General features: G+C 41.3%; 6 protein-coding genes across 6 annotated transcripts in view; 1 reads left to right on the top strand and 5 right to left on the bottom strand.

The window, feature by feature from the left end:
* Positions 1–12,306: 12,306 nt before the first annotated feature.
* On the bottom strand, positions 12,307–13,155 carry LOC308077539 (store-operated calcium entry-associated regulatory factor-like; the record flags this gene model as incomplete). The annotated part of the gene is made up of 1 exon (XM_080418288.1): positions 12,307–13,155. The coding sequence occupies one exon, from the start codon at positions 13,153–13,155 to the stop codon at positions 12,307–12,309; it is 849 nt and encodes a 282-aa protein (XP_080274414.1).
* A 963-nt stretch (positions 13,156–14,118) lies between these two features.
* LOC308076772 (phosphatidate cytidylyltransferase, mitochondrial-like) lies at positions 14,119–15,135 on the bottom strand (the record flags this gene model as incomplete). Its single annotated transcript, XM_080417246.1, has 1 exon — positions 14,119–15,135. The coding sequence occupies one exon, from the start codon at positions 15,133–15,135 to the stop codon at positions 14,119–14,121; it is 1,017 nt and encodes a 338-aa protein (XP_080273372.1).
* Positions 15,136–18,654: 3,519 nt separating this feature from the next.
* Positions 18,655–19,458, bottom strand: LOC308077538 (proteasome subunit beta type-5-like; the record flags this gene model as incomplete). Its single annotated transcript, XM_080418287.1, has 1 exon — positions 18,655–19,458. One exon carries the CDS (start codon positions 19,456–19,458, stop codon positions 18,655–18,657), a length of 804 nt encoding a protein of 267 aa, XP_080274413.1.
* Positions 19,459–20,861: 1,403 nt separating this feature from the next.
* Positions 20,862–22,754, bottom strand: LOC308077537 (putative lipid scramblase CLPTM1; the record flags this gene model as incomplete). The annotated part of the gene is made up of 1 exon (XM_080418286.1): positions 20,862–22,754. One exon carries the CDS (start codon positions 22,752–22,754, stop codon positions 20,862–20,864), a length of 1,893 nt encoding a protein of 630 aa, XP_080274412.1.
* Positions 22,755–26,538: 3,784 nt separating this feature from the next.
* On the bottom strand, positions 26,539–41,668 carry pdia4 (protein disulfide isomerase family A, member 4). Its single transcript, XM_080417854.1, has 10 exons — positions 41,443–41,668; positions 39,684–39,876; positions 38,731–38,936; positions 36,666–36,804; positions 35,738–35,943; positions 33,984–34,142; positions 31,020–31,171; positions 30,386–30,542; positions 28,100–28,333; positions 26,539–27,197 (listed from the first exon to the last, which is right to left on the bottom strand). The coding sequence occupies exons 1-10, from the start codon at positions 41,516–41,518 to the stop codon at positions 26,782–26,784; spliced, it is 1,938 nt and encodes a 645-aa protein (XP_080273980.1). The 5' UTR covers positions 41,519–41,668; the 3' UTR covers positions 26,539–26,781.
* Positions 41,669–50,359: 8,691 nt separating this feature from the next.
* The window catches only part of LOC308077535 (methionine synthase-like), a gene marked incomplete at both ends in the record, with an annotated part of 31,176 nt that continues 9,728 nt past the window's right edge, over positions 50,360–71,807 (top strand). Inside the window, 23 exons of the mRNA XM_080418285.1 lie at positions 50,360–50,396; positions 51,180–51,391; positions 53,117–53,206; positions 53,598–53,667; positions 53,898–53,990; positions 54,739–54,845; positions 54,984–55,043; positions 55,225–55,319; positions 55,659–55,759; positions 56,462–56,523; positions 57,760–57,827; positions 58,086–58,165; positions 58,971–59,083; positions 61,804–61,944; positions 63,148–63,333; positions 64,562–64,741; positions 66,342–66,458; positions 67,922–68,062; positions 68,693–68,782; positions 69,476–69,628; positions 69,780–69,887; positions 70,241–70,341; positions 70,934–71,001. Of these exons, the coding sequence (XP_080274411.1) occupies positions 50,360–50,396; positions 51,180–51,391; positions 53,117–53,206; positions 53,598–53,667; positions 53,898–53,990; positions 54,739–54,845; positions 54,984–55,043; positions 55,225–55,319; positions 55,659–55,759; positions 56,462–56,523; positions 57,760–57,827; positions 58,086–58,165; positions 58,971–59,083; positions 61,804–61,944; positions 63,148–63,333; positions 64,562–64,741; positions 66,342–66,458; positions 67,922–68,062; positions 68,693–68,782; positions 69,476–69,628; positions 69,780–69,887; positions 70,241–70,341; positions 70,934–71,001 (2,473 nt within the window). The remainder of the gene's footprint in view (positions 50,397–51,179; positions 51,392–53,116; positions 53,207–53,597; positions 53,668–53,897; positions 53,991–54,738; positions 54,846–54,983; positions 55,044–55,224; positions 55,320–55,658; positions 55,760–56,461; positions 56,524–57,759; positions 57,828–58,085; positions 58,166–58,970; positions 59,084–61,803; positions 61,945–63,147; positions 63,334–64,561; positions 64,742–66,341; positions 66,459–67,921; positions 68,063–68,692; positions 68,783–69,475; positions 69,629–69,779; positions 69,888–70,240; positions 70,342–70,933; positions 71,002–71,807) is intronic.

Here is a 71,807-nt window from a genome sequence, read left to right as displayed (position 1 = left end):
ATATATAATGTTGACAAAACCACAAATTACAGTATGTCAACATGATGTTAGGGGTCTGATGGGGTGGACCCAGTGGTGGAAAAAGTACTCAAATTCTTTGCTTAAGTAAAAGTACCAATACTGCAATATAAAAATACTCTGTTACAAGTAAAAGTCCAGAATTCAAAATTTATTTGAGTAAAAGTACAAAAGTATTGGCATCAAAATGTACTTAAAGTACCAAAAGTAAAAGTACTAAATGTTTGAAAATAGCAGATCTACAAGCTCACAACGTGTCGCGATGCGAGCTTGTAGATCGGCTATTTTCAAATAGCCTATGTATAAAATAGGGCTAAAGTGGTTAATGTATGTTTCATTATATCATAGTTTATATCTGAAAAGTAACTAGTAAAGTTTTCAAGTAAATGTAGTGGAGTAAAAGTACAATATTTGCCTCTGAGATGTAGTGGAGTAGAAGTAAAAGTATTGGAAATTGGAAATACTCAAGTAAAGTACAAATACCTCAAAATTGTACTTAAGTACAGTACTTAAGTAAATGTACTTAGTTACTTTCCACCACTGGGAGGCAGGCAAGCAGACACAGATGAAAACTGTAAGTGAGCTAAACAGATGAGATTTGAGAAGCTATCCAATCATGATATACAGCCAGGAAATGAGTCAATATTGTTTTGGTGGTGATATATAATTTGACATATCCTCTCTGACTTCTTCTCCCTCATGTGGGCTAACAGATATACCGGTAGGTACTTATTGGATAAGCAATATGGCAGATACAGTAATGATTCACCTCCATCTTCCTTTCAGTTTTCCAACCATAAAACAACATTAATCAGCTGGCCCACTTGTGATATAGTCCAGACTCAAGATAAATCTATATGACCCGCAGCATCACCCACAGTTCTTTCAAAAACACCCATGGGTGAACTAAGGGAGTACGATTTACTCTCAACCCTCCGACTCAGCTCTAGAATAATGCACATAATATGTACAGTAAGTGGGTTCCAGACGAAGTGTGCTGATATTAGGTTTCTCTACATTATTTATCTTTATTCCATGGGGCGGTTTAATGTTGCCCCTTGTAATCCATCGTCAAAGTAACAATTTGTCATTTCACAGCTATTCCATAATGGGAAACATGTAGCTCTTTGTGCTATAATGTTCCGTCTGTGCTCCTATCCAAAGTCAAATTAGACTCAAAACAAAACAATATACTGTATGTACCTAACCAAGGTTGACAGTAAAATACTTGCAGGACCATCACTCTTATAAAGCTAATAAAAAACTGCTGATGGATCTGTTTTTCAATTTATTAATTTCTAAGGCATATAGGGGTTAGGTAAGTGGGTGGGTGGGAGTAGTGTTAAGTGCTTCTATTTGTCTGTTTTTTGTTCAGTTTTTTTTTGTGTTATTGTTTACTGTCATTTCAATGTATTTTTATCTTGTGATATTGTGTTTATTTTGTTGTCAATGTCTTGTTTTTTTTATTTTTTTATAAATCTAAAAATAAATTAAAACAAAACTAAAAAAACTGCAAGTTTTCTATTCTTGGAAAGTTGTGCTATAAAAGAAGCCTTTGTTCTTGCATTAATAATAAAACATAAAAATAGATTTAAATGACCAAACCGGTCAAACGAGGATGTCACTTATAGGCGGATTTCTGAACTGTCCACAGACCAAGTACAGTAGACAAATAATGGTACCACATTATAACATATAGTGAGGACCAATTATATGAAGATGAGTGAAGTCATCCTTTAAGTAGTTGAGAGGCTGATGAAATAATGTTGGTGCCTGAGTTTTATTTTTTAAGGTTTAATTCCAACTACATTTCCTCACATTCCCCTTTTCCCCTGGCTGTCTTTCCCCAGGCCACGGGGTTCATATATACATTTCCTAATGATTGATTAGAACTGGAGTTCCTAGCCTTTTCTTATCTCAGGAGGAGAAACACCTGGTAAGGAACTATAGCTGAAAATCATGTTCATGTTTGCTCAGTTATTGATTATATATATATATATAAGTCTGGACCACAAGAATCTAATGAATTGCAAATCTATGTGTTGCAACGCGACATGTTGTTAAGTTGTAGATTAGCATGGGATTGGTTCAAATACCAGGCAGTGATGCAGTTCTTCAGGATGCTCTCGATGCTGTTGTAGAACGTCCTGAGGACTGAGGATTTTTTTCCTTCCAGCCATCAGAGGTAGTGCAGGCGTTGTTGAGCCTTCTTCACCATGTGTGTGGCGTGTGGCCTAAGTGAGGATCTTTCCTCACTTAGGCTTTCCTTTGCACAATGTATGTGCAAAGGAAATTGAAGTCACTGACTGTCTCATCTGCGACGCGTCGATGTAGATGGGGAGTGCCCTGCAGTCAACGATCAGCTTCTTGCTTTTATTGATGTCGAGTTCAAGGTTCTGAAACCCTTGTGTCAGTGATCTGACCTCGTCCCTGTAGGCTGTGATCAGGCCCATAACCGTTCTTAATGACATTGGAGCTGTGCGATGCCACGCAGACAAGTGCACGTACTTGTCGGAGTAAAGGATTCAGAACACAGCCCTGTGTTGAAGGTCAGTCTGAGGTAATGCTGCCCAGTCTCATCACCTTAAGACAACCTGACAAAGGAAGTCCAGTATGCGCATGCATGGTCGGATGCAGGCCCAGATCTCTGAGCTTTGTCTGATCTCTTAAGCCTGTCAGGACCACAGCCTAGGAGAGGGAGAGGTTGAAAATATTTGCAAACACTCCTGCCAGCTGGTCTACACATTCTCTGAGGACGCAGCTCGGGATGACATCGTTGCTTGCCACATACTCCTTATGTCGCCGCTATTTATTATTTAAGTGGTTAACTAAGCGTAGTTATTATTAAACCACAACAAACCCATGCCTAAACTCGACTCAAATAAATCAAACCATACCAAACAGCATTTGATTGTTTGGAGGCATTGTCAATAATTCTTGCATTCCTACACTTTATGGGATCTACCTCTAACCTAAAAATCAATTTCCCCCTCCGTCATATCCAGCGTTATTGTCATTTGGCTGAAGTATTGTATGTATTTGATTTGATTTGATTTGATTTTGGTAAAAGAAATACAAGTAAACACAATAAACTTGTACTGTATGTTGGTACAGTACAAGTTTTATCCCCATATGTGCAGATCCTCCGTAAAGTCACATGAAATACCAATGTTAATGATGGATTCCACTGATCCACTGTGTTTGATTACTCTCCAGATCTGCAGGTCATTAATTGGTCTCCAACTATCCAGAGACGAAAGTGCCCTTAAACACATTAACCTATTATTATTATTCTAAAGTAATGGAAATAGCAAAGGTACAAGCTCACAATGTGTCGTGAGTAGAGCCTGAATGTTGGGTTAAGACCGAGGGTACAATAAAAAGTCCTAAATCATTAGGACTTAGCCTAATGATGTCATTTTAGGTAAGATGATGTGTCACAAGGACAAAAGGTCAGGAATATTTTCTCAAGTCTGAGCAGACTGACTTCCACATTGCTTATCAAAGAGGAACGTAAACACTCAATGGCAAGGTGAAGAGTCTCAACATGGGGTATGGGACCCCTTGTATGTGATTATTGCTTTTTTCTTGTGTAATAGCCTACATACTGCAGTTACAATATATTATATACTCATATAGCTAGAGTCTAGCTATAGTGGCTAGACAACCACTGTATCAAATGAACACGATCCTTTAATAAACGTCCGTTGAAGTGGGTGGTCAAAGGTTGTTTGGGGACCCTCTGATTCCTAGATGGCCTCTCTACCCATTCAGCTACTGTATGCCTGGCCATCCGAAGAACATTACATTACATTACATTACATTACAGTCATTTAGCAGACGCTTTTATCCAAAGCGACTTACAATAAGTGTATTCAACATAGGTAGGGAACGAAAACTACTAATCACCTAAAGTCTGTAGTGCATTTTCTGCAAAAACAAGCAACCAAGAGTATACCTAGCGCTAAGGTAAAAGTGCAATATATCAGCTACCTATTTCCTTAAACAGATGAGACAAAATAGCTAAATCAAATGAGCATGAGCTAAAACAAATAAGTGTATCGACTAAACAAGATCCAATAAACAATCCAATAATCCAATAAACAATACAGCAATAGAAAACAAGCGTTCGTACAACTAGTTAACAACAAGTAGGTCAGGCAGAGAGGAAGGGTAGTGTTTCCTGAAGAGGTGAGTTTTCAGCCTGCGGCGAAATATGGGCAGTGACTCTGCTGTCCTAACATCAGTGGGAAGTTCATTCCACCACTGTGGGGCCAGAACAGAAAAGAGTCGTGACCGTGTGGATCGGCCAGAAGGACCCTTGAGTGACGAGGCAATCAGTCGCCCCGAGGTGGCAGACCGAAGTGGTCGGGCAGGGGTGTAGGCATCGACCATAGCCCGGAGGTAGGAAGGAGCTGTTCCTTTCACTGCCCTATAGGCTAGCACCAGGGTTTTGAACTGGATGCGAGCCGCTACGGGGAGCCAGTGTAGAGAGCGGAGAAGGATGGTTGTGTGGGAGAACTTGGGGCGGTTGAACACCAGGCGAGCCGCAGCTTTCTGAACAAGCTCCAGAGGTTTGATGGCAGATGCCGGAGCACCAGCAAGGAGGGAGTTGCAGTAGTCCAGGCGGGAGATGACGAGAGCCTGGATGAGCACCTGGGCTGCCTTCTCCGTGAGGAAGGGGCGAATCCTCCTGATGTTGTAGAGCAGGAATCTGCAGGACCTCGTCACTGATGCGATGTTTGCCGAGAACGTCAGTTGATCGTCCAGGGTCACACCCAGATTCTTCGCAGTCCGAGTTGAGGTCACCACAGCATTATCAATGGTGATGGCCATGTCTCGGTGCGGACAGCCCTTCCCCGGGAGGAAGGGCTGTCCGCACCGAGACATGGCCATCGCCAAGAACACCAGGGATCTCTACAAACAAAAAAAGAGAGAGAACAAGAATGAGAAAAGATCTGGAAAAAAACTGAAACAGAGATAATGAGAGAGAGAAAGAAGTACGAAATGTTTTTTCCCTGGCCATTGTTTATTGCCTCCCAATTACCAACACAAGTAGTAAGAATATAAATATTCTGTGAGTGAGTCAGATTGCTTTAATATGCACAGTGGAATGCCCACCACACACGTATTCCCCTCAGCTGCTAATGGTATGTTTCCAGGTCAGGACTGTGCACAAACAAGCAGGGGTGTAGAGGTAGTTGCATGCATAGTGTCTGCGTTACCACACTGTTTCGAGTTCTTCAACTGCTGGCAACTGCCCAGCACGTACACACGTGCGAGCGTGAGTGTGTGTGTACAATAAATTGTATTATCTATTTTTAACCTGCTTGTACCTGTATGAGTTAGTGACTAATATAAACCTAATAAAACTCTCTTGATTGTCTCCGCCAGGCCGAAGGTGTGGCCGAGACTATGTTTTGCACCCTGTCCGTGTGTCCGTCTGTCCGTGTGTCCGTCTGTCCGTGTGTCCGTCTGTGTGTCCGTCCGTCCGTCCGTCCGTGAACAGCTAATCTCCGGCACCGTTGGCCCGATCGATGTGAAACTGTGCACACACACTCCCTGGATGCCAAAGCAAGAACCTGTGCCCCAAATGTTTCACATGTTATAGCGCCACCAGGAGGCCGATTTTTGCAAAACATTTTTTTTTATTTTACTTACAGATTTAGTCCAAACATCACGCAAAGTGGTACCCAGTATCTCTATAGTCAACCAAATGTCTTTGTCGGATTTTTCATATTCCATCCTGATTGTCTAAGATACCTCAAATCATGAACATAGCATGTGATTTCCGTGAAACTTTGCACGCACATTCCCACTTGACTAGGCCTAGGAATAAATGACACTTGAATTTTTTCAAATCAGCCTCATGGTGGCTCTATAACAGGCCGATTCGTGTTTTTACCTACAGTATAACTGCAGTACTGCACCAATCTGTGTAAAACTTTGTATGCACACTCCCCAGAGGCCAAGGAAAAACCTCTGACCTATATTTTTCACATCTGCCTTTTATAGCGCCACCAGGAGGCCGACTTATGTAAAAAGAAAAATGGATATTATTGATATTACTAGATTTTATCCAAACATCACATATAGTCATGTGGTCAACATGGATCTGTCCGATTTTTCATAATTCCATCCTGATTGGCTAAGATTGGCATCTAAAGTTTGCAGGAGTCGCCCGTTTTGAACAAAATCCAATTGCTGTGAAACTTTGCACGCACATTCCCACTACGTTGAGGAACAAATACCACGATTTTTTAATTATATTTTTCCATTGGCCAATACTGCATACATTTGTGCACGGACTGTTGGTGTTCTCTATTTATTTAGAGGAATAAATACACCTAAAAATAGCCTTCCTGGACTTCACACATCACAGAGCAATATCAGAGCGTGACATCATCAATGACACCACAACAGCATGGTTTACATTGTCAAACTGTCCGTGTGCCATATAGTCTCCATATATGGGCATGTTATGTTTGTTGTGTAACGTTTGTTGACATGGAGCAGATTTGTGGCCTGAACATCTCCATATATGGCCATGTTACGTTTGTGACATCCACCGTCCACCCATAAGGCAATTTTAATATAAGTTTGACCAATGATTACAGCTTCCTTGATTGCCCTACAACACAGCCTTGATCTTAGTGCTCTTCCTCCAACACTCTCACCTCTGACAACACCACCTCCTTTCTCTCTTTCCCAGTTGGTAACCAAAAACATGGCGCTTCTCCGCACCTTAGTCCTGCCCTTCCTGCCTGGACTATGCTCACATGTTCTTGGTGTTGCAGCCTAGTAGAGTCTGCCAACCGTAAACTACTTGACTATACCAGTTGGAGTGATACCAACAAGCCTTAACTTTAACGAGAGATTTGTTGCTATATGAACCGGATAGGAGACACAGCGAAGACACCAGAGGTTGCAATAGTGGGCAATTTAATAAATAAATAAAAACATAATGATGCCACTAGACAGTAATAAAAAAAGTAATACGCAATACCAGATTTAACTCCAGTACACCATCAAAGAGCAGAGAATTTATCCACACAGCAAGAGAGCTTTCACTCATTAATAAGAAGTAGTTTCACAGCACCACAAATAGCAATACACAATAAATAGTTTACAACACTTTTTTTATTTGTCTCCTTTGGGTTATATTTACCGGGAACATTGCAAAATAGATAAACAAAATAAATGCACATAAGGTTGCAATAAACAATCTGATATCATATGGACATTGGACATAATAGAAAAACATGCTTAGGCCTACCTGGATTCCAATTTGATGTCATATGAGGTAACATGGCGGTGAATGTTTGTTATGGTCGAAAAATGCAACAAAAGTTGTTAACTCGACAAATTGCTGTTCAATTACGGTAAAAAATAAAACTTCTTGAATACTGTTTTTAATTCTCCAAAATGATCTTAAAGGACCACTTCAGTCATTTTCAACCTATCTTCATATAATTGGCACCCTATCTGTCTGCTCACTCTGAGTCTCAGAGGAGGGCTGTGGACAGTTAAGAAACATGCCAGTGACATTATAGGTACGCAGGTTAATGTAATGTAGAAATAAAAAATGAAATAAAGTCCTGAGGACTTTTTTTGTGTTACCCTTTTAGCTCAAATAACTGATAGTACCTCGTGCTGTTTACATTTCTGTCTAATTAAGTATTCAATCAATCAATCAATCAATCAATCAATCAATCAATCAATCAATCAATCAATCAATCAATCAATCATTCTATTTGTATGCCTAATGTATAGTTCAAGTGTGGGTTTTTGGATGCAGCAGAGTATTTTGTAAGTTTTCAGCCTTCAAGTCTGCATCTGGCTCTCTGACAACAAACTTTCATTACACCTGGGTAAAACTGAATCCATCCTCTTTGGGTCCAGTCCTAACCTTAGCAAGGCAGAGAGTTTCATGATCAAAGTGGGTAATGATGTCATCAAAAGAAAGGATGAAATTACCTACCTGGGCTCCATCTTGGAGGCAAACCTCTCTGGTAACAAAAACGCAGAAAAAGTGATCAAAAATGTCAACCAAACAACACGCTATTTGTGGAGGATTGATCGTCTAGTCAGTAAGAATACTCTGAAGATTCTTGCAGGGGCCCTCATTCAAGGTCATTATGATTATGCATGCACTTCATGGTATCACAACACCTCCAAGGCCTTAAAAACAAGGCTCCAAACGTCCCAAAACAAACTTGTAAGGCTACTTCTTGGCCTCAATCACAAAACCCATCTAACCCCTGCTCATTTTGCTAGGATTGGGTGGCTTAGGGTTGAGGACAGAGTACAGCAACTTGCTATGGGCCTGGTCTTCAAGATACACCACAACATTGGGATCCCCCTGTATTTGTCAAAATACTTCCAAAATGTTAATGAAGTCCATGATCATAACACCAGAGGCAGCTCCACAAATCATGTTCAACCCAGATTTGGCTCAACTAAGGGAATTAACTCGTTCTCATGCTATTCATCAAAAATGTGGAATGCCCTACCAAAAGGAGTAAAGGAGTGTAAAACCCTACTCACTTTCAAAACTGCCCTAAAGATACACCTTCAGGAGGCTGCAATTCGAGAATGGCCCCTGTCTAAGTTTTAACCTACCCCCCCTACCCCCCCCCTTCATTTTCCTCTTTTGTATATATATATATATATTTTTTCTCTCTTCATACCAGTAACCTGAAAGCTGATTGTATGACATTCTGTATAGTAGTGTGTATATCTGTCTGCCTCTTATATATCATCATGATGTGTGTGCATGGGGTTCTCATCTTAAACAAGCTTAGTGCTTAATGAGAGTTCCAGTTTAGTAGACCTTGTATTGTGAATTTGTACTTCCATGTACTGTTATGTACTGTCATGTACTATTCTCATGTCTTACTAAATAAACTACATCAATCAATCAAGTGTTTATAAGCATAAAGATGTGCGTAGGACTGCAACCAATTTCATGCCATGTTGACTTAGTGCTAAGATTGCGGATATACATATGAAGTCCTTTTCCCCATCTGAAACCTCATATCAAAGAGGGAAAATGTGTTCCGTGCCGTTTCCACCAATGCAGCAGTTATATCTACTTTTACATCTCATATGTATGTAAGAAAGCATAGATGGTGTTCTTTTAAACTGCCAATGACTAACACATTTTCTTATTCTCTAGTGTAGAGTTATTTGAAACTGCTGAATGCCATCATATTTTGTCACAACCTCAGATATGAAAAGGCACACTTAAGTCATGAAACTCAATGGGTTAACATCTAGAAAAGGCCCTCATGATGGTTGGCTCAGCCTCATCTGAACATCAGTAGTTTCAGAAATACTATAAGGTACATGAACGGAACCATCCAACTCAGAATAACACCCTCCACAGTTTGGCTGTATCTGAGAACGTTGCTCTAACAATGAACACTTTATTTATACCTGTGGGGTTTAGTGACCACAAGATGATTGTGGTGTCAAAATTACACATAAGGGAATGTATGAGAAATTCATTTCTGAATGCTTTTTTCAGGATGTCAGAAATATAAACTGAGATGATGTGTATGCTACTCAGGACCCAGAGGTTTCTATACAGAATTGCAAACAAACATGCTCCAGTGTACTGCCAAATCCAGACCGGCTTCCTGGCTGAATGAGAGTTTAGAAGACCTAATGAAAAAAAGAGATGATGCCAAATCCTCATTAGGAGGTTCTCTATGAAAGAAGGATTAGGAATAGATGCAGCAAAACAAGATGGCAAGGAACTCTGGAAAACCTTGAATGAAATACAGTAAAAGAAAATCGTGAGCCCTTCTGTTGTAGAATCAGATGGCAGGTTTTTTAACCAATCCATAGAGAAATACGGTCAATTCACTAAAGAATATAGACATAAACGAGTTATCTTTAACTGATAAGAAACAGGTGTAACAGGAGTTGTACACTCTAATTGAACAGTGTGGATGAGAGTGAGGTAGGCATTTGCACATTTCTTCTAAAATGTCATTTGTATTCAAATGATTTAGCCTATTCTTTTGAACTAAAATTTGTTGCTTGTACTGTGATATTGTCGCACCACCAAGCACTTTTAAGAGCATCAATGCTAGATCCTCACTATCTGTGCTGAGACACCAGGTACCCTGACAAAATACCTATCATATAGAAAGATAATCTGTTTTTGCCACTTGTATTATGACGCTGCATTGTGATGCCACCCTGTGGTCAAATCGGAGAAGAGACAATACAATGAAAGGCCCAAATGTCACGGTGGGAGATGTAGGACCCAAATGCAGAGAAGGCAGGCAGAAACAAACCAGGTCAAATCAAATGCACAAGGATTTATTCACCAAAAACCCAGGAACACATGGAGAATAAACGTGAGGAGTAGCACTGCATATACTAGGTTTACAAGAACTATCACAGAAAACAGCAACAACATATACAAATAGCAGTGAACTGACAGAACTGTGGGTTTATATACACAGGGTTAACTGGACACAGGTGGACAACATAACTAATCAAAGGGTAGGTCAGACAAGACAGACAGACAACAGCTACAAGGAGAACAGGAAACACTAGAAACATTACTACAAAATAAAATGTACACAGTAAAGTAAAGCCTGTGCACACCAGACAACAGGAAACAATAAAACACTACAACATAAAACATATGGACAGATTCTGACACCAAACACTGCAATGCAATAGCAACAATAATCAGTCGATGCCTGGTCAAAGTCAAAACTAGCTCCATAAAGAACCTCTCACTCCGCTATACAGCTCCGAGATGAGGTTCTATGTCGTTCTCATCCAGAATCGGGTGAACGTCCGCCAAGGCTCCGCTGTTTACCCTTTTGTATACATCGTATCCCAAAACTAATGGTAGATTCCAAACCACACGGATGTTTAAGGTTTGGTTCGGAGCATAATATTTTAGGTCCGGAGCGAAACTACCCGTTTAAATCGCTTATTTAGTCAGCCTATGGCCATGTTTCCCATTCAACCCGGAAAACCCCCCTACGTCCGCTGCCAGTACTGCTGCTCCCGGTTTGGCTACAATGGGAAACATGGCCACAGGCTGACTAAATAAGCGATTTAAACGGGTAGTTTCGCTCCGGACCTAAAATATTATGCTCCAAACCAAACCTTCTAATGGAATCTACCATTAGTTTTGGGATACGATGTATACAAAAGGGTAAACAGCGGAGCCTTGGCGGACGTTCACCCGATTCTGGATGAGAACGACATAGAACCTCATCTCGGAGCTGTATAGCGGAGTGAGAGGTTCTTCATGGAGCTAAGTCAAAACTAGCATTAATGCAAACAAACACTGACACAAAACAGCAACTTGTTAACATATTGTACACATGGATGTACCTTAAACAAAGAATAATAGAAAATAATAATTGTATTATTAAAATAAATATTATCATTTTTAAATCTTAGGCATCTGCATGCCTATGCCTTTATTTGCCTAGATTTCCGGCTCAGAAAACAAGGTGTTTGTGCAGACGGGAAGGTTGTACTTTCTTGGTTTGAGAATGTTTTTATAGGAGCATCAAAGCAGAAAGCAGATTTCCCCAGTTCAGACTGAACAGGTGGAACCAGCCACTTGAGCGGGTCTGGTAAGTGTTTTTATTCCATTCTAATAGTAATGTAAGGTAGGGTGGAACCTTCCCATCGATAGCCTTAAAAATAAACTGATACCAGTGCCTATCTCTTCTCTCAGAGAGGGAGGACCAACCTACCCTGTCATAAAGGGTAAAAAACATTGTTTTTTAAACAATGTTTGGAAACCAGAAATTCATAAACCACGCAAACTCCATTGTTTGTTTCTTGTTTTGCAAATCTTGACTGGCCTCCAAGTAGTAGGCCTACAATACGTTCACTACTACGTAAAAAAAAACAAGACCAGGAGACCTGGTTCTGCCAGACCCAGACTTCACATGACATGTCAGCCTGTGTCTATGCCCATGTATGGACGAAAGGGGGACAGACTTTTATGGCTGGGACACACGTCGTGCTTCGCACGACGTGTGTCCCTTCTATGCCCATGTATGGACAGACTTTTTTGGGGGACAGATTTTTTTTTGGCTGGGGCCGGAGGACAAAGTGACAGACTTTTTTTTGGCTGGGGCCGGAGGACAAAGTGACCATGCCCATGTATGGACGAAACAGGTACAAAGCCTCATGTAAGCCCGACCCCTTGGGTCTGGCAAAAAGTTACTTCCTTGGCCTACTGGCGCACACAAGAAATGTGCTGCTGATCAGTCCAGCAGTTTGACACACAGATCCCTATCTTCTTTTGGTTCCTCCAAACCCTGATGCAGTGCGTGTCCCTGTGCTGTTGGTGGGCGCTCTAGCAGGTTCGGGTTCAGGTCTGCTGTCTGTAAAGTGGGTGTAGCTGGAGGGCTGTCTCCTGCGGTTTCCAAACAGGTATCCCAGCATCCCTCCTGTCCCCAGGCCTGTCCAGAAGCCACCTCCTGTTCCTGTGGAAGCACATCCTCCTGGGTAATGTTGTTGGTTGCTGTAGTAGTCACTGTGGAAGCCATAGCCTGGATTGACACCATCATAGCCTGGATTGGCACCAGGATAGCGTGGAGAAGGCCGAGTGGGTTCTCCAATGAGGAAGATTTGATAGATGGCATAGGCTAGGAGCAGCAGCACAGCCACTCCTAGCAGACATTCCAGCAAGAACCCGACTTCCAGTGAAGAACTCTGGTGATGTCTCCGTTGATGATGCTTGTTGCCAAAGAAACTGTAGGAGCTGCCGGCCCCTTGTGCTCTCTTGCGGTGGCCCTCCTCCGTCAGCTCCAGCTTGTACTCCAGCCCACAGGAACCGGTCAGGACGTAGGCATCACTTGGATGGCTGTAGCCCTCGCAGCTCACCTCTATTTGACCAAACCGGTATGAATTGTCCATGTCTGCCTTACACTGCCACTGGACATCGACTCCGTCCCACCCTTTATTAATGCACTGGACCACTTGGGGAACAAAGGCCCCACAGCCTGCGGAGCCGCCAACACATTTGAGCTGGGAAACAGGGCTGGACCGGCGGCCTGTGGTGTAGCGATCTTTGTAAAGGGTCAAGGCGTTGACATCGCGCAGCAACACGCTGGTTCCTGGAGCTTCATTCCAACTCATCGAGGCAAGAGTTGAAACAGCAAAGAGAAGCTGAACAAGCAATATGATAAATCGCTTCATTGTCAGGTTGTTAGATTACCAAACACTTGAAATATGAGTAAGCTATTATCCCTTAACAAGCAACATCCACCGCTGACAAAATGAAAGCAAGTCTTTACAATTTAAAGGACATATATATATGGTTGAGATGATGACGTTGTGATGTCATTCCATGACGATGTCATCTCTGTGCGTGCGTGCGTGCGTGCATGTGTGTCTTCATGGCTATATATGGAGATCCCTGACATCATAAATATAGTATGATGTCAAAGCGCTGAGGTCATACTGCTTACGTCATTACATCATACATCAATACTTGGCCTATTCTGTTAACGGGTACTGATGTCATAGTAAATAGTATCTGCTGACAAGTTACAATATTATATATATTTTATTACATACATAATTTTTTTCTTAGCTGTGATTCACATTGACTATAATACACTGCCACATATTCTATTATTGCAGTCTCTCCTCTCTTTTCCTTCCCAAGCAATCTTGTTTTTCAAAGGATTAAGGGGAGTAAAACAAGGGCAAGCGGCAAACACAGCTGAGTAAGGACAGAGGTGTAAGTGGGTGTCTAGTGAACACATGGTAAGTCAAAGTGCATGTCTACTCAACACTCAACACTTCAGTTAGAGTGTTGAGTATCAACGGGTTGGTTTTATTCATTTATTTATGTTATTACTGCGATTATTTGTATAGTTTTATTTTTATGTTTTCTTTGAACATGCAGTGGAGATGTTTAGATTGTGTATATACGGTATATATATTTTTTGATAATTATCAGTGAATAGAGTTTGCATTGACAAAGGTTGTTGTTGTTGCTATGCTTGTTTTTCTGTTTTGTAATTTATTTGTTTTAATTAATTAAATAAACTCATTCATGTCTGACAGACAAGTACACAGACAGATTCGGGACAGTTACGAGACGGAAGGCTTCCTCCTCCATCCCCTCCACACCTTCATCAGTTTCTTGGAACTGTATGACACAGTCTTCCACAGGCCGGCCGTGGCTATGCCTTTGAGGCTTTGCGTTACACTGGAGGACTTGACGATGGATGAGATTCCTTGCTGTACAACAGCACCAACAGCACCACAGTCTGGATCTTGGGCCACCTGCAGCAGGACTTCCTCCACATCTCGGTTCTTCCCCGGAGGGTCTACAAGCCATGTGATCCTTTGCTGAAGGGTCCGAGGCAATGCCATTAGTTGGGCAAACTGGCCCTCAGGGCTCTTGTCCACCTGTAGTTTTCCCTGCTGAGGCTTGCAGACCACTTGAGGGCAGTCCTGTAAAACGCTGCTGTATAGAATCCGGAAGCGCTGGATGTTATCTTTGACAATATTGTCCACCTTGGACTTATCCTCTCCAATCACCATTCTGAAATCCCCTGCATAGGAGAGACCGGCTATCTGCAGGAAAAGGGCTTCTTCAGTGAAGCTCTCCGGCAGCATGAGGGAGGATGCAATCACAGCACTTTTCAGATTGCCTACCAGAGCAGCACACAACTTCCCATTGTCATTCTGCATCAGCATCTTCACTGGTTTGTGCAGTCGCCCAGCAACGTACATCGTCTCCCAGTGCATCAGGTCATCAATCAGAGTCTCTGTGCTAATGACTCCATATTTGATTAACCTTCCATCCACAGGAACAAGAGTGTTGTAGTACACTCCGGCCCCGTGATCACTCTGTATGGAACAGATCCTTTTGGGCCCCAGCATCTTGAGAAGCGAGTAGTGTTTGCGGTTCTGCAGCAGGTTCATGGTGTGCCATGTCACAGGGTCGTCCACTGCAAACACAAAGTCCAGCATGTTTTTCCCCATTTGTTCTTGAGTGGTCCCACGCTGTTTGAAAACACCGGACCCGTAAGCAAAAGCTAAACTGATGTCCTGGGGAAACTGAGACAAGATCCTCCTATAAAATGCTGCTGGAAGAGTCATGTTGACATTATAGCTACCGTTACTAAGTATGAGTTAAGTTAACCTTACAGACGAAACACACCAGAAATCGTTACTCAAGACCAAGGGGGGCCAAGTACCTCTAAACCTCCAATGTCAATTGTGTTATTATTGTAGTCGCATGCATTGGGTCAGCTGTATAACATCTGCTGTTTGTCATCTGTGTGTGTATGTGTGTGTCCCTTCATGGCTGTGTATGGAGATCCCTGACGTCATAAATATAGGCCTAGTATGATATCATAGTGCTTACGTCATAGTAAATAGTATCTGCTGACAAGTTACAATATGACTTGCTCAAAAAGCGCCCCTTAAAAAAAAAGAAACATCATAGATGATCAATAAGCTCAAAGCAATAGGTTTTGATGATACGTCAGTGAACTGGATGAGATCCTACCTGGAAGGGAGGGAGCAAGTGGTGGAAGTAAACGGCACCCAGTCCCCCCCCCTCCCTGTGACTTGTGGTGTCCCACAAGGAAGTATACTAGGACCTTTACTGTTCCTGATATATGTGAATGACATGTCATCGGCCTGCGACTGCAAACTGTTCCTGTTCGCAGATGACTCGGCCCTGCTAGTCTCGGACAGGGACAGGCTGCAGGTTGAGAAAACTCTCAGCTCCGAACTCAACAAGATCTGCATCTGGCTCTCTGACAACAAACTTTCATTACACCTGGGTAAAACTGAATCCATCCTCTTTGGGTCCAGTCCTAACCTTAGCAAGGCAGAGAGTTTCACGATCAAAGTGGGTGATGATGTCATCAAAAGAAAGGATGAAATTACCTACCTGGGCTCCATCTTGGAGGCAAACCTCTCTGGTAACAAAAACGCCAAAAAAGTGATCAAAAATGTCAACCAAACAACACGCTATTTGTGGAGGATTGATCGCCTAGTCAGTAAGAATACTCTGAAGATTCTTGCAGGGGCCCTCATTCAAGGTCATTATGATTATGCATGCACTTCATGGTATCACAACACCTCCAAGGCCTTAAAAACAAGGCTCCAAACATCCCAAAACAAACTTGTAAGGCTACTTCTTGGCCTCAATCACAGAACCCATCTAACCCCTGCTCATTTTGCTAGGATTGGATGGCTTAGGGTTGAGGACAGAGTACAGCAACTTGCTATGGGCCTGGTCTTCAAGATACACCACAACATTGGGATCCCCCTGTATTTGACAAAATACTTCCAAAATGTTAATGCAGTCCATGATCATAACACCAGAGGCAGCTCCACAAATCATGTTCAACCCAGATTTGGCTCAACTAAGGGAATGAACTCGTTCTCATGCTATTCATCAAAAATGTGGAATGCCCTACCAAAAGGAGTAAAGGAGTGTAAAACCCTACTCACTTTCAAAACTGCCCTAAAGATACACCTTCAGGAGGCTGCAATTCGAAAATGGCCCCTGTCTAAGTCTTAACCCACCCCCTTCATTTTCCTCTTTTGTATATATATATATATATATATATATATTTTTTTTTTTCTCTCTCGTCATACCATTAACCTGAAAGCTGATTGTATGACATTCTGTATAGTAGTGTGTATATCTGTCTGCCTCTTATATGACATCATGATTTGTGTGCATGGGGATCTCATCTTAAACAAGCTTAGTGCTTAATGAGAGTTTCCAGTTTAGTAGACCTTGTATTGTGAATTTGTACTTCCATGTACTGTTATGTACTGTCATGTACTATTCTCATGTCTTTCTAAATAAACTACATCAATCAATCAATCAATCAATGACTTGATGTCATAGAATGGCAGCCATTTTCATAGTGTTTTTTAACAGCGTGGCGTAGAAGAGATATTTAGAGGAGCGTTCTTCCATGTATGTACTACTGTATGTCCCCTGAATTGTTGTCTGTCTGTCCGTGTCTGTCAGGTTTCTTATACCAGTATGCCAAGGACATCACGCATGAATATCTCTTATTATTAACTTCACATAGGTGAAAAAAAAAATACAAATAGTAAAAACAAGACCAGGAGACCTGGTTCTGCCAGACCCAGACTTCACATGACGTGTCAGCCTGTGTCTATGCCCATGTATGGACGAAAGGGGGACAGAGTTTTATGGCTGGGGCCTAAGGACAAAGTGACCAAAACCTGTTTTTTGCCCATGTATGGAGAAAACAGGTACAAAACATGCCCATGTACTGTATGGACGAAAGGGGGACAGACTTTTATGGCTGGGGCCTAAGGACAAAGTGACCAAAACCTGTTTTTTGCCCATTTATGGAGAAAACAGGTACAAAACATGCCCATGTATGGACGAAAGGGGGACAGACTTTTATGGCTGGGGCCTAAGGACAAAGTGACCATGCCCATGTATGGAGAAAACAGGTACAAAGCCTCATGTAAGCCAGACCCCCTGGGTCCGGCAAAGAATTAAGGGGGGGTTTCTGAATCCATAACCTCAGATTCACCGTCTCACATCGTCCATACAATTTATAAGTTAGGCATTTAGCAGACAGTAGCAACTGGAAGCCAATGAATGGAATGGAACAGCAGCCTTACTGCAGAATTCTTGATAATTTGGGCATATATCACAGAGATCACATGGAAGCCACACCGTTGTTGGACCCTGTCTTGTTTTATTGTGATGACTTCCTTATCAAACAATACTCTGACCCATTGTCTCTGATTGCAACTGCAGTCAGACAACAATGACTGGTGCCGCTACTCTGCCTGTGTCTGGCTATTGATACCTTCTCCAGTGCTATATGCTTTTTGGAAAAAAAGAAAAGTTGGTAGGGTAGTCTAGTCATCTAGTTAAATTGGTATCACCTGACAGTGAGGAGAGCTTAATCACTTAAACCCTATACTTGGTAGACCGGAGTCCCTCAATACTAGTGACTTGTCTGTACTAGTGACTTGTCTGTTTTCGCTCTACACTAAATATCTTTGCTGAGAGTCTATTTCCTGCTAAAGTTTTCCACAGAATACAGATGCTGGGGTTTTAAGAGCTTAACACGATATCTACCCCAGTTCCCCTCCCTGGTTAACCCATCAACAAGTAGTAGGAGTTGCAAGCACAACAAAAAGGACAGTCCACTGCCAACTGTGTTTGCTGGCGCACCCAGCCATGAGGAAACTGCTGCATGAAATCAGACCCAGGTCTATGTCAGTCAGATGTGTAAAAAAAAAACTCAACCCCACACACACAAAGCTCAAGCTGAAGGCACCACTTGCTGGGAATTGAGCCTGGGTCTCTGCGGAAGTGGGTGAGCATTTTGCCTCCACACCACCCAAACATATATTAAAAAAAACTTGAGCTGGAGGTACTGTTGCTGGCAATGGAACCCAGGTTTCTGTTTTTTATTTTGTATGTGCTATTACATTAGTTAGACTTGTCCTCATCAGCTAGCTGGAGGCTTGAGCAGGAAGCCCAGGGTTCCTACAGCTGCTGCAGATGAGGCAGGGGCAGCAGTTGCTGCTAAAGAACTATTTAACGTGATAACAGAATAATTCCCGAGACTCCCCCCCCTTACCCTGTTCCGCCGCCTACTTGTACTTCTGGTGCAACATGAGGACATCCTCCTGGGAGACCCTGGTCCAGCCCTTGCTGTGGACATGGTACAGGTTGACCTGCCCGCCGCTGTACGCGTCACGATATGTGGCCTGGTAGATGGCACGGCGGCCGAGCTCGCACGCTTCCTCCACCGTGAGGTCCTGTCGGATGCCGCTGTCCAGCACGCTGTAGGCATACAGGGAGCCCGAACCCACCGCAAACAGGTCGCCGCACACCCGGTTCCCTTCGGAGTCCACATAGTACAATCCTGGCCCTCTCTTGTCCCAGCCACAAACCATGGTTCCCATGCTGAGGCCCATGCCTTTGTACTGGTAGACCATGTTAGCCAGTAGCTTGGAGGCTGCCGCCACTGAGATGCGCTCGTTGTTGCGAAGCTCGTAGATACGACAATGGCGAGCCAGGTGGCGCTCCCAGAAGCTACAGTCTGCAGCACCTCCGGCCATGGTACCCAGGAGGTAGGGGTTGATTTCGATCACCTTTTTCACCGTCTGAGAGGCGATGTAGGAGCCAGCCGTAGCCCTGGAGTCCACAGCTATGATAACGCCTTCCTCATCGCCATGCTTGAACTTGAATGCCAGCGTGGTGGTCCCATGGTGAAACTGTATTTTCTTTTCAACCCCTTCATCCGACAACTTGAGTGAAGCTTTAACTGCAAAGCTAAGATCTTCTCCGAGTGCAGCTCTTACTTCGATCTTTTCAAGTCCATTGCCAAAGCCAAACAGTTTATTATCAGAAAAATCTGCATAATCAGTCTTCAACACACTATCGAGCGCCATCTTGGAAAGTGTTGATGCTATGTCAAGCAATGATCTGTATATATATACAGATGATTACTTATATGGCGTGACGTCATCAGCCGTGCCCATATGCGTTTCCATAGTCACACCCCTTCTCAGGGCAGGTATTACACTACTACGGAAATAGGGTAGAGCTTGACTCCCATCACTTTCCCTGGCTGGTCCACGCCATAACTATTCCCAACAAAGTAGAGCTCAAAACCACTGTGATTGGCTGAGATGCGTGGAGCGACTGCTTGTTTTAGTCCACACCACGTCCCATGTAAGTGCAAGGTTTTACTACAAATATGACCATTTAAATCACTTTAAAACAAGGCAGGAGTGCTAAAAGAAAACCCACCCAAATCACAAAATGTTTTTAGTTTTTTTCTTACTTTTTAGAACTTTAATTTTGTACTGCAAGTCAAGGGAGGTCAGATTGGGCTGAATCCTTGCCCAAATATGGAGATGCCTGATATCATACAGTAGTACTGACAACATAGTACTGACTACTGATGTAATTGATGACATCATAGAATGGCTGCATGCCAGAGATCCACAGGGAAGTTACTAGACCCTGTCTTGTACCTCCATTTCTTTTTAGTTATTTTCTTTTTCCATTAAAAAAAAGAAGTTTTATCATGGAATTCAAAGGACTCTGATCGAAGTGAAACTTGCTCAAATTTGGAGTCTTACGTCACAGATACATCATAGATGAACATCATCACAGGCAGGCCAGATGGAAGTCCAAGATCTACATGGGAGCCACGCTGTTATTAGGCCCCATCTTGTTTTTCCCGTTTTGTCTTATCTATTTAGAAACTTTTTAACTTAAACTTAAACTTTTTTTGGAAGAATTGTAATTTGAATAAAGTTTAGGGTAGGAGTCACTATGTTGGTAGTGATTTAACGGGGTCATCCATCTTGCTTCTTTCACCACCTCTCTTCTATTGACTCCAGACCCTTCCAAGTTTCCTCTGACACTACTCCTCGTCCGTTTCCGGGTAACCCGAAAAACGGTGTTCACATGGAATAAGAAACATTCACAAGGAATCTACAGACAGAACAAAAGCACTTGGCCGCCCTTCACAGTAAGTACTGTGAATCATGGCCCTCTCAAAATCTCAAAGAACTGCAAAATGAGAGCATAGGGGAGTGTGGATTAGAAATAAGAATGTATGATGTCACATTGAATTGAATGATTCCCTGCAGATCCCCACATAGAATTTAGAGGGAGAGTCCAAACAATTTTTTCAACTTTTTATCTTTTTTGTAGCAGTGCCCATGGAAGATAAACAATGACTCATCTCCTTTGCAAACAAACCTTTAAGCCTGCCTGGCTTCCACAAGTCCTCTTTGCCCCAGGAGTGAGGGCAGGGGAGATGGATGGGGTGTGGTCTTTGTTAATCACTCTTCTTTTTCTCCTGTGCTTTGTCTGTGATGGCTGCAGGAGTGGTGGTCTCTCCCTGTGCTCCGTTGACCTTGGAAGGGTCTACTCCGCTGGTACCAAACTCATTGACCCTCTTGGGATCGACCCCGTAGATCCACCACTGGTACACGTAGACAAAGAACACCACATCATCTCTGAGGCATCCTATCCTGTACATCAGGGGCGTCTTGATGACAAAGGCAAAGAGGTCATCGATGAAAGTGTTGAGTGCCTTGTAGGTGAGCATCCTCCATGGGAGGTGAGCCACCGACTTCATCTTGTAGTTGATGAACAGCTGCGGCGTCATCGTAATGAAACCAAAGGTTAACATGAAGCTATAGAGCATACCGAGTACCCATGAGTACCAGCCTCTCTGCTCTACGTAGAGTAAAGTGTAGACCCCATAGCAGCCAAACAGAGGGAACAGCAACCACGACAGGTATTTGAATGCCATGTCATCATAGATCTTCGTTGAGGACTGAACATACGTGGACTTGTCCGTGAATACCAGCCGTGGAACTATCCCTGCGATTTTGTTCTCTCGGTCCAACTTCACGTCCATGACCTTGGTGATCTTCCAGGCGTCTATGAGGAGGCCGATGAAGACGCTGACCTGGACCATGAAGTTGGTCTGGTTGTCCAGGATGTAGAGCAGCACCACCAGGGACTGGAACACGCCGACGACGATGGAGCGCACCGACAGGCCTTCGAGAGACTTACGGCTGTTCCAGAACTGGATGTCATTCTTAAAGGCCAGGAACTCAAAGATACTGTGTGTGAAGGTGACAACAAAGGTCAGTCCCAAGAGGTAGGCGTTGGTCTCCAACAGGGCCACCTTGATGGAGTCCTGGTCCTCGTCCGACTGCTCAGATAGTTCCATGCCTAAGCTACTCCATGCCGAGCGGCTATTCAGGCCAGTGTACAGCTGCCAGCGCCACAGCGCCACGGGGCAGTAGGAGAGGCGCAGTGGCAGAGACGTCAAGGTGCCATTGATGGGGTAGTAGTCCTTCTGGAGGTTCCAGTAATCGTTGAAGTACACGATGGGGTAGTAGGTTCCGCTCTCGTCCTCAAACTTAACGTGTTGGTCGAGCGCCTGGGGGACCGAGCCCTTCACCCACGGCGTGTGGTCGTCCACCATGTTGACGGTGAGGTTGGGGTGCCAGTGAGAGATGGTCTCTACGGAACCGTGGCTCTCTGCCCGCTTGATCAACTCGGGATTTGCTTCCGTCTCTCCTGTGAGCAGATTCTTGGTCTTCAGGAACGTTCTTTGCTTGTTTTTAGTCAGCATTCTTGATGCATGCACTGTTGCCAGTCTATCATACAAGCCCTCGCGTTCGGGGTCTGGGTGGAATCCACTTTTAGTGAAATAGACATGCATGTACAGAGAACCATTGTTCTGCACGGTCTCTGGAATGTCAATCTCCTGGTAGTGTTCATAGCAGCCGTCCCCGTTCTTTCCTGAGTTCCAGTCTCCATAGACCAGGTCTCTGTGGCACCAGAACAGGGACTCTTTGTTGTTGAAGTCAGAGAATACCTCATCCGGGGACATATAGATATACATGTCCATGAGGGTGTCCGGGTCGAAGAGATTGAGGCTGGGAGACGTTACGATTCCTGCAGGGGGGGAGGGAGCGGACGGCCGTTTGAGGAGCAAGTTAAACATTGCCCATATCATTAAGAGAGTTCTGATGACCTGCCATGCATTCTGCCATGCATTAGGTGTTTGCTGCTGCTGCTCCTGCTGCTGTCGTCCGTTTCCAGCGGCCCTCTGCACAGCTAGGCCATCTGCTGCTGCTGCTGCAGCCCTTCCATTTACCTCACCATTTCTCACAATAGCTTGAGTTGCTTCGCTTCCCTGTGCCTCCATCTTGCTCGTCTCAGACACAGGCTCGTTGACTTGTACAGCACATCTTTATGTCAGGATATATGAACGTAATCCTACAACACAAACAAATGACAAATTCTGCCCAAATATGGAGTTCCACATGTCATCAAAATTTGCACAAATATGGAATTCCATATGGCGCCAGACTGGCCTCTAAATACTCTGAATTGAATGGACATATCGATGTCCATAGTCATTTTTTTAAACGAGAGCTTTAGTCAAAATAATGGCATAGGGTATCCACATCCTAATCGCATTCGTCACTGTGTCAGTGTCAGCGTGAAACACAGCTTTTCAAATAACTTTAAAGGATAATATGATATCGCTGTGTAAATGTTATTCCTGGATCAACACAATCATTTGTTTTTCCAGGACTCACAGCTGTAAAGTTAGAAAGGTCAGATTTCCATGGTTTGTGTATGGTAACATAATTCCAGCAATGGGTATTTTCTTTTGGTTTGATTGATTCAATACTTTATTAACATCATTTTTAACAGTACAGGTAGTACAGTCGTTATGCTAAAAGGATAACACAAAAAAAATCCAGGGGGTTTGTTTCCGTTGTGGTCCATTGTTAATCAGCCATTTTATTTTGCTAAGGTTAGGCAGTGATATGCTAAAGGATATGCTCTGGTTTTTGTGTCGTTTCATTTGTTTATTTCATGCTGAAGTTTAAAGACACAGGTTTGGTAAAAGTTTTGTTAAGGTTAGATAGACACTGTTAGTATTTTTAAGTTTAGACATGGGATGTGGTTAAGGTTAGACACAGTATGCCTAAGTTTAGACATGGGTTTGTTGTGGTTTAATGCATTGGTTCTCAAAGTGGGGTCCGGGGACCCCCAGGGGTACTTGAGGGAGTTCCAGGGGGTCCCCAGCTAAATGATAGATTAGGCACCAAATTGACCCATATGGGTCTGTAACTCCGAGAGTGTACAAATGGAACCAAATGGACCCTAATTTGGTTCCATTTGTACACTCTCAGAGTTAAATTGACATAGATTTTACAATATAAATTGCGGTCTAAGTGATAGAAATGCCATTAAATGGGGGTCTGTAGCCCTAATGCATGTCAAACTGGGGGTCCTTGAAATTAAAATGGTTGAGAATCACTGCTAGAGCTGTACAAAATATTCTCTTATGGGGGTCCCTGGCATATCTTTTGAAATGGGGGTCCGCGGGCTATTAAGTGTCAATTTGGGGGTCCTTGACATGAAAAAGTTTGAGAACCACTGCATTATAAGGTCTGCTCGTCTCAGAGGAGGGCTGTGGACAGTTCAGAAACCAGTCTGTCTACCAGTGACATCATTGGGTTTGTTCATTTCAAATAAGATTTAAAACCAATTTTTTTATTGATGCAAGAATTGGCTTCCATTTTTCAGCATGCTAACTTTCCAGGAAGAGAAAGCTTGGAATCCTCATCGATGATGTCATTGGTAGGCAGGTTTCTGAACTGTCCATAGCCCACCAATGAGACACAGAGTGAGTAGATGGAAATTGTGCCATATTATAATGTGCATTAGTGAGGACCAATTGTTATTATCATTAATAATACGTTATTTCAAAACACACAGTGGTATCAGATCTACCTATGTACATACAGCATGGATCTCTAAGGAGCTGGTTCCACAGATTCCTTTATCCATATTTATAGCCAATGTCAAGTCAAGTTTATTATTTCATCCAAACACATCCAATGTGGTTCACTTTCAAACTAATGATAACAAAGGGTTATCCTTAGATATAACAGACAACATTCCTCATTGTATTCCGTCTGAAATAACCACAACTAGAAAAAGTGCTCCTCGGAGCACAGGTCTCCGCCAGGTCAGGTAGGCTATTGTGGCCTCCTGGTGGCGCTATAATAGGCCAATGTGAAAAGGGTGCCATTTCTTCTTAGGCCTTGCACAACAATCGGACACTGACTGCATTCATGATTTGAGGCATTTTGTTAAAAACATTTGTTTTTCTAAATTAGACCTGCTGGTGGCGCTATAACAGGCCAATATTAAAAGGGTGGCATTTGTTCCTCAACATAGTGTGAATGTGCGTGCAAAGTTTGACCGCAATCGGACGGTGCGTTCATGATTTGCGGAATTTTGTTCAAAACAAGCCAATAATGCACATTTTTTATGTCAATCTTAGCCAATCAGGCTAAGTCTAGTCTTGATCACATGACTATAGAGATCATGTGTACCGATTTGCGTGAAATTTGGATAAAATTGGAAGTAGTAGTATAAAATATTATGTTTTACATAAGTCAGCCTCCTGGTGGCGCTATAAAAGGCAGATGTGAAAAATGCAGGGCAAAGGTTTTTCCTTGACCTCTAGGGAGTGTGCATACAAAGTTTTACACAGATCGGTGCAGTTATAGGTAAAAACACGAATCGGCCTGTTATAGCGTCACCATGAGGCTGATGGCATTTCAAATGGCATTTCTTTCTCTGTCTAATGGGAATGTGCGTGCAAAATTTCACGGAAATTGCATGCTGTGTTCATGATTTGAGGCATTTTGTTCAAAACGGAGCACTCCTGCAAACTTTGGAAGACATGTTTAGCCAATCAGGATGGAATATGAAAAATCTGAAAGACCAGTTTCGTTTAATGACTATAGAGATACTGTGTACCGATTTGCGTGATTTTTGGACAAAATCTGTAGGAGTACTGTCAAACAATATGTTTTGCACAAATCGGCCTCCTGGTGGCGCTATAAAAGACCCATGAGAAAAATGTGGGGCAGAGGTTCTGAATTGGCATCCAGGGAGTGTGTGTGCACAGTTTCACTGCGATCAAGCCAACGGTGCCGGAGATTAGCTGGTCACAGACGGACGGACACACGGACGGACGGACGGACACACGGACGGACGGACAGGGGGAAAAACATACTCTCTCGCCATGCCTTTCGGCGTGGCGGAGACAATTAATTGGACCAAGGGATGAGGCACGTTTCCTACAAGCTCCAGAACCAAGCTTGTCATACTACCACGCTCGTAGGTCGGCATGTTCTCCAAGAATGTTTAAGGGAATTTTGCTCTCCATTTTCCCCAAGGAGATTTTACTATAATTGCGAGTTGTACTGTAGTCTACACAGTGTTATGTTCTACCTGTCCTGCCATATATCATGTCCATGTGGCATATATTGAATATCCAAACTAGTTTGAAAGATCTCCTGTCATGTCATGGGGCTTTATCACACAACCCTTTCGACAAGCATCCTCAGGGTCCTGCAACAAAGAATAAGTGAGCCCCAACGTAGATCTGGGGGTTTGCGGTTCAAGGTTAGAACCAGATACAATATGGACTTTCTATGTGCCTGAAGCACTGGAAGATGGTGCCATGACTGCCATCACTGTTTAATACTGTCTTTAATGATTTATAGTAATAGCTATTTTCGACTACAAGAACTAAGTGAACCATACCGTGAAACGTATTTCAGAGGTTATGGATTTGTTTCCATATGATACGGCTTGGTAATCAGAACCTAATGTGGGCCCTTCTCTGAGGTGGTACTAACCTTGAGTTCTGGGAACCCAATACTTTATTTTAAAAGAATGCCAACTTTCACAACTAATTTTAAAATTCTTTGCAAATTGAAAACATAAATGTCACAGTATGTTGATAATTATATACCATCAACTCTTAACATATTTGATAGAAGTAATGCTGACTTAATTTGGTGGTGGTAATTACAAGCTGTGTAATGACAATTTTATTATGCTAAAAGCTTCCATGCTGGCCCTACCTTGTAACAACACCCAACACCATAGGCTTTTGTTTACATTTTATTTAAAAAGACTTAGAAATCTCAAACATAGTGCTAACATGCTTTTAGAAATGGAAGAATGCAGAATCTCTTGGTATGACCAGAAACAATAATGATTCAACACTGTAATGACAGTAATTCAGTAACACTTTTATCCTCCGCTCCCTTTCCAAAAGGGCTTGTTAGCTTCCCAAATGACTCCGCACTAGCATGAGAACAGTTCTTAGCTACTTTGTGAGACATTCATTCTCAAAGTTCGTCTTTCTTCTGTGACAGCTTTGTGGCGTGCTTTTCCAAGAACTTGCTAAATCCCTCTATCGTTCTGTCGCCGCCCTCAAATTTGATTGGGCTCTGCTTGCTGTTGCTGGGTGCAAAGTATATCGTGGGGAAGCCCTCGGCTTTGTAGCTGTCGTGCGGAATGTCGTTCGCCGTGGCGTCCATCTTGGCGATGACGATGTTTTTCTCACCTTTGTACATCTTACCCAGAGCCAGGTAGTCTGGCACCAGCTTCTTACAGTGGCCACACCAGGGGGCGTAGAACTCGATCAAAACGTCCTTCTTGGTGTCCATGACAATGTCATTGAAGGTCTTGCCTACCACCACCTTCACTGGTCCCTTGTTGCTCTTGGGTACAGGCTGGGACTTGATGATGGGACCGACTTTGCCTGTGGCAAGGAGAGACATACACAAGGGAAATTCAGAGACATTATATATTTAGGGTTAATAGTGAGAATAATAAGAAGGTAAGTAAAATGTATTTGTAGAGCACCTTTCACAGACATTCAGAGTCACAAATTGCTTCACAACAATAAAAGTAGGGAATAAGGATGAAAGGTGATGCAAACTGGCATTAGTTTACCCAAGAGAAACTTGTTTATCTTGTGATGCAGTCTAAAAAAATATGGATTACTTAACCACTATCTACTTAGCTGACCAGGGTCCCCCAGGGGTCTGTACTTGGGACCATCCTTTTCCCCCCTCTACACAAAATCTCTTCACCAGAAATAGTCGATCTACAAGCTTACGGTTAAGAACTTGTAGGCTGGCTATTATGACATGCCCAGAAAAGGGACACTTGGGTTCATGTGGTTAACCTCTTTCAACCCGGCGTCCCTATTTTGGCCATGTCATTACAGGTGACATTTCTCAATAACAGATCAACAAACAGATCTACAAGCTCACAACGCTCCACAATGCAAGCTTGTAGATCAGCTATTTTCACTATCGTACAACAAAGAATTATTAGGCTAACGCATCAGTGTCACTTTAGATTTCTTTGGCTATATAAAAATAGCAGATATACAAGCTCATAGCGCGGCACCGAGTGCCGCGCTATGAGCTTGTAGATCTGCTATTTTTGAAAAATCTTGAAAACTTTTTATTTTTATTTTTTTCAAAAAACTGTTAGGATTTAGAAATCATTTTTAAGAATCGCCTCAGGTCTTAATGGGTTAAAGGGATAGTTCACCCCCAAAATGATTTTTTTCACCCCATGGAGACTTGAATTCATGGATATGGAATGCGTGTAGTTTTTTAAGTTTAAAAAACAAAAACTTCTACAACACACCTTTCTTGAAGGCCATAACAAAGTCCCTGAGCGCGTCGGCGTCGACTTCCTCGGGTTCCATGGCGTACTTTTTCCCTTCCTGTCCCAGAATGGCCACGTTGACGTCCTCGCCGCTGTCGCTCAGCCCCAAGCTCTTCAGCTCGTCCGCGTAGTCTTCCTCGTCGGCGATGGCAAACGTGTATTCCGGGAAGTCCTTGGCCACCTCGAGCACCTTGGCCCTCCAGAACTGAGTCGCTGTGAATTCAAACAGGATAGAGTCATATGAGAATGCTACTAACCTATTTAGAACTGAGGTCAATTCTACAAATGTCTTCTAAATCTTATGTTGCTATTATATCAGTGGTTCTCAAACTTTTTTCATGTCAAGGACCCCCCAAATTATATGTATTTGGCACCCATCTCAAAATATTTAGTTCCACGGACCCCCAGAAGCATTTTTGATTTGAGTTACAAATATTCGCTTTAAAAAATATATATATATATATATTCAAAGATTTACAAAAATGTTCATGATTTAAAAAAAATAGCAGATCTACAAGCTCATAGCGTGGCACCAAGAGTTCAAATGGACCCTTTCGGGTCTGTAACTCAGAGTGTATAACTCTCAGAGTTAAAAGGAACACTGAGGATTATACTATGTAGATTGGCGTCCCAGAGAATTAAAAAAAAAAAAATCTTTTATATAAAACCATTACAAATCATACAAGCTGGAAAAAAGCCATTACTCGTAAATGGCTACAGACGGAATCTCCATCTGCGAAAGATTGGCTTCAGGTAGTCTCTGAGATTTATGACATGGAGAGGATGACTGCTAACTTGAGGATGAAGAAAGAGATATTTGAGAACAAATGGGGGAAATGGATTGATTATGAGCGACAAGAGGTCTAGGGAATAGGATAGTTATTTCAAATAAATATGTTTTTGGTCTTGATACAACACTTAACCCATGACATACATACTCATATACTGTATACACAACGCATGACTTCTTAAATATATATATGTTCATATATGTGTATATATGGTTATTTTTTTCTGACGATCGAGGGAGAAGGTACTAGGTGTGAAATGATATGAATGAAAATGTTTGTAAGAATTGAACGAGCTAAAACCTTTTGAACAACATTTTTTTCAGTTTTCATGTACTATCGTTTATTAACATTGAACAGCACCTGTACCCTCCTTCTATTCTATTTTATTTTATTATTATATAAGATGATGTTTGGCAACATGTGTGATGTCTATTGTTTGTTTGTCTTTTTGTTTTATATGTTTTGTTTTTGAAAACTTAATAAAATTTAAGTGAAAAAAACCCCAAAACAAATCATACAAGCTCAGTGGCCTTGCGGTTAGAGTGTCCACCCTAAGATCGGGCGGTTGGGGTTTGATCCCCGGCCGGGTCTACCAAAGGCTAAAGAAAATGGGACACAAGGCCTCCCTGCTTGGGGGTAAATCGCTGCGACATTCTAGCGTCTAGCTATGGGCCACATGGCTCGGCAAGGCTTACTTATATCAAATGGAGGTAGATTGTGGTCCCAGAGGTAAAAACGTATACCAAATGGAGGTATGTGGCATATTAAACTGGGGGTCCTTGAAATTCAAAAGGTTGAGAATCATCGTCCTTGTGTCTAGTCTTGTGTTCAATTCATGACATACTGAAGATATGATAGGGTTTTGTAAAAACCTGCAATAGCAATTTAGCAACGCCCTCAAAATAACGATGGCGACAAAATGGCGACCGTGTGCAGTGGTGGAAAGTAACTAAGTAAATTTACTTAAGTACTGCACTTAAGTACAATTTTGAGGTATTTGTACTTTACTTGAGTATTTCCAATTTCCAATACTTTTACTTCTACTCCACTACATCTCAGAGGCAGATATTGTACTTTTACTCCACTACATTTACTTGAAAACTTTAGTTACTGGTTATTTTTCAGATATAAATTATGATATAATGAAACATACACTAACCACTTTAAACCTATTTTATACATAGGCTATTTGAAAATAGCAGATCTACAAGCTCACGATGCGACGCGTTGTGAGCTTGTAGATCGGCTATTTTCAAATATTTAGTACTTTTACTTTTGGTACTTTAAGTACATTTTGATGCCAATAATTTTGTACTTTTACTCAAGTAAATTTCTAATTCTGGACTTTTACTTGTAACAGAGTATTTTTATATTGCAGTATTGGTACTTTTACTTAAGTAAAGAATTTGATTACTTTTTCCACCACTGACCGTGTGAATATGGTAAATGGAAAAAGCAGCTTTTGAAAGCTCACCTTTCTTGAAGTCAAAGCTGAAGTCCACGCCATAGTACACAACCACTAGCGGTCTCTTGGTGTACCGCTTGGCGTCGTTGCTCTGCTTCCTGTGGCCGACCAGGGGTAGGATGTTCTTTTTAAAGAAGTCCTGCACCTCAGACACCGGCGTGGAGTCCTGTATAGACAACGAATAAAGGAAAAACTATGTTGGAATTATTTTCTCAAATACAGTGCGCCATTTCAAGGTCTTGACTCCAGAAAGCCTGGCTTTCATCTTGCACATAAAATTACACTAAATTAAAGCTTGCCATTTTAACCCATTAAGACCTGAGAAGATTCTAGAAATGTCTTCTAAATCCTAAAAAAAAATTGAAAAAAAAACCCAATTTTTTTTTTTCTCGATTTTTCAAAAATAGCAGATCTACAAGTTCATAGCGCGGCACTCGGTGCCGCGCTATGAGCTTGTATATCTGCTATTTTTGAATAGCCTAAAGAAATCTAAAGTGACACAGATAAGTTCCAGGTATCAATGGGTTAAAATGAAGTTTTCATACTTAAGTAAACAATTTGAGTAAATTTTCCACCACCGCTTCAGTATGGCATCTATAGGTCTCCTTTTGTTCAACATGCTTGCAATGAGTTAAAAACAAACCTCGACAGTAAATGTGTGTGATGCTGGCTCATATTTGGAGCGGAACTTTTCGGGCTGGACCATGACAACCTGCCCAGGCGAGGCTTTCAGAAGTTTGGCCACGTCAGCGCTGAAGGTGTGGAGGAAATGGAAGTCCTCTCGCAGATTGTTACCTGAGATAAGAGATAACAGACCACAGTAAGGACAATACCGAAAGACACGTCAACTAGCTTACTAAATGGATTTGAGGCCGTAAACATTGCCTTCCAGATGATTGTTGTATGTGCGTGTGTTGATTTATTACACTACTGAAACCTTCTTTCCCACTATTGTCAAATTGCGTCATTAGCACTGTACTGTGATTTGTGGTATAAATCAAGTCGTGGTGGGTAGTAATTTCATCAGCCATTGAACGCATGATAAACTAACGAGAGACACCGAAACAAATATCCCCACAAGACAAGAAATTGTCGTGTCTAGATAGGGCTGTGGCAATATACCGTTATAGTGAGTCAACATCGTGATGTGAGAAAGGATATGGTCTGGGATTTGGGATATTGTAAAATTGAAATGATAAAGGTCATTACACACCGGCGATTATGCGAATATACGGAAAATTCGGACTCGTCCCGAATAATTAAAAGACGCTTTTTCGCTCCATAGAGACACACGGGGACTACAAATTTCACGCCCACTTTTGAGACAGCGCCGCTACTCGAGGTCCGTTAGAACGATGAACTGCAGCTGCCAATGCATTCCCTATGAGAGGATATGAGAATTAGCCTACTTTTAAAATTATCCTACATTAACTGAAGACGATATTGATTTAAATAAAAATATGTTTCCAAATGTATGGAGTGTCTTTGTCAACATATCTTCTTGTTTTCTTAATAGTTGATGCGTTTCACATTTAATTTGCCACTTTAACGAGTTACCCATAATGTTAACACAGCAGAGGGTAGACAGCAGACGGGCATTTCAGTGACATCACTGTCTTTATGAGCGCCGAGCGCCGACCAGTGGCGTACCCACTGTAGAGGCAGGAGAGGCGGTCGCCTGCCCAACTAAGATCTCGCCTCCCCTAAAAAAAAAAAAAACCTGAAAATGTGTCATTGCGTGTGTCCTCAAAGTTACACATCCAACAAGCTTTGAACTGAGCATATTGGACCTTCTGTTCCAGAGATAATGACCAAAACCTATTGAAAACGGCCACTTTCGCCAGTTTTCTGGGTATTGAAAACCTCAAGGGATGCGTCCGTGACGTATATACCATGCGACCACTTAATCTCTGGATCTCCGATGCTAGCGGTTTTGACATACTGATGGAGTATATTATAGTATATTGTGGGTAGTATATCGAGATGAAAGATATGGGACATTAAAAAGGACAAATTAAACAAATGGGACAGATTATTAGAACACAAAAAAAATCGCTACAGCCTCAGTAGTTAACCAGTGAAATGACGGTATTTTACAATGCCTCTCATAGAGATTGCATTGAGAGCTGCAGTTCATCGTTCTAACGGACCCCGAGTGTTAAAAGTGGGCGTGGATTTGTAGGCCTTCCGCTTCCGGCCGTGTGTCTCTATGGAAGCTTGCATTGACTTTATAAGGTTTTAAAAAATAACATATTATTGCATGAAAAAAATCGCCTCCGGTGTGTAAGGAGCTTAAGAGTTTTTCTGGTTTTAATCATTTAAGCCATATTTTATCCTTTAAATAAATTGTCACGATTCGTCACAATATTGACATTTAGGTATTTGGTAAGAAATAGTGTGATATTTGATTTTGTCCACATGACCAAGCCCTATTTGATACCAAAAGACACGCAAAATAGGGCCCATAGTGTTTGTATTTGTTGACGACATGTATTATTGTGTTAATCTCTGTATGCTATGTTGATTAATTGAATACATAGGACCACAAAAGTCCCCAGGACTTTTTTGTGTTATCCTTTTAGCTTTAATGTCTTTACTGTACCACGTGCTGTTTACATTTCTGACTAATAAAGTATTCAATCAATCAATCAATATTTCTAGGAGGCTTTTTAACTCTTTGACTGCCAGAAATAAAACACAATTTTGCCACGCCACTGCCAGCGATTTTCGAGTGTTTTCACCAACCTTTGAAAAATCATAGACTACTGTATTTATCTCCAGTATGATCGATCCCCCCGATCGCTTTAAAAGACGTACCCGAGTCTCGTAGAATCGGCGGGAAAAAAAGCGAGCCGCCGCGAGCATCCGTTCCATAGTTGTGGGCAGTTGAATGTAGGCTGTTTTCGCCAAAAAGAAACAGAAACAGAGGAAAAGCCATTCTTCCACATCGAATTACAAGGAAGAGAGCGGGGGCTGTTTGTTTTGCGATCACGTGACCTGCTTGCTCCTCTCCAGTGGTGGAAAAAGTACTCAATTTTTTTACTTAAGTAAAAGTACCAATACTGCAATATAAAAATACTCTGTTACAAGTAAAAGTCCATAATTAAAAAAATACTTGAGTAAAAGTACAAAAGTATTGGCATAAAAATTTGCTTAAAGTACCAAAAGTAAAAGTACTAAATATTTGAAAATAGCCGATCTACAAGCTCTCAACGCGTCGCGATGCGACGCGTTGAGAGCTTGTAGATCTGCTATTTTCAAATAGCCTATGTATAAAATAGGGCTAAAGTGGTTAATGTATGTTTCATTATATCATAGTTTATATCTGAAAAGTAACTAGTAACTAAAGTTTTCAAATAATTGTAGTGGAGTAAAAGTACAATATTTGCCTCTGAGATGTAGTGGAGTAGAAGTAGAAGTATTGGAAATTGGAAATACTCAAGTAAAGTACAAATACCTCAAAATTGTACTTAAGTACAGTACTTAAGTAAATGTACTTAGTTACTTTCCACCACTGCGCTACACCGTAGAAAAATACACCGAGAAATCTCGCCATTGGCAGCCAAAGAGTGAAGTCAGACTCAGCTCAGAGTTGCGCTTCGCTTACAGGCTTCCATGTAGATCTCATAGGCTGCGTCCTGCTCGGTGGAGAACACGCCCAGTATGACGGCGTCATCACCGTCCTTCATCAGCTCCTGCACCTGTTTGACGGCCTGGACCGGCTTAGACGGAGGACCGGCCTGCTCGCTCATGTGGTCCACGATACCTACAAATAGAGGGGCAGTAACTAGGGCATTAACGAATAGTGATTTATGGTATTCGAATTATTCGACCCAAAAGTATTCGAATAGTCGATTATTCGGTTTGATTATAAAAAATTAAAAAAAAATTAAAAAAGTTTTTTTTTTTTTTTTTTTTTTTTTTTTCAATTACATTGATGACTTGACTCAAGGAATGCGAGTTGACGTCACACCAGAGCTCACAGCTGCGTGTCTGCTCTAGAAAAGCCACTAAAAAAAAGAAAATCTAAAAAAAAAAAAAAAAAAATGCTTTTTTTTTTTCTTTTTTTTTTTTTCGAATAGTCGAATAGTGGTTTGATAGTCGAATAGTCGGTTTGATATTCGAATATTCGAATATTCGACTATTCTGTGAATGCCCTAGGCAGTACATGGTATGAGCTAGGACACGGGTGTTTCAAAGTGGGGGCCGCGTCCCCCCAGGTGGGAAAGAAGAGGGGAAAATGTCAGCTTATTCACCGGTTTCCTAGGCTGTGTGTTTTCCACTTCCTGTCGATTTCATTGGACATCATTGGTCATCTGACCAGTTTCATTGGATTTCATTGGATCAAAATCGACAGGAAGTGGAAAACACACAGCCTAGGAAACAGGTGAATAGATCAGCTATTTCCACAAATGTTTGCCATTTCACAATGGGGGGGGGAGGCAGCAGCCAGAAGCTATGGCTATTTGGGGGTCCTTGGTTCTCAAAACCAAAATGCAACAGAAATTGATACACGTGCACACATAAGCATGCCTATATAAACCATGTACACATAGTGTATAGCTTTAGTTTATACCCATATTTAGTTTGAATGACTTTTTTTTTTTAAAGCTGCAATCCATTAAAAAAAAATGGTGTGTTAATCAATCTGTATGAGAATGTTAATAAAATATAACTAACACTACTGCAGTGGTTGGAGGTGGTCAACCTGCTATTCTATTGAGACATTAACATCCTGCGGTCGGGTGGGACACCTACTGGTTGCCATGAGGTACTGCATTAAGGGAAACAACCTGCGTTCCAAAACGTGTTCTCCATTAAATTATAAGTGTAAATAAATACATTTGTTGTAATGACTATAAAGAAAACATCACATGGATGCACCTGGGACGTATCCGCAGGCTACAACACTGATGATACGTCCCAGGTGCATCCATGTGATGTTTTCTTTATAGTCATTACAATTCCCCAACCTCACCAAGTCTAATTCCTTAAAGATGAAGTAAATATAGTCCTAATTGTGTGCATAAATTAAAGGGGGAATTCACTTTATAACACGTCTGGGGCCATTTTCACATCTACTCACACTTTTGTGTGCACCCCAGACCTTTTTGAAGTTGGTCATTTCAAACACGATTTTTGCCAACTTTCCAGGAATAGAAAGCCTGCAGTTTATATTAGCTTGGGTTTCTGAACTGTCCACAGCCCACCAATGAGACACAGACTGAGTAGACAAAAACGGTACCATATTATGAGCATTAGTGAGGACCATTTATATGAAGATAGGTTGAAAATGGGTGATGTTGTCCTTTATAAGTACAATGCAACAGGCATCTCTACTACTACCCTACAGACACCTACCAAACTTCTCTCTGGGTCCGTTGTAGTCGAACATTTTGCCCTTCCTGAAGATCTTGAGCGTAGGATAACCGGAGACCTCGAACCGCGTGGCGATATCCCCCTCCACGGTGGCATCCACCTTGGCCAGGGGAATGGGCGGAGAGCGCTTGCTCAGTTCCTGCGCGGCCTTCTCGTACTCTGGAGCCAGGCTCTTGCAGTGTCCACACCTGGACGAGGATTCACAACAGTAACATAGAGTTAGGTGATTAGGGATTGATTCTTTTTTATGTTAAATGTTATTTATTGGCAGTACTGTGGAGCCCATTGTGATTTGTTAGACAGACCAGGACCATTACTAAAGGGATATTTCACTTTAAAAAAAATGAGGGTCATTTTATCGTCTACTCAGGCTTTTGGGAGCACCCCGGACAGTTTTTAAGTTGCTTGATTCAGTATTTATATCAGACACGCCCCCTTCCTATATACAAACCCATTGTAACTTCAAACTCCATTTTAACCATGTTAGATTCATCAGAACCAAGGACGGGTGTTTTTGATTAATCTAACATGTTAAAAATGTAGTTTGAAGTTATAATGGATTTGTATAGGAAGGGGGCGTGTCTGATAAAATGAATATCAAATATCTAAATACTGAATCAAGCAACTTAAAAACTGTCTGGGGGGCTCACAAAAGCCTAAGTAGACGATAAAATTACCCAAAAATGTTTTGAAAGTGAAATACCCCTTTAACTGATTCTCTCTAGTAAATTGCTACTTTAAAGAGGAGGTCTATAAATAAAGTTACAAATTAGGGTTGGGCAACAATCGATATTGTATCAATATCGTATGAAAGATATGGATTGCAGCTTTAATGGTCATTGCATTTCATTCCGAAGCACTGCTGCTAATTTTAGAGCTGTTCAAAGTATTTCAAGCAAGGAGGACTGACCATGGGGCATAGAACTCCACCAGGATGATGTCAGCATTGTTGACAGTCTCGTCAAAGTTGTCCGTGGTCAGAACCAGCGTGGCCTCGGGAGGGGGCTTCCAGTCTGGATGAGCCACCTCTTTGACCCGAGCCACAATGGCTGCAACAGACAGGCAGTTGTCACATTAACAATGGTGATTGAGAGAAACTGGATGGACACAAGAGCCATAATGGCTGGAGCATACAGTCGGTGAAAACATGAACATCGTATTACATACAGAGTTGACTTTAAAAAAAAGGTCCATAACAGTGCCAACAGCCTACATGTCACTGTCTATTCACTTCAGGCATGTATCCTTCATAAACATAGACCATTTTCCAGTTGATGGATCTATTTTTAGATTTCATGTTTGTTTACATTTTCTCCAAAGTCAATCTTGTTATCTGAATGACTGACTCAATGTTGTCCAAAGACCGCTGCATGGTTAATTAGTCACAGACATTTGAATTTAGCATATAAATCCCCAGGGGACTAGACTTTTCAAATCAATCTGGGCTTTGAAATATAACGATAACATAACTGTAAGATAGAGAATAACCATGCAGTCATATTCAGTGTGTTGAATATAATGATACAGCGCAGCACAGGCCGTGCTACATTGAGACATGTCTTGGTTGCATTTCGAGGAGTGCATTCTGTGTTGCAGGAAGTACATTTTCGCAGACTTTCTTAACACCCTCAGCCCATAACCACAAAAGCGTTCCACAAACACATTTGACCTTCCACTTCCTGGGGGCTTTTGCTCCTCAGCTCACTATACTCTCTCTTGTAGTTTGTGTTTCACCTCGCTAAACGGTGTTGCACGGCAGGCAATGCACTGCACTTGAGATTGGCTGCTGTTTCAATCAGCTGTTAATGACGTGTGGCTCATTCAATAAGCTATATGGCTAGATATGGCTTTCAGAACGTACTCACATTTAAAGGTAGGGTAAGTGATTTGCATTGGTTAAAATAAGTGTTAAATAGCTCTATATTCTGATAGTACTCATTGCTATAGAGTGTTTGTTCAGTATTAGGAGTCTCCTTGTCTCTCCACCTCTTAATTAAACAGAAAATGCATTTTCGTTTCAGTTTCAGTTTCATTTCCAATTTTATCCAACCAGGACAGAGAACTCAATCAGGATACAGATTAAACAAGTGAAATTGGAAGTGATGACACTAAGAAATGAGCAGACAAAATTGGAACTGGAACACTATACAAATTAAGCTTAAAAATGGGTACTCTCTCCTGATTGGCTGAGATTTTGACACCTACCGAAAAATGTATTTTCTGTTTATTAAAGAGCTGGAGAGACGGGGAGACATCTGTTACTGAACAAACACTCTATAGCAATGATTACTATCAGAATATAGTATTTTAACAAAATACTTTTTGTTTTAACCAAAAAATATCACTTACCCTACCTTTAATATGTTTAATTTTAAAACCCAAGATCAAAGAGTCTAATATGGAAATAAAGCTAATCGGGTCCTCACGGGTCGATATGGCTAAATCCATTTCAGATTCATTTACCCGAGAGCCGCGGCAATTATAATTGTTCTGACCCGTACCCGAGAAGTCAGTCAATATTTTGGACCCCGGACCGCTCAGGTCTCCGGTTTTCAGTTCCGAGTGGACCCATGGTAACCTCTAGTGCAGAGGTCTTCAACGTTTTTCAGGCCAAGGACCCCTAGCTGAGAGAGAGATGAAGCAGGGACCCCCTCTATATTGTATAAAATTGTGTTTCAGATTAAACTTATCTTTTTTTTACTTGGTCTCCTCTTTTTTTCCCCTTTGCCAAAAAATAGCCGATCTACAAGCTCACAACGCCTCGCAGTGCGAGGCGTTGGGAGCTTGTAGATCTGCTATTTTTGGCTAAAGTTCTAAAAAGAGATGCTAGGGTTCAAGTGGTCAATGTAAAAAAAAAAAAATCATATCACACAAAGATTTGGCGGACCCCTGCAGTAACTCTGAGGACCCCCCTGTTGAACACCCCTGGTCTAGTGTGACACAAGCATTGTGATTGGTGTGGGCAGCTCTCCTACCCTTCTCATTCCTGTCTCCATCATAGTCCACAGGCTCTCCCTTCTTCAGGATCTTGATGGTGGGATAGCCCGTGACCTCGAACCGCTTCCCCAGATCGCTGGCCTTGGTGACGTCCACCTTGGCCACAGGTACGGCCGGGTCATTCTCCTTCAGAATCTGAGCGATCTTCTCGTACTCGGGGGCAAACGACTTGCAGTGACCGCACCTAGGAAGAGAACAGAAAAGAAAACACGTGTTACAAAATGTCAGGGATCACAATGGAAGAGAACACTAATTTGTTTCAATGGTTCAGGACTATTCTTTCATGGAATATTGCAATTTAAACGCATCTGTGTCACTTTTTTATTTGAGCTAAAAAAAAGCATTATTTTACACTTTGGCTATTCAAAAATAGCAGATATACAAGCTCATAGCGCGGCACCGAAATACATATAATTTTGGGGGTCCTTGACATGAAAAAGTTTGAGAACCACTGATATAGAAACATATGTTTTTCAGAAAACGGTTAGGATTTAAGAAGACATTTTGCAGAATCGGAACCTCAGGCCTCAATGGGTTAAAGAAAGTGCTTCGTAAAAAGTAATAACATTAAAAAGTCACCAAAATCTCTATGATATAATCACTGTGTTTATAAGTCCATTTCCCATCTCTCTTAATTGCAGTCTCTGCGATTTGGAAATTGCAGTAGTTCATATTTGGATTTTTTTTCATAAGGCCTATTTTATACTTTGGTTATTCAAAAAATAACAGTTCTGTAAGCCGTGTTGTTACTGTAGCTTGTTGATCTGCTATTTGTTAAAGAATTTGGGATGCCAGGGGTAAAGCGATTAAACGCATAGCCCCAATAAAACAGATTCACAGACCAAAACAGCACAAACACAAACCAAACCAAAACAGATTCAAAAGTTTAAGCCATTTTCTCAAGATATAAGCGAAGACGAAACCAACTCACCATGGAGCGTAGAACTCAACTAGCACCGTGTCCTTTCCCTCCATGAACGTTTCAAAGTTTCCGTCGGTCAAAACCAGCACTCCGTTCTCCTCCTTCACCTCTGTACTATCTTCATCATCGTCATCACTGTCGTCGTCGTAATCCTCTTCATCGTCACTGTCGTCGTCAGTCTCTTCGCCTTCCCCTGCAAATCCTGACACATGACAAAAGCAATAGATGCATCTACTAGTAAATGAAGGGAAATGGCCGATGATGTCAGAATGCTGCAAACCCAAACTAGAGAGCACACAAGAATGTCTCTTTTAACCCATTAAGACAGCATCTGTGTCACTTTTAGATTTCTTTAGGCTATTCAAAAATAGCAGATATACAAGCTCATAGCGCGGCACCGAGTGCCGCGCTACGAGCTTGTAGATCTGCTATTTTTGAAAAATCTTGAAAATTTGTGAAAATCTTTGAATATATATATATTTTTTAAAGCGTTAGGATTTAGAAAACATTTTTTTAATTGGCCTCAGGTCTTAATGGGTTAATCAGTTTCACAACATTTATACCTACAGTATAAAGGAATTCTGAACCAAATACAGACAAAATCTGAACAAACAACGTCTAACCGATAAGAATGTTCTTAGATTGGGGTCCCATAAGAATCTTATGCACCATCTATGTGGACCACAAATGTAACCAAATGGACTGGTTCCTCACCCATTTGTAATCCTGAGATGGCACTGTTTACATTTGCACCATCTCAGAGTTAAATGTAACTGTTTTGGCAATCCTAACATAATATTACCATTAGAGCATATCACCATCAATGTGGACCACAATTGTAACCAAATATATAACCTTTGAATGTAAGGGTCCATTTGGTTACATTTGCATCCTCTCAGAGTTGAATTGAAAGTGATTACAGTAGCTCTCCCAACAACAGTCAGTGTGCACTTGAACATCAATGCAGTCGGGTAAAGTAACTAAGTACATTTACTGAAGTACAATTGTTTGGTATTTTTACTTTACTGGAGTATTTCCAATTTTCTGTACTTCCTACTCACCACATCTCAGGGGCAAATATTATACTTTTACTCCACTACAATTATTTGAAGATTTTAGTTACTAGTTATTTTGTAGATTTTGATGATTACAAAACATACATTAAACACTTCAGCCATATTTACATTTCATCCATTTGAAAATAGCCAATCTACAAGCTCACTGTGAGCTTGTAGATCTGCTATGAGCTTGTAGATCTGCTATTTTCAAAGACAATTTATGCATGTGGAAACTTGTGAATTGGGACTTTTACTTTTGTACATTTTGTATATTTTGATACAAATACTTTTGTACTTTTTACTCAAGTACATTTTGAATTCCAGACTTTTACTTGTAACAGAACATTTCTACATTGCAGTATTGATACTTTTACTTAAGTAAAAAATGTAGTACTTTTTCCACCACTGGGTTCACAGCACTGCTAGTTATTGGTTAACATGCTAACAGGACCACTAGCATAATAGAAGGCTTGCAGGGGGGTGCGCACTGTGCGAGGGAGAGGTTTGACACACACACACACACACACACACACACACACACACACACACACACACACACACACACACACACACACACACACACACACACACACACACACACACACACACACACACCGACCAGTGATGACAACATGCTGCTATAACAGCAGCGTTTCCAATAAGCATGACGACGTACATAAACAGATCATTATAATAAACAATAGACTCACCATCCTCACATCTGATGACAGATGCAAACTGCACCACACCAAGCAGCACAATGAGCAGCAGTGTAACTTTCTTCATGATCGATGATCTTAATACTTCTAATCAACGATCATCAGTGTCATTTAAATACTGATCAATCAGTGCAGCAGCAGAGTAATACTGGAGGTGTTCGTATCTTTCTTTCATGTAAAGTGAAATCACTTCATGCATCAGGGTCCTGTCTGCAACTTGTCTGACTTGCCACCGTCCGATTGGTCCGCGTCATCGGCTGTCGTCCAATCACGGCTCGACACTCAATTCCTGATTGTCGTACGTTGGAGACTCCCATTGGATGATTCTGTTAGTTCCAGCGTTGCCAGGTCCGCTTATTATAAGCTTGTTTTTCTATAAAGTCGCTTGTGAGTATTGGTAGTTGGGCTTGTTTCTAAAGTGTAGTTGCTTATTTGGGCTTGCTGTCTAATGTTGTTTAAACCAGTTTTTCTCAAACATTTTCATGTCATGGACCCCCAGATTAATTCCATCTCAAAGGTTATAGAGCGATCAATCCAAGAACAAATCAACAGCTACCTCAGCGAGCGTAAACTGTTGTTTGAATTCCAATCAGGCTTCAGAACATCCCACTCCACTGACACATGCCTACTATATTTGACCGACTACATCAAACGTGAGGTAGACTCGTGCAAATACTGTGGCATGGTCATGCTGGACCTCCAAAAGGCGTTTGACACTGTAAACCACGCAATTCTACTTGATAAGCTGAGGGCGATTGGTTTTGATTGCACATCACTAAATTGGATGAGATCTTACTTGGAGGGTAGAGAACAAGTGGTTGACATCAACGGAACCATGTCCTCATCCCTCCCGGTGAGCTGCGGGGTTCCTCAAGGCAGCATTCTAGGGCCGTTACTGTTCCTTCTATACATTAACGACATGAATGCTGCCTGTAACTGCAAACTGTTCCTGTTCGCTGATGACTCGGCACTCCTGATCTCGGGTGAGGACAAGTTGCAAGTTGAGGAAGCTCTCAGCTCTGAACACTCTAAAATCCGTACCTGGCTTACCGATAACAAACTGTCTCTACACCTTGGGAAAACTGAATCCATCCTATTTGGGACCAAACATTCCCTCAGTAAAATGAAGGTAAATGACTTCAAGGTCAAAGTCGATGACACAATCATCACTAGCAAAGAAGAGATTACCTATTTGGGATGTATTCTGGACAAATACCTGTCAGGTGAAAGCATGGCAACAAAGGTGGTCAAAGGAGTAAACCAGAGAACCAGATTTATGGGCAGAGTTTCCTCTTTTGTCAACCCTCAGGCCCTCAGGACCCTCTCAGGGGCCCTGATTCAGCCCCTTTTTGACTATGCTAGCTCCTCTTGGTACTCCAACACCTCAGTGTCACTGCAGACTAAGCTTCAAACCTCCCAAAACAAACTGATCCGACTACTTCTCGAACTGGGGCCCATGACCCACCTCTCTCCCACTCACTTTGCCAGCCTAGGCTGGCTCAGGGTGGAAGACAGGGTTAAACAACAAAAAATGGGTCTGGTCTTCAAAATTGTAAATGCAGATTTGCCCGATATGCCCCCTATACCCGCATATCTGTATAAATACCTCGAAAAAGTTAGTGACACCCACAGCCACGAAACTAGAGGGAGTGTAAACAACAATCTGGTACCACCCACCCATAAAACAAACATGGGCAAATTCTCCTTCTATAGCACAGCCACCAAGGAATGGAATAGTCTAACCCCATCCCTCAAAAAATGCAGTTCGCTGGGCTTATTTTTCCATGCTTCCCCCCCCCTTTTTTTTGTACATATATTTTTTAAATGCTTTTTTTTGTACATAGTGGTACTTTTTCAGTATTATCTGTATTTTCATGTTGATTTTTGAACTGTTTGGTTGCTACTATATATGTCTATGAAATTAACTCAAGGACCCCAATGGAAACAAGTCCGCAAGGACTTTTTTGGCCGGACCTTTTAGACAAAAGCATTATAAATGTAACTGTGTTGTTTTACATTCTTTTGCCTAATAAAAATTTCAATCAATTCAATCAATCAATGTATTTGTCTTGTCCGTAGACGGACCCCCCCCATCTGAAAATATTTTGTGCCAGGGACCTCCGTGCCAGATTTGGATGTTAAAATGTTTCAACAACATTCAACAATTACTAGATAGTTCTTTTACTTTTTTTTGAAAATAGCAGACTATTTTCAAATAGTTGATGCCTAATTGCCTCGGCTTCTTTTGGGCTTGTTTTCGTAGACCTGGTTGCTTATTTCTCTCGCCGAATCTGGCAACCCTGGTTAGTTCCTGTTCATGTCATTGGACATTTGCCAGGGTTTTCACTTAACCTTTTTTAGGTTTTTTACTTAACCTAATCATTCTGGTGTCCTAGAATGACTCAAATCCCCCCATTTTCAAAAATAGCAGATCTGCAAGCTGCTTGAGCTTATCAGGGTTGTGTTTTCAAATAGCCAAAAGTATAAAATAAGTGGTTTTAAAGTAAAAGTAACAATAACACACAAAGTAGAAATACACTGTCCTGCATTCAGTTAATAAAACATCAACTGATGCACAAGCATTTTTGGATGATGAAGTATTTCATCAAAAGTAATGATCTTTATTAGCCTACTGCCGTTCACATGCTGCCTAAATCCATACATTTGTTAGTTCAATACTGACACAAAACAACACAGATCTGGTAGCCTTTCGGGTATTCCATTGAGTCCAGTAGGCCTGCCTGTCCATATCATGGTATCACAATATTTAAGCACATTTCTGGACCAAACTGAACTAAAAAGTACTCACATGTTTTACTTAAGTAAAAGTATCAATACTGCAATGTAGTAAAAGTTACACAAGTATTGGTATCAAAATGTATAAGTACCAAAAGTAGAAAGTACTCATTATGCAGAATGTCCCATTTCACAAGTTTTCAAATGTATGAAATGTATGGAAATCTTTTGAAAATAGCAGATCTACAAGCTCACAATGCGCCGCAGCAGCTTGTAGATCGGCTATTTTCAAATGGCTGAAATGTATATAGGGCTGAAGTGGTTAATGTATGTTTTGTAATAATAACCAGAATCTACAAAGTAACTAACTAAAGTTTTCAAATAATTGTAGTGGAGTAAAAGTACAATATTTGCCTCTGAGATGTAGTGGAGTAGAAGTAAAAGTATAGAAAATTGGAAATACCTCAAATTTGTACTTAAGTACAGTACTTGAGTAAATGTACTTAGTTACTTTCCACTACTGGTTTCACCCTCCTATAGGAAACACTTCAACTAAACACACAACAGAATATCTCCTTCTGAATGTAAATATTGACATTTCTCTGTCTCCCCTCTTTCCCTTTTACTATGAACAGACACACCTGCAGAGACAAAGACAGCAAGAGTGAGAGAGAGAGAGAGAGAGAGAGAGAGATTCAAAGTTCATATCTGCTCTATGGGTGGAGGCCGTAGTTTGCAGATAATTATGTTTGTCTGAGAGAAAAAGGTTAGTTTGTTCTTGTGCTGTGCAGGTCACTGTGGTTGACACAGGTAGACTAACTGTATGGGCGTGTGTGTGTGTGTGTGTGTGTGTGTGTGTGTGTGTGTGTGTGTGTGTGTGTGTGTGTGTGTGTGTGTGTGTGTGTGAGTGAGTGAGTGAGTGAGTGAGTGAGTGAGTGAGTGAGTGAGTGAGTGAGTGAGTGAGTGAGTGAGTGAGTGAGTGAGTGTGAGTGTGAGAGAGTGAGTGCGTGCGTGCGTGTGAGCATGTGTGCGCCTGATGTTTGATCTTGTGTGACTTTAAGGTTGAAGGTTCAAGCTTTCTTTATTGTTACATCTTGTGTACACTACATACTGTATACATAAGAGCACAAATATATTGTTCTCAAACATTGTAGCAGCAACTAATAATAAACATACAACAGGGAAACAACGGACAAAATAAATAATCACAGAATCAAAGAATAGCAGTTATAGCAACTTAGACAGTTTGTCTGTTGGTCCATAGTGCGTAAGGTGCTGGAAGTATGGCTACTGTATATGCAAGGTTTTTACTCCTTACTAGTTATAACAATCTACGCAGTAGATTGTTATAACAGTAGATTCTACTGTGCCAGTGATGATTGCTATTAGGTCATGACAGCCAGGTAATAACATAATGCTTTCTGAAAATGTTTTATATGGTATTACCTTTCTGGCAAGAGGTGCTGAGTATATTGGGAGAGTGGTTTACCAGTTCCCCACAGTTTTGTCTTTTGGAAGATTACACTTCTACCACAGGGAGTCAGCAAAGTGCAACTTGGACTAATAATGTAGCCTAGGTCTCACTACTGCAACATGACTTAGAGGAACTGGACCAGCTCATGTAAACCAGGACTCTTAAGGAATGGACTCAACTTATGACTGAGACTCAGACTGCATCTTAATTGTTAGTATCTTAAATGTAAAAGGGAAGTGCATTAAGGGTACTGTGAAATCTACAGAACATCATGATAGGAATTATCAGACAGGTGTAATAAGCTGGTGTTGTCCTAATAGGTTTGACTGCCTTTTATTTTATTTTTGGTCTTCCTGAAAATGTATAAATACTTTAATGACAAAAAAGAAAGGTAGTAACATACCTGGCAGACCATAACTATATGATCCCATACAGCATTGGTTCTCAAAGTGGGGTCCGGGGGACCCCAGGGGTCCTTGACGTGGTTCCAGGGGGTCCTCAGCTAAATGTATGATAGTGGGAACAAAATGGAACGTCCTTGAAAATAATAATAATAATAATGTTTTAGAACCACTGCCATACAGAGGGAGTGTGGTGGACCCTGGCAGACTATGTTGGATGAGGGCAGCAGTGAACCCCTTGGACTCTGCTCTGCCAGCAGGCTCACACTGGTGAACAGGTTGACTGCAGGGCTATTTTCTTTTATAGGAAGGCCTTTTTACCCACCTAATGGCAATATTTTAGTGCATCGAACCTTGTTGGTGATTGCCTAATTCTGTTGTTGCTGTCTTGTTAAATCCTACTCTAATTTGTTGTACAATTGCTTCTTTGTTTTTATTAGTGTAAAGCACTTTGTAGCACTGCTAAGAAAGGTGCTATAAATACAGTTTTACTTTTATCATTATTATTGTTATGAGTAATATAAGGACCAGCCAGTCAGAGGCTGCATCCGAAATCACACATTTGTATGCTATTCAACATACTTTTTTGGGTAGTATTTCATTTTGGACATAGGCTAATCTGAACTACTAGGCTATTGAACCACACAAAATGTTAGGAAAGTGGTGTGCCTTATTTGGTGGCAAGCAGAAGTAGGCCTACTAAATAATAATTATTATCATTATTGTTCTTGTTTCATCATTGTGTATAGCAGGGGTTTTCAGCTGGTGGTCTATGAATGCCCCCTGGGGGATATACCCTGAGGGCCACGCCCCCAATGTGAAAACCACTGATTGACCTGAATTTCGACAAAGCCATATCTGCCCTGGAGCTTCTCATCCCCGCTGCCTCCTCTCTGCTGCTCCTTCACAGCTCCTTCTCAGCCCTGCAGTCCACATGAGGGCCCTCAGCTAGACGGTAGAGATAACCAGCGAGGCAGAATGCGGAGACCGGGCAGGCATAGGCTGGTAAGTTAACACAGCGACAGGAGACAACGTTAAGTAAACAACACAGATTTACTGGTGGGCAGAAATTCAGCCCGGGTTGTACAGTATAATGTGACTGACAGCCAGGGCAAAAGAGTTTACGATCTGGCAGTCTAGTTTGGTGGAAGTTGAACACCGCTGCCCACCTGTCTCCAGCTCCACTCCTGTAATAACAGAGAGAGAGAGTGAAATACCTCCAACATGAAGATCGGACACACCTTTGTTTGCACCTCCAATACAGGTGACATCGATTCACTTCCCCTATATTCGTACGTCATTATTCTTCTGCCTACTCATACGTCGTCATGTCCTAGTATGAGCAAATAGGGGAAAATACAAAAAAAAAAAGGGAAATAGGGTATTTCCCATTTTCAATACTTTTACGTCCAGGGACCCCAAGAGTGTCCTTGAGGGGGTTCCAGGGGGTCCCCAGCAAAGTTAATATACTGTAGCATCAAATCTATCGATCTACAACCTCACAGCATATCGCAATGTGTTGTGTGTTGTGAGCTTGCAGATCTGCTATAATTTGTTTTGCGGGAAAAACGTTTTTTTGAAACATTTTAACAACACACATCTTGTATGGTGGATAGTGGTCCACAGCCAAACACATTAATTTGTGGGTCCTTGACATAAAAAAGGGTTGAGAACCACTGTACTACAGTAGCCTACACTATATCACAAAATACAGAATACTATTATTATATCAGTGGGGGGGGGGGGTCATTAATTGAGCAAATGTCACACCATAGACAAGACATCAATAAAAAAAATCAATGAATAATTATGTTGTCATAGTGGCGTTTATAAAGCCCTGCATTGACTTTTTCCAGCCAGCAGGTGTCATGGCAACAACATGAGACCAAAATACTTGATAGTCAAGTGACTCTCTTGCCTTTTGTAGTCAAATTTTACTATTTACATCAATGTGTTTATGTAGTGACAGTCAATCAATCAATCAATCAATATTTAATAAGAAGAAGAATACCAGCTAATGTCCCTGCCTTGTTGACATAATTATTTTAGTCTGGTTTACATTATTATGTTCTTTATGGTAGTTAATAGCAATCATTTCATTGCATTATTGTATCTGAGACTTAGATTTCTTAATTCATTTTCAGTAGGCAGTAATCCCAATAGCTCTTTTTGTCTGACTTGGACTTCGTATCGACGTTGTATCATGGATGGACGTATTTTTGTTGGTTAGAGAGAGGTGCGTGGACGTCGTTCCAACAACGTATTTTTACAACGCAGCTGAGGTCTGACTCACGGACGTTGTATCAACGTCGTATGGACGTCGTATGTGGACGTCTCCTTGAAACGTCGTATTGTGACGTTTAGGGTCTGGGACTGGATGGTTACAGAGGAACGTCGTAGCGACGTCGTATCGACGTTGTTTCAACGTCTTTTTGTAATGCAGCTGAGATCTGGTCTGACTCGGACCTTGGTCGTATCGATTCGACGTTTACTGTATATTTTATACAACTTCAGGTTGCATACCTTGATCTCTCTCTCTCTATTGTAGATTTTCAATTTTTCGAATAGCTGAAAAAGAAAATGGGGCTTAAGAGTTTAAACTGTTCCATGGGGACATCCTGGAACCCCGTCAGGGCCCCTGGGGCGTCCCCAGACTCCACTTTGAGAACCAGACTATACTCCAGCATGCCTCTGTACTCGGGGCCTGACGGAGTACCCGTGGCCGGGAATCACTTGCACATTCACACAAAACCAGGGATGTGTCAAAGACATGGGAACAGCAGGCTACCTTTTCTTTCTGTTTGTGACATAGATCAAATAGGTCAAATACTAATTTAAGGTGATTTAAAATTGAACAAACATATACATTCAGCAAAACTGAAACATATAAATTGTCTTTGATTTAATTTATTTCTCACCACTTGAAATATCAACGATTTATACGTATGTTTAGCAGGTTATAATCTCGTGCCTGCTATAGCAAGGAAATGTCTGCATTTGTAATGTCAAACAGTAAAGTTGATCTCCTTCTGACCCACATGATCTATTTTTAATAAGCCAACATATCAGAAAAGCAAAAAACACAGCACACAGCCCCTTCTGGCTCCCCTTAAACAAATAAATGACCCTTGTGGCAACTGTGTCCAGTGCCACAACACTTGAAAAACCAACGTTTTTAGACATCCTTAAATAGAGAAAAGAAATTCCAGTAAGGCAAATTACATGTACAGTATAAAAACAATGGTTTCGCGTATTTGTTCAAAAGCGCGCATGTGATCAAATCTATATTGGTAAAACCACCAGTCCCCTCAAAAAAAGTATTAGTGAACACAAACGTTACATAAGATGAAAAGATGCAAACAACTCTATCCATTCTCCTCCCTACCTTCAGATTCCAGGGCACAGAGCAGATTACTCTTCAGAGAGGGACTGATGTTGATAGGCGATTATGTCAGAGAGTGTTGCTTTCAGTGCTTTCCGAAGTCTTAGAACCTAAATAAGCCAGCATATGAAAGTGGATACAGGTCAATCTGTTGATATACGTCAAGGTACATACTGTACAGTACTAGCTGCACGGATATTTCTATATGTCTGTCATGTACCACAAAGACAACATTCCTGGACGGCCAGCTGAATCCTGGATGGATGGCAATATTGTGTGAAAAGCCTGGTGGTGACACGAGGTTAGGTGGCAACCCTATCCTTCAGACATTTAAACTTAAAGTGGATGTGAAGACAGCTGAAGACAGGGTTAGTTGTGTAAGTAACGCTTGACCCACGACTAACCTGCTGAATACTTCTAGGAATCAGAATGTCACCGGGTCACCCCCCCGGCCCGCCCATTTGTCTCTTCTCAACTGCAGAAGATCGTCCCTAAAGACTTGGAATCAGAACTATAAGAGAAGCAGTGGAGAAGCAGCGTTCGTTTTTTATTCACCACACAAATCTGGAACAAACTCCCACAAAACTACAGGTCTGCTACAACTCTTTAAGTTCTTTGACATCAAAGCTAAAGACCTTTCTGTTTGCCTCTGCATTTAATTTGTACTTGTTTTAATCTTATATTATTTAAATGTCCTTTCTTAATGTGTTTATTTTTCTGTCATCATTTTGCTGTCTTGATGTCTTAATGCTTAGTGTTATTTTGTAGCATTTTGATTTACCTTGTGGTGAAATGTGCTACACAAATAAATTGCCTTGCCATATGCCTTCTCCCCTTGTCCTGCCTTGCCTTGCTTACAGACGGTTGGACAAAGTGGAGAGTGGAGACGTATAGCCTACTGCAGTTGTGCACAAGATGGCTCCAAATGCCAGTGAAAACTCTTTAGAAACAGGTAAAATAACTCACAACTCATTAGCATCTGGTTGCCTGTTAGCTTTCTAGCTCAAATGTTGTTTATATCCATGCAAGTCCTCTGTGTATTATGACAGTTTAGGGATCGATAAATGTAGACTACTGTATGACCTCTAAGGTTACTTACCTTTAATATAAGTCATTATAACTCAGTCAGTCATAACTTAAAGAGAACTGTGAACTATTCTTCTGATGAGTGCTAGCCTCTCTCTTTTTCAAGAACATACAGGGATGACCCCGCCAGGACAACTCTTTAGGAACACTGTTTATGTTTGGCGTTGATAGCTACAACTCAAACACTTGGGGCAAAGGGAATAAGAAATCCCAGTCATGGTGTTAGCCATTAACACATATCAACACAAATGACTGCACAAACACAGTGCCACTGCACATTAAGTCAAACAACATAAACCCATGACACATTCCCAATTAAAAAACTAATTACACAAATAAGAACACATGTGCCTGCGGCCCCAGGCATGATGGGGATTGTAAAGCTCCCTTCTAACCACCGGGATGCTATATACGCGCTGTGGGTTTGTAGATTGGCTATTTTCGCTATCATTGATATTTTTTATACTTTGTCATTTTACTTTTAACACTTGCAAGTATTCCAGTTCTTTAACTAAAGTACAAACTTTCACTTGTAGTGAAGTAACATTTGAGCAGGAGTAGGCTATACTTTGACTCAGACACTGAGGTTGAGTAGGCTACTTTGTACAACACTGTCAACGATCTTGAAATCGTCACATTTTCTCCCCAGGAAAGCAATGTCCCCTGGAGGTGGAGCTGCGATCGGTGCTCCAGCACAGGATCATGGTCCTGGACGGAGGCATGGGAACTATGATCCAGAGGGCCAGACTGGAAGAGGAGCACTTCAGGGGGGAAGAGTTCAAAGACCACTCTCACTTGCTGAGGGGAAACAATGACGTGCTCAGCATCACCCAGCCGGATATCATTTACCAAATTCACAAGGTACTGAAACACATTAGCCTCATGCACAAGATGTCATCATCAAGAAATAATATTTAATATATTATATAAACAAGACCAGGAGACCTGGTTCTGCCAGACCCAGAATGAAGTTCTAATATGATGAGCTTTACTTAATTACATACTTGTGACATAATAATGATGTCATGAATAGTTCGTGACGAAAGGGGACGAAAGGGGGACAGATTTTTTTTTGGCTGGGGCCGGAGGACAAAGTGACCGATTTTTTTTTGGCTGGGGCCGGAGGACAAAGTGACAGATTTTTTTTTGGCTGGGGCCGGAGGACAAAGTGACAGACTTTTTTTTGGCTGGGGCCGGAGGACAAAGTGACCATGCCCATGTATGGACGAAACAGGTACAAAGCCTCATGTAAGCCCGACCCCTTGGGTCTGGCAAAGATAGGGTGAAAGATCAATGCTGGAAATTCAAATACTGTGAAAAACAATACCCATGTTATAATTTGGTAATCTCAAAAACAATAAATGTTTAGAAACTGTTCTTGCATAGAAGGAGGGATTACAATTCCCAGCATGCCTAGAGGAAGGTGGTTATTGTGTTCTTATTTGTGTTATTGTTTAAATTGGGTATGTGTCATAGGTTTATGTTGTAGGATTTAATGTGCAGTGCTATGGCATGATATTCGTGCAGTCATTTTTGTGTTAATGCACCATGACTGGGGTGTCTATTTACTCTCATGACCTTTCTCCCTTTATAAACCATGAAATTGCGCGGGAATGTTGTGAGCTGTCAAAGCTAAAAATAAAGAGTTTTCATAGGTGCCGTTGTCATGGCTAGGCTACTCAGCTTTTCAGCAGTTATGTTGCTGTGTGATACGTTTTGAGGCAATTGAAACGCCCCTGCATAAACCTCAAAATTAGAGTCAAACTTCAAGGAATTTTCACACAGCAAATCATCATTGTGTGAGTTTTGTAGGATTATGTCGTTGAATGAGAGCGACAACGACAGCAAGATAGCTAAACGTGTGTTGTAAGTAGCATTGGGATCGAGCCAACGGTTCCTGAGCTGTGTAGTTGTACTTGTAGGGGAATGTCGAGTTTGAATGGGACTAGTGCATTGAGTATAATCGTACATTCCCAGTGACAACTGCCTCAGTGCCTCTATGAAGAAGCTGGCAGCACCGTTTTTTCCCCCTTTTTTTTCTGTTTTCTTTTTTTTTTAAGGTTATCTTTTTTTTTATTATCATGTCGCGTGAATCATGAGTTTGACATCCCTGCCTGAGGGCTTTTTGTGTTTTAGCACCATTGTATAATCGTACCACTGTACAATTTGCAAACTGTTAATATTAAAGTATTCAATCAATCAATCAATAACAACAACAACAGAGAGAGCATTTATTGGGGACGGCATAGCTGAATGGTTACGGAGCCTGCCAGCGGGAGCAGGAGTCCCCAGTTGTCCCAGGTTCAATTCCAGGCCTGGCCAGCAATGTGTTGAATATGACTGGTCGAAGTGTCCTTGAGCAAGATACTTTACCCCTAAAACTACTCCGTGCCCCTTGTGGCAGCGATCAGCTGAGTTGAGCTGAAACCGTTTGTGTGACAAACCGTGTGTGTGTGTGTTTCACAGTAGGCTATTCTGATATGATGCAGAGACACAGTAGGCTATGCTGATGTGATACAGAGACACACTATAGTGTATAAATGTGTATTAGGAAAACCCTGTTAATTCTTCTGTGTTTGTCCATAGGATTACCTGCTAGCCGGTGCTGACATAATAGAGACTAACACATTTAGTAGCACCAGCATTGCTCAGGCTGACTATGGACTGGAACACATGGTAAGAACTACTGTATGTTACTGCACATCAACACACATTGCAATTATCATGGAAGGGAAGTTTTAAAGAAGCTTACCATCAATCACAAACCAAAACTACTCTTAAGATGACATTCAGAAGGTTGTCACTACTTTTAACTTGTAGGTGAGCTTGTAGATCGGTTGTTTTTGAATAGCTGAAAATTTCACTGTGTTTAAATTGATCGTCATTTTGCTGGGGACTCCCTGGGACCCCCTCAAGGACCCCTGGGGGTCTTTGAGAACCAGTGATGTATTGTCAATCAAAATAACTCTTATGCTGACCAAAGTGCAAATATTTTCAGTAATGTTCTCCAAGTAGTTGTCTGTCTTTGATGTTGAACAACGCTGTATGTACTGTATGTGACTTGCAGGCATATCGCCTCAACCGGACATCAGCGGAAATTGCCAGGCGAGCGGCCGATGATATCAGCAAACAGACAGGTCAGCTGTGGTGGTTGGTTCACAGATAGAGGGGCTACCTATGACAGAACGTATGGATAACTGTAAGAACAGTAATATTCAAAAGCCACAGTTTACTGTTAATATATATTGTGGTTGTCGGGCGGAAAACCTTAAATGTCCCAAACCGGAAATGGAAAAAAGAGCCTGTTCCAATGGATCCAGTTTAGTTATTAGGGACTTCTCTCTATCTGTACCTTTTCCGTCACCAGGTTGTAAACGTTACGTGGCAGGAGCATTGGGTCCCACCAATAAAACTCTCTCGGTGTCGCCCTCCGTGGAGAGACCTGACTTCAGGAACATCAGTAAGAGAATCTTTGTTCTTCGTTCTTCGTTCGGCATGTGGAGGAACACGCTATTCTTCACAGTACAAGCACCCCACTGAACAGGCACCAGTGGTGGAAAAAGTATTCACATTTATTACTCAAGTAAAAGTATCAATACTGCTAGAAATACTACATACTAGTAAAAGTCCGGAATTAAAAATGTACTTGAGTCAAAGTACAAAAGTATTGGTATCAAAATGTACTTAAAGTACTCATTTATGCAGAATGTCCCATTTCACAAGTTTTCAAATGTATAAAATGTACAAAAATCTTTTGAAAATAGCTGATCTACAAGCTCACAATGCGTCGCATCGCGACGCATTGTGAGCTTGTAGATCGGCTATTTTCAAATGGCCGAAATGTATATAGGGCTGAAGTGGTTAATGTATGTTTTGTAATAACAATCAAAATCTACAAAGGAACTAGTAACTAAAGTTTTCAAATAATTGTAGTGGAGTAAAAGTACAATATTGACCTCTGAGATGTATGGAGTAGAAGTAAAAGTACTGAAAATTGGAAATACGACTAGTAATGTAAAAATACCTCAAAATTGCACTTAAGTAGCCTACAGTACTTGAGTACATACTTAGTTACTGTACACCACTGACAGATCGACTTTTTTCACAATTTGAGGAAATGTGTGAAAATCTTTGCATACAGTGACCAAAATATGAATGCCAGGTTGATAGTGGTTAACGTGTGTGTCTACATCACGTGTCCTCCCCAGCATTCAATGAGCTGGCAGAGGCCTACTCGGAGCAAGCCAGAGGCTTATTAGATGGAGGTGCAGACATCCTACTGGTGGAGACCATCTTTGACACTGCCAATGGGAAGGTACGTCCTGACTGGTTTAACCCACCCAAACGCAGCTGAAACAGAATTCTACAGTATAACCAATTAGGATTTAAATTTATTTTCAACATCCAAGTAATGCGTTTGTGAATCTTATTTGTCCTTGGTTTTATTTCACAGGCAGCCCTATTCGCCATCAGCAACCTTTTTGAAAATAACTACGAGCCAAGACCAATATTTGTACGTAGGCCTACATATGTACAAGTATCAGACACCTGTATGCCATTTAATGATGAAACGGTTTGCTATGTATTGTCAAATCAAAGGGGTGTTCTGAACTATGAAATATTTCTAGAATAAATTGGTTCTAAATAGTTGTATCAAGGTCTATGGTTGATAATTTGATGTTCTGTTCATCAAGATCTCAGGAACAATCGTGGACAGGAGTGGACGTACTCTGTCGGGGCAGACGGGGGAGGCTTTTGTGGTCAGTATATCCCACGCTAAGCCACTATGGTGAGTCATGAGAAATTATGTTTCATTGTTAAATAATATTAGTTTAATCTGTTTAGCTTATTAGGCGTGGTCGGTATGTCCCCCATAGTAACATTTTTTTTTTACCACTACTGTTTACCCTGACACAGCTCTATAGCATGTTTGGTGTTATAAAAACACAATAATATAATAAAACACAGGGCATATCGTTGTGGGCAGTGTGCCCCATGTTAAAGTCACTAAGGAGACACACGGTACATTTCCAGTACCATTACTTATACAGTACATTTACTTGAGTAAAGTTTGTTGAGTATCTGATTCTGCACTTTACTTGAGTATATATATATATTTTTGTTTCAGTATTGGTCTGAACTGTGCACTGGGGGCGACAGCAATGAGGCCCTATATAGAGGCCATTGGAAAGTGCACCACAGCTCTCACTCTCTGTTATCCTAATGCAGGTAAACCCACACATACTGTAAGCCTAGATGCTTGCCGTTAGCTTGAAGATCACATTCTTTCTTTTTCTAAAAATAAAACAAAACAAAACAAAAAAACATGTCTACCAGCTCACTATGCATGGCTTGCACAGCGGCAATTCTTTTTTTTTATGTTCCAAAATGTTTGATGCTGTGTGAAAAGTCCTTGAAATTTTATTCTATTAATGAGGTTTATGGAGGGGCGTTTCAATTGCCTCTCGTATTTATTTGGTACTTCGTAATGTGCAATGTTATGTACTTCGGCGTACGACAAACGGCAAAAATAGCAGATCTACAAGCTCAAAACGTATCACACAGCAACATAACTGCTGAAGAGCAAAGGAGTAGCCTAGCCATGACAACGGCACTTATGAAAACTCTTTATTTTTAACTTTGACAGCTCACAACATTCCTGCACAATTTCATGGGTCATTAATGGAGAAGGGTCATGAGAATAAATAGACATCCCAGTCATGGTTGTTACCCAAAAAATGACTGCACCTGTTTTTATGAATGAAGACATTCGGCTGCCTAAACTTCAGCTGGTCTTGGTATCTATGAATGCAAAAACATCTTGCGACAAAAATGGCTTGAAATAAATACTTGCCTGGTAATGATATTCCCTGATAAAGTTTATGTTTGTGTCTTAGGCCTCCCCAACGCATCTTTATGTTTGTGTCTTAGGCCTCCCCAACGCATTTGGAGGATATGACGAGACCCCAGCCGTGACTGCCTCAAATCTGAAGGTATGTATGGAGCATGGAATGCACACATACACATATCGCTGCTGTCGGCCAGAAACCTCTTATTCTCCATATTTTACTTTTGTGTTTTGAGTAAATTAATGCCCTACTTGATCATACTACAGCGTCACACAAAAGCAACAACAGTAGCAGATCCGCAAGCTCGAAGCGCGGCGCGAAGCGACACCTTTTGAGCTTGTAGATCTGCTACTTTTGCAATTTTTGAATTGGAATCCTCAAAAGTAACAGTTTTGGACGATATACTCATACATACACACATACTGTACACACATATCAGTGTAAACAAAAAATATATTGATTTGCCTGACATCGATTTTAGTCTGACCGATGCTATATTTTGACTGATATGACTGATATGCAACATTTTGTGATACATTTCATATTTGAGAACATTTAAAGCGGCACTATATAACTTTTTTTTTAATGAATAAAATGTAATTGTGTCCAATCTGTATGGTAGAGTATGTTAATACGATATAACTTATACAAGTGGGGTGGTTGTATTTAGTCTCCCTGCTCTTCTATTGAGACATTTAGATCGTGCCAAAGGTCATGTCTCACCTAGAAACAGGATAAGACACGAATTTTGACCTGATGGTCAAGATTCAATGTATCCCCTGAGCAAGCAGGCAGCCTCTATTAGCTCAATGGTAAAAATGTCAGCTCTTGCGCAGGAAACCGGATTCAAATCCGGGGTAGAAGAGGAAAGTTACATTGAGCACTTTAACTTATAAGCAAACAAATAAATAAGAATAAACACAAATAATGGTTTGATAGATGTGCAAATTAATTTTTGTATCAGATATATTCAACGAAAAGAACATTTAACTTATTATAAAATGAACATAAATGAAGTAAATATGAAATACACGTAAATGGAACTTTAATTTATTTAACCACTTAAGAACTATTAACTTTTTTTCCTTCCAAAATAGCAGTTCTACAAGCTCAGAACATAGATCTGCTATTTTTTAGAATAATTTAAAAGGTTACTTAAAAATCATAATTGGGCTTTTAGCATTATTGTATAACTGTACCACTGTACTTTTTGCAAACTGTTAATAAAGTATTCAATCAATCAATCAATCCATCAAATTAGTTCATTAGTAATCAACATATCAACATGATGATAACTTTCCCATAGGTTGAACCCTAGTTAGAGACACTGTTCTGGAGCAACTGTTGGGTAGATGTTTTGTTTTCTCTGTTTATCTGCAGGCGTTTGCACAGGACGGTCTGGTGAATATAGTGGGAGGCTGCTGTGGGACCACGCCAGCTCACATCAGGTCATTAGTGTTATTATTCATTACTGTCTTTGTTTGTTACTGCCTGTAACAAACTATGTATAAATGAAGGCCATGCATTTTTTTGGGTTATTCGCTGTCCTTCAAATGCAAACACATCAGACCAAGTTGCTCTTGTCTTCATTCTTGAATACACTTTGAAAACATTATTTTGCTCTCTCTCTCTCTCTCTCTCTCTCTCTCTCTCTCTCTCTCTCTCTCTCTCTCTCTCTCTCTCTCTCATTACATTTGTCTATCTAGGGCCATAGCAGAGGCAGTCAAGCATTGCAAGCCTAGAGTGCCCTCCACTGATATTTTTAAGGACTACATGCTGCTCTCAGGTAACAGAACCTCTTACTACACAGTAAAATCGACTTTAAATTAGCCTACAGTACTTGAAATTAGCCTAACTTAAATTAGCCTACTTTCAAATACAACATTGTATTACTACGGCAAAGTGCTTCTCAAAGGGGGGTACGGCGCTGTGGTAGTAGGCCTACTACGGGGTACATGGCAAATCAATGTAATGATGAAACATTGCGAACATATGTGTGTGAACCTGCTGATCTATCTGTAAAGTGTTAAACTAAATTAAATCAAAAACCTGACTGACACAACTGTTAGCAATACTTATTTGCATTACGCTGTTTTATTGTGAACATATTTACGTCCAAACTGGACTTACTTGCTATGACCACAGTTTTAAAACTGTGGTAATTACCACTCTCTCACTCCATTTCTAATGTTCTTCAGAAGGTGAGTTATCATTCATATAAGCTGTGGTTTTCTCTTGCAGTTTTCTAAGTAAAATGTAGTCAGGTAAAGGAGGGACTTTAAAGATCAGGGAAAGGGGGTAATAAAATCCAAAAAGGTTTGAGAACCACTGCTGTAGAACCACTCTAGAACCACTGCTGTAGAACCACTGCTGTAGATCAACCAGCCTGGGAGATTATTTTCATATTTTTTGACAGAACATGATTCTAATAAATAATCATGTATTGTCTTTGAACTGTGTTTGCTAGTGTATTTTATACAATACTTCAACTTACTACAAAGCTTACTGGAAAAGGGAACTGTGCCTCTCCTACAAATCAATGCAAAGTCTGAGTCGTTTGATTGTCTTTGTTTAAACTCCCTGGTCATTAGGGCTTGAGCCGTTCAGGATTGGTCCCTACACTAACTTTGTCAACATCGGAGAGCGCTGCAACGTGGCAGGCTCGCGGAAGTTCGCCAAGCTGATCCTGGAAGGACAATACGAAGTGAGTCTGGTTTCCTGTTGTTTGAATATTTATTGAGAGTCTGATTTAGAGCCATCGGTTTTATCACATCGGTATCCAGTAGTGTAAAGTAACTAAGTACATTTACTCAAGTACTGTACTTAAGTACAATTTTGAGGTATTTTTTACTTTACTGTAAAAGTATTTCCACATTTCCGCATTGCGACGTGTTGTGAGCTTGTAGATCGGCTATTTTCAAATATTTACTACTTTTACTTTTGGTACTTTAAGTACATTTTGATGCCAATACTTTTGTACTTTAACTCAAGTACATTTTGAATTCTGGACTTTTACTTGTACAGAGTATTTTTATATTGCAGTATTGGTACTTTTACTTAAGTAAAGAATTTGAGTACTTTTTCCACCACTGTCGGTATCGACAAATATGCAGCCCCTGTGTCCCGGTTTCAAAGGTAGGGTATTAAAGTGATTTTCTTTTATATTCTGATAGTAGGCTTTATATTCTTTATATTCTTTATATGCTTTATATTCTGATAGTAGGCTACTCAGTGTTTGTTCAATAACAGGAGTCTCCATATGTCTCTCCAGCTTTTTATTAAACAGAAAATGCATTTTCAAGTCTAGTCAAGTCAAATCGATTTATATAGCACATTTAAAAACAACAGCAGTTGATCCAAAGTGCTTTCCATTTTCAGGTCAGGATACCAATTTTATCTAATCAGGATAGAGAATTCAGTCAGGATACAGATTTAACAAGTTAAGTTGGAAGTGATGACACAAAGAAATGAGCAGACAAAATTGGAACTGGAACACTATAAAAAAATGAAGCTGATAAATGGGTACTCTCTCCTGATTGGCTGACATTTTGTCACCTACCTGAAAATGTATTTTCTGTTTATTAAAGAGCTGGAGAGACAGGAAGAACCCGGTTACTGAACACTCTATAGACACACACGACCGGAAGCGGAAGGCCTACAAATTCACGCCCACTTTTGACGCAGCGCCGCTACTCGGTGTCCGTTAGAACGACGAACTGCAGCTCTCAATGCAATCTCTATGAGAGGCATTGTAAAATACCGTAATTTCACTGGTTAACTACTGAGGCTGTAGCGATTTTTTTGGTGTTCTAATAAACTGTCCCATTTGTTTAATTTGTCCTTTTTATTGTCCCATATCTGTCATCTCGATATACTACCCACAATATACTATAATATACTCCATCAGTGTGTCAAAACCGCTAGCATCGGAGATCTAGAGTTAAGTGGTCGCATGGTATATACGTCACGGACGCATCCCTTGAGGTTTTCAATACCCAGAAAACTGGCGAAAGTGGTCGTTATCAACATGTTATCTCTGGAACAGAAGGTCCAATCTGCTCAGTTCAAAGCTTGTTGGATGCGTGACTTTGAGGACATTAAGCACGCATTGACACCTTTTCGGGTTATTTGTTTTTTTTTAGGGGAGGCGAGATCTTAGTTGGGCAGGCGACTGCCTGTCCTGCCTCTACAGTGGCTACGCCACTGGTCGCCGCTCGGCGCTCGTAAAGACAGCGATGTCACTGAAATGCGACAACTTGTCTGTCTGCCGTCTCGCCTCTGCTGTGTTAACATTATGGGTAACTCGTTAAAGTGGCAAATTAAATGTGAAACACATCAACTATTAAGAAAACAAGAAGATATGTTGACAAAGACACTCCATACATTTGGAAACATATTTTTATTTCAATCAATATCGTCTCCAGTTAATGTAGGAATATTTTAAAAGTAGGCTAATTCTCATATCCTCTCATAGGGATTGCATTGGCAGCTGCAGTTCATCGTTCTAACGGACCCCGAGTAGCGGCGCTGTGTCAAAAGTGGGCGTGAATTTGTAGGCCTTCCGCTTCCGGTCGTGTGTGTCTACAGTATTCACCTGTTTCCTAGGCTGTGTGTTTTCCACTTCCTGTCGATTTGATCCAATGAAATCCAATGAAACTGGTCAGATGACCAATGATATCCAATGAAATCGACAGGAAGTGGAAAACACACAGCCTACTGTAGGAAACAGGTGAATAGCAGTGGGTTTCAACCCTTTTCATATCAAGGTCCATTATTCATTCGGCATTTGAGCAACAGACCACCATTTGATGAGATTTAGCCCCTCTCAGACCCATAAGATTTTGTCCACAATTCCATGCTGTATTGATGTTGGTACTTGGTACCATAGGAAAGATAACAGGCCAACGTTGATAACAATTATTCTACATTCTCTAATTGTGTGGACTTCTTGTAAATTAAGTAATGCAGATGTTTAACAAAAGTTTAACTCTTGAGAGAGTACAGGTCCATTTGGTTTCATTTTACACTCTCAAGAGTAAAAAATCTATGAAGGTCCATCTGGTTACCAACTCTCCATCATTTAGCTGGGGACCACCTGGAACCCCCTCAAGGACCACTGGTGGTCCCAGGACCATTGGTTGAGAACCACTGCTCTATAGCAATGATTACTATCAGAATATAGTGCTTTAACCTTTTAACAAAAAACCTTTTAACCAAAAAATATCACTTACCTATACCTTTTAAGCTTTAACAAATATATCAAAAAATAGCAGCTCTACAAGCTCACAACTGTGTGCTTGCTATCGTGTTTTGAGCTTATAGACCGGTTATGAAAATGTAAGTTCAGTTTATGTGTATTTTATGTTGTTTGAATGTTTACAGTGTAGGCTAAGTAGAGGTTATAACATCTCCTCTCCTCTTCAGGAGGCATTGAGTATAGCGAAGGCCCAGGTGGAGATGGGAGCCCAGATTCTGGACATTAGCATGGATGAAGGGATGCTGGATGGTCCGGCAGCCATGGCTCGCTTTTGTAAATACATCGGCTCTGAACCCGACATAGCCAAGGTGAGACATGGACATTAAATGGACATTTTATTAGATTTTCAACTTTTCAACTGAAAATCTTCTTTGGAGTGTTGCTCAGTTGAGCTTCTGGGTATCACAGAATAAGCAACGTTTTGTTTAAGTAAAAGTAACAATAGTACAATGTAGAAATGTTCTGTTACAAAGTGTTACTTGAGTAAAAGTGTATTGGCATCAAAAATATACTTACTGTACTTGACAGAATGTCCCATTTCAGTCGCAAATAGCAGCCCTTTGTCTGCTTGTAGATCAGCAATTGTTTAATATAGTCAAGATAATAGTATAAGATATGGCTTAAGAAATTATATATTTTGTAATGATAAAGTTTTCAAATAATTATAGTAATTAAAGTAATTTTGTTTTCAATTCAATTTTATTAAAGTTGTCTCAAGAGACTTTACATGTAGAGCAGAGACCGGACATTGTCCCACCCTGAGCAAGCAATTTTGCGACAGTGGCAACGAAAACCTCCCCCTTAACTGGAAGAAACGTCAGGCAGACCCAGGCTCTATAGGGTGGGCGGCCATCTGCCTCGACCGTGTCTCGACAGTGCCTCTGAGATGCAGAGGAGTAGTATAGAAGTACATAAAAATGGTACTTAAAGTAATACTAGGTAACGTTTTCAACAAAACTAAAGTTAAATTGTATATCTTTTGTCAGTGGCAAAAGTTTCACAACACCCACTCCATGAATTTCACCCCCGGAAGCCTTTTATTTATATATTTTCTATTGAACGGTGAAGGGGGGGACTTTCCCGGGAAAATGACGTTCCTGGCCAACGTCATGACGTCGTGGCCGACGTCCCCAGGAACTACCGCAACGGTTTCCTGTTTGGCCAGGAACTACCGCGGTAATAGCAAAAAGGAACCTCACGCTGATGTTAAGAGAATGTAGGATTGGAAGATCGAAAAAGAACAGAAAAAGAAAGCACAGCTCATGGTAACTAATGCTCCACTGGCTAAGAGAAACGATCCGTAGATAGTATAAAACAATTAAAAGATCGCTTTTTGAAACGCTTCCGGCTTCCGGTGAAAACGAATGGAATTCTGGGTAATCGAGGATTACGGAAATTGTATGCAGTGACGGTAGTGACCAGCAGAGGTTGCTAAAAATCGTTATTTGGGATTCTGCATTGTACAACTTTAACTACCTCACTGTTCTTAAGTACAGTTACTCGCCCCCCAGGTTCCTCTCTGCATCGACTCGTCCAACTTCGCAGTGATAGAGGCGGGGCTTCAGTGCTGTCAGGGGAAATGCATTGCAAACAGTATCAGCCTGAAGGAAGGTGAAGACGAGTTCCTGAACAGGGCGAGAACTGTGAGGCGCTACGGGGCCGCTGTGGTGGTCATGGCCTTTGACGAAGAGGGACAGGTCAAATGCACGCACGCACGCACGCACGCACGCACACCAACATGTACAGATGTTAACATATACACAGACCGATGTGTCAGAAAGGCCATAAACATAATGGGCCTGATTCACTAAGCTGGTCATAAATAATGTGTAAATAAAGTGACTAAAGGAGGGTGTATTTTCTCCGAAGCACAAACAACTGACGTACGATTCACGAAAGTGTGTGTAGATCAATGATATGTGCGGATCACAGGGTTCCTCATTTTTGCCTAAAAGTCAGAGGCGTGTTCATATGGGAGATCATTTGCATTGCTCCACGCCCCATTTAAGACCGGTTGCCCCAAAAAGGCAACCGGAAACAGACGTCACCACTCTTCAAAAAAGGACAGATCTACAAGCTTACAACGCGGCGGGACGCACCCACTTGACAACGTAGATCAGCGCAAGCGAGTCCCTCGCGTGATTAAACGTTGATAAAGTAAATAGCCAACTCTCACGTGTAATGGGAATAAGAAGTTAGTTTACACAAAGTTTAACCTCACGACCAAAGGCTAATAAAACTTGGAAAGGATATTATATAAGCCCTTCTACTGAACAATTTCTCACTCACCTTTGCCAAGGTAAAAAGATGATGTTGGAATCCGGCATTGCCGGCAATAATATCCCAAAAAAAATTATCAGAGTTTTATTGATTGGAATGTGTCCTTTAGACGGACACTGTCCTACATCGGAATTGGAAATGGAATAATGGACACAGCTAGATTTCATTCCGTTCATGTGATGTGGTCAATATTATAAATGAATTAGCACAACATTGGATTTGGCATGAAATCCCAATAGGCAAAACTGTAGCCACACAGCAAACACGGTGAGGGATCTAATAATTAAGCTATAAATGCGTCAACTGAAAAGAAAAAAAATCTTTTTAAATTGCAAGCAGCAGCATGCTGTCCAACAGTTTCCTCCCCCAAACCATCATAACCCAGAACGCTTGCCATATACTGCCCCCAAAACCAACATCTTGAGATGAATAGCACTTTTTGAATAGTCCTGTATCTATATTGCACTTCGAATGCATCAGCACCTTGTCTTATTTTGTTTTACCAATGATGTCTGCTCTCTCTCTACTTGTTTATGTTTTTAATGCCTTTGCCTCTTTTTAAGTTGCTCTAAAGCCTGGGTCATGATGGTTTTTCTGGTCTGTGCACTCACAAGCCTTTTACTTTTGGCCCATCTTCTCCTGCAGGCAACATTGGCAGCGACTAAGGTCCGGATCTGTACTCGAGCCTACCACCTGCTGGTGGATAAAGTGGGCTTTGACCCCAAAGACATCATCTTTGACCCCAATATCCTCACCATTGGCACAGGCATGGAAGAACACGATGACTTTGCCATCAACTTCATCAAATCCACCAGGCTTATTAAGGTACTCACGCACGCACGCGCACGCACGCACGCGCACGCACGCACGCACGCACACACACACACACACACACACACACACACACACACACACACACACACACACACACACACACACACACACACACACACACACACACACACACACACACACACACACACACACACACACACACACACACACACACACACACACACACTCTGAGCCATGCTTGTTTGAAGACCCCTGCCATGACTGGATGACAAAGATCGTGGTTTTAAATTATGGGGCTTAAAAAATGAGTTCAGAAATCTGGCCTGGGGATATAACTGGGCCTGAGCCTGCTGGATGGAGACCCTGATGCTCCAGTACCAATTGCCCAGACAGCAGCAGAGTGAACAGTCAATTTCTGGGGTGACTATAGGCTCTTTGATGATCCGCTAGGTCTTCACCCTACTCCTCCGACTCTATATTTTTGCTGTCGGGCAGAAATATTCAATTTATGTTTTAAAAAAAAATTAATGTACAAGTGTGTCGCACAAAAGTAGAGAAAATAGCCGATCTACAAGCTCACAATGTGGAGCGTCTAGACACGTTGTGAACCGAATGACAGTGATCGATAATATCGGCTCTGCAGATGCAGAAAGAAATAGCAGCAAAAGAAAGCCATTCATATAGCTTTTCCTCTTCTTTTCCCCTTCATAGCTCATTCCAGCTATAGCTCTGAAGTCATTGCATCATGTGGCTTGGAAGCAGTGGTGGAAAAAGTACTCAAATATTTTACTCAAGTAAAAGTATCAATACTGCAATGTAGAAGTACTCCGTTACAAGTAAAAGTCCGGAATAAAAATTTTACTTGAGTAAAAGTACAAAAGTATTGGTATCAAAATGTACTTAAAGTACCAAAAGTAAAAGTACTAAAATGTTTGAAAATAGCAGATCTACAAGCTCACAACGCGTCGCGATGCGACACGTTGTGAGCTTGTAGATTGGCTATTTTCAAATAGCCTAGGTATAAAATAGGGCTTAAGTGGTTGATGTATGTTTTATAATGTAATAATTTATATCTGCAAAGTAACTAATAACTAAAGTTTTCAAATAATTGTAGTGGAGTAAAAGTACAATATTTGCCTCTGAGGTGTAGTGGAGTAGAAGTAAAAGTATAGACAATTGGAAATTGTCAAGTAAAGTAAAAGTACCTCAAAATTGTACTTAAGTACATTACTTAAGTAAATGTACTTAGTTACTTTACACCACTGCTTGGAAGACTGATTGGCTGTCCTCTGTATAGCCGGTGACGTTCAGCATGCGATTTAGTATCGGAAGGGAAGTGGGGCGGTGGCATTTTCCACACAGATAACTAATCTGTTTGTTACACAAATGAAGGCTTTCCACTGTGACCCCCACTGTTCTCAGTCGACCGTGGGCAAAATCCAACACTGATTTGGTGGTCTCATGTTCCACGGCATACTTGACACGTGTGTGTGTGTGTGTGTGTGTGTGTGTGTGTGTGTGTGTGTGTGTGTGTGTGTGTGTGTGTGTGTGTGTGTGTGTGTGTGTGTGTGTGTGTGTGTGTGTGTGTGTGTGTGTGTGTGTGTGTGTGCGTGCGTGTGTGTGTGTGTAGGAGACATTACCGGGGGCCAGAATAAGTGGAGGTCTGTCCAACCTGTCGTTCGCCTTCAGGGGGATGGAGGTCATCAGAGAGGCCATGCATGGAGCATTTTTATACCATGCTATCAAGGTACAACACACTGTCACATGCATACACAAGTACACACACCACCAACACACATGCACACTAGAGCCCAACCCATATATCGGCCATTATTTGACTTTTTTGACCACATCGGCATTGGCAATTATGTAGCTGATGTGTCCCGTTTTCTAAGCACTTTCAAACTGGTGTCTCTATTTTGGCCATGCCATTATTATAGGTACATATCGTTGCTGTCGGGCAGAAACCTCTTATCTCCAAATTCTCCATATTCTAACTTTTTGTTAGAACACTTGATCATACTACAAGCGTCACACAAAAGCATGAAAAGTAGCAGATCCACAAGCTCGTAACGTGGGGCGTATATACAGTATACATACGTGTAATACGTGTATATAAAACAAAATAAACATGTATAAGCTGCAGTATTTTTTGAAAAATTATTTATTTACTTGTTTTCTTGTTCATTGTTACGTCAGCCAATTATTTATTCGTGTTTATTTGTTTGCTTATACGTTTAATATAAATATAAATGACAAATCTTATGTTTCTATATCAGTGGTGATCAGTCAGGGACCACCAAAAATGATATGTATTTGGCCGCGAACCCCCATCTCAAAATGTTTTGTTCCAGGGACCCCCAGAAGCAAAGATTTTAGTTAAAAAAAATTCCCTTTAAAAAATATATATATTCAAAGATTTGCACACATTTTCAAGATAAAAAAAAACAAAACAGATTGACAAGTTCATAGCACGGCACGAAGTAATCTCCCAAGAACAGATTCTGCTCTGCATTTGAATCTGTCGGTAGCCGTGTTGACAACCCGTGCGCATTGGTTACAAGTGGGCGTGCTATCAGACCAGGAAGCAGGCCGCGCTTTACCCAATCAAATGTAGTGGGCGGGATTTACGTGTGTGCCGTTCCTTCCCCACTAGAAACAAACCAAAACTCATTTAACAATAGCGTCCTCGAAGCCGACAAGACCACGGAAAGTTAGTAACATTTTAAATTTCTTTTTCATCATAGAAACAAGTGGGCTTATAACCAAAACGATCCATGTTCTTTGGGAGAATTGGTGTTAGTGTTCCGTGGAGAAATATTGTTAGTGGGAATGAAAACATAGTCGCACCACCGGAAGTGAAAGGCTGAAGGCAGACCAAAAACCCCGGTTTCCTTGCGCACGGGTGCTTCGTTGAGCATCTCAGAGCCAAGTGAAAAAGTAAAAAACAGCAGAGGGCGCTGTTTTTCCTTTTCATTTGGCGATGGGTTCCCAGATTAGGCACGAAGTGACGCGCTATGAGCTTGTATATCTGCTATTTTTGAATAGCCAACGCATAAAATAATGGTTAAAGTGGTTCAAATGATTGTGACACAGATACTTTCCCGGTTTCAATGGGTTGAGACCATAATCAGGAGATCTTCAAAAATGTTTTGGTCATTTAGTTTTTCTCTCTTCCTGAACATAGCTATGCTCTTTGTCCCCATGCAGGAGGGTATGGACATGGGCATAGTGAACGCAGGGAATCTGCCCGTGTACGACGACATCGATAAAGACCTGCTGCTCCTGTGTGAGAACCTCATCTGGAACAGAGATGCTGACGCTACTGAGAAACTGCTGGCCTTCGCACAGGTACGCACGCACGCACACACACACACACACACACACACACACACACACGCACACGCACACGCACACGCACACGCACACGCACACACACACATTTATCAAAGCAAATTGCTGGTGCACACAATACCAAAAATATATTTATTTTCTAATGCGGTTTTTGAATTCCGTTGAATTAGGTTAGGTTTTAATTGTAATTATTTTAATTAGGTTAGGTTGCATGCAACGATTATGCAGAGTGTGTATACACCCCCCCCCCCCCACACACACACACACACACACACACACACACACACACACACACGCACACGCACGCAAAGGCAATCAATCACACATAAACATTGAGATGCAGAAATTAGCACAGATGAGTGCTACGCATTCGTCTGCATGTAGAGCAGAGCACACGCGCACTTGAAAGATCTTAACCGCTCAGATATACTTTGTTGTATGATGATTCTGAATAGCAAAAATAGCCGATCTACAATCGCACAATGCATCACGCAATGCGTTGTGACCTTGTAGATGGGCTATTTTAGCTATTTATGAAAGATTGTTTAAAAGAACTGTTTTGAAAATAATAACAACAATTGCCCAAAATAGGAACCGAATCCTTGTGACCCGTGTTGTTGTGTACAGAATCAGAAAAAAGGAGGGAAGAAGGTGGTTCAGACAGATGAGTGGAGAGAGGGAACAGTGGAAGAGAGACTGGAGTATGCTCTCATCAAAGTAAGACAATTAACCATCAACCCACCACATGGTCCATTTAACCCATTAAAACAGCTGAAAAGCATTATTTTATACTTATTCAAAAATAGCAGATATACAAGCTCATAGTGCGTCACTTCGTGCCGCGCTATGAGCTTGTAGATCTGCTATTTTTGTAAAAATGTGTGCAAATCTTTTAATAGATATATTTCTAAAGCTACATTTTTTAACTCAAATCTTTGTGTTTTAACATTTTTTGTTGTAATAGAGCAATTAGAATGTATTAAGGCGTATTTGGCTCATTAGCCAGGGATCCTTTTAAGTGTCCCCACTGTCCCCAGTAGCGTGACATTGTAATGGTTCCCACTGTTCCTCTATATTCCTACCAATAGTACAGTGGGGAAATTCAGTTGTCAATGTAATGTTGATTGTAAATCTTGAATTTATACCATTGTTTTCTTCCTTTTATCAGTATCAAAGTACCAGTTCAGCCACTGTTTAGGCACCGGCACCATTTTAAAAGTACTGGTTTGGCACCGGTATCAGATCAAACCCAAACGTTACCCAACCATATCCGTGCGTGTGCGTGTGCGTGCGTGCGTGCGTGCGTGCGTGCGTGCGTGCGTGCGTGCGTGCGTGCGTGCGTGCGTGCGTGCGTGCGTGCGTGCGTGCGTGTGTGTGTGTGTGTGTGTGTGTGCGTGCGTGCGTGTTTAGGGAATAGAGAAGTATGTGGTGGAGGATACAGAACTGTGCCGATCTCAGGTGGATCGTTACCCCCGGCCCCTCCACGTCATCGAGGGTCCGCTGATGAACGGCATGAAGGTGATTGGAGATCTGTTTGGAGGCGGAAAGATGTTCCTCCCACAGGTACACACTCTGTAAAAATGGCTTTCCCTTAGTTGACACACAACGCTTGGTAAATTTACTGTATGATGTGTGATATATATATATATATAAATGCTTAATTTTGTTGTGGTACGAGTACGACGTGAACCCTGGTGCACATGCGTCTTTGTAGGTGATCAAGTCAGCTCGTGTGATGAAGAAGGCTGTGGGCTATCTGATCCCCTTCATGGAGAAGGAGAGACAGGAGATGATGGAGGCCTCGGGAACGACAGAAGAAGTGGTCAGTCAGCAGTGCACCACGTATCGATACGTACTGTATAAACGGGCATTATATAATATACACCTATACCATACTATCCATCTTCCTCAGTCACTCTTCTCTACCTCCTTATCTTCCGTAAATCCCACCGGTTCCAACTCCAATGTCAGTTTACTCATTGGTACGACCAATAATCACTATTAATCACTATTAAGCCCTACGGTTGTTTCAAAATAGCCGGCTTACAAGCTCACACCTGGTCGCAACACATTGTGAGAGACACATGGAGTCACTCGCCTCTGTCGGCAAGCGACTCCATGTACAGTACAAATCAGGCTTGACGCTCAACTCGACATTATATCCGTCCACGACAGGATCCGTACCAGGGCACCGTTGTGTTGGCGACGGTGAAAGGAGACGTCCATGACATTGGAAAGAATATCGTAGGCGTGGTACTGGGCTGCAACAACTTCAGGTAAATGAACTTAAGGGCAGTTCACGCCAAGTACTATAATGATAACCATAACTTTAAAGAATCGTTCTAACTCAAGTGGATGTCAAAATACACACTACAACTATAACAAAGACAATGGTGAATGATATAATAATAGTTTTAGTCATCATTATAGTTATAGTGCTTGGTGTGAGTGGCCCTTGCCTTTCTTCTGTTAGGTTTGCCACTATCACATCCTCATAGCCGCCTTTTGTTACATTTCTGCTCCTGGCCCTATAGTGCTTTTGACGCTGAGTAAATTGTAAAATAGTAACTAGTAACCAATAATTTTAGTGGCGTAAAACGTAAAATATTTGCCTCTGATACCTATTTTTCAGGTTCCGTTTTGGTTCTTGCAATTAATTTGTATTTCTTTCTTTATCCTTTATCCCTGCAGTATTTTGTTTGTGCATGTATGTATGCATTGGAGATGTGCTTTCACTGCTTTGAGTATATATGGCACTGGTTCACAAAGTGGGGTCTGAAATACACCCAGATCCCTGGGGGTCCCCAAAGTGATATGGGTGGTGGGTGTATTTCATAGTGATGAACCTGGGTGTTCTGTGTCTTTCAGAGTGATAGATCTGGGTGTGATGGCATCGTGTGATAAAATACTGAAAGCAGCCGTAGAGCACAAAGCGCGTAAGTTTATACAACCTTTTAATTTTTTTTAAAATGAATATTGCGATACTGATATGAATACACAAAGACTGTTTAGACGTGTCTCCTCTCCTTTGCAGTGCAGATTTTGGCCTATCCAGATTGGACATTGGTTTGAAAAGTCTGAACAGCAAAAAAAGACTCATGGAAACTAATATTTGCAATCCGATTTGAGCCACATTCCTAGATGGTTTAATATGTCGGATTTCTAAAGATGTGTCTCGGTCTGGAAACTCGAACACTGAAGCTTGATTTCTGCGTCGTTGTACGATGGAGTCGCTTGTTGAAAATAGCCGATCTACAAGCTCACACAACATGTCGCATCGCGACACATTGTGATCTTGCACATCCTATTTTTGGCGAGCGACACCGTTGTAGGCCAGAGTATCAGTTAAGCGCTACTCACGCTTTACGTGAGTAATGCTTCACGTCATTACCACAACAACCAATGCAGTCGATGCCTGTATACATCTGATCTGATCACTTGCAAATAATAGTGTGGACGGTAAGTCCCAAAGATCATATTTGAGAAGCAAATCGAATTTGCCTGCAGTCTGAACAAAGCCTAAGACCGTAATTATATTAAAACATTATTTGCTAATGAGAGTATAATGCTTCATATTCATTCAGGTTTGAATAGAATCAAATATTATGTTCTGTGGCCCCTGCATGCCAGAAGACGCTATGAATTCCGATCTGAAGCCTCTTTGCTTGCTGAGCTCAGTGTTGTGTTTATGAGCAGATGCTAGCTTTCCAGATTAGAAATGGTCCGGGAAAAGTAATTTGCC

The sequence above is a fragment of the Gymnoscopelus braueri genome, assembly GCF_963280865.1.
Source record: "Gymnoscopelus braueri genome assembly, chromosome: 21".
Lineage (NCBI taxonomy): Eukaryota > Metazoa > Chordata > Actinopteri > Myctophiformes > Myctophidae > Gymnoscopelus > Gymnoscopelus braueri.
This window is presented reverse-complemented; position numbering and strand designations above follow the sequence as displayed.

Excerpts from the sequence above, each read along its gene's own strand:
- pdia4 (XM_080417854.1), bottom strand. The coding sequence starts at position 41,518 with ATGAAGAAAGTTACACTGCTGCTCATTGTGCTGCTTGGTGTGGTGCAG. Across the intron at positions 35,944-36,665 it reads GTGGAGTTCTATGCCCCATG|GTGTGGACACTGCAAGAGCC; the intron begins GTCAGTCCTCCT and ends ATCCTCGTCCAG. Across the intron at positions 28,334-30,385 it reads CAGCTTTGACTTCAAGAAAG|CGACTCAGTTCTGGAGGGCC; the intron begins GTGAGCTTTCAA and ends TTGAATTCACAG.